The sequence below is a fragment of the Zosterops lateralis genome (genome assembly GCF_965231275.1).
Source record: "Zosterops lateralis genome assembly, chromosome: 4".
NCBI classification, from domain to species: Eukaryota; Metazoa; Chordata; class Aves; order Passeriformes; family Zosteropidae; genus Zosterops; species Zosterops lateralis.
The window spans coordinates 32,533,145-32,605,233 of record NC_139765.1 but is presented as its reverse complement, the minus strand read 5'-3'; the positions used below and the strand labels follow the sequence as shown (position 1 = coordinate 32,605,233).

Genomic DNA, 72,089 nt, shown 5'->3' with positions numbered 1-72,089 from the left:
TGGTGCTGCTGGGCTAATGACTGGACACCTCAGGGATCTTAGAGGTCTTTTTCAAGCTTCACAATTCTGTCATTCTATGTTTGATGTTATAAAAGATGGCTGCATACTCAGAAACAGAAGTTACATATCTTGTTTTAATGTAAGGTAACACTTAAAGAAATACATTTAAATTTGAGTAAGTAGGGAGTTAAGTTATAAGAATTTAAATTAATGTGAAAAGATCGTCCTGGAACACAAATAGGAATTTGAATGGGAGTAAATCACACAAAATCAAAAGAGCATTAGAAAATTCTCAATGCAGCTGGAAAGGCATTGAAGAATGATAGTTCTGACTGCCATAGACATGTTCAAAAAATACAGAATTTTCAAAATACAATTTAAGAATATTTAGCTATGGTTGTTTACAGGATGACCACAATAAGTCTTTCCCCTTCTCACAGTATTTTTCTTGATCACCCCTACCTTGCATACCTTCAATAAATATTTTCATATTTATTAATATTTTTGCTGGCCTAGATCAAATGATCTTTTTATCTCTTGTGCTAAACAAATGCTTTCATGTCCTTTAAACTAGGTTTCTGGGGAAAGCCTGCGACTGCATTTCGGCACATATGTATTTTTACACCAGCACTGAACTACCATCCTTGTCAGGTCTAAACCTCTGCACCAAAGGGCAGCTGCAGTGCTGTGTTCTGAGAACATGACCTCACCCTGTCTCCTCAGTATGCCTCCTCTCTGAAGTGTAAATGCATCCACAGCTCCATCGAGGCGCAGTGAGATTGTGATGAACACAGCTGAGAACAGCCCTGCACAGAACATATCAGGGCAAGGTCAAACCTTTTGCTTTCATTCATGAGGCAGAGACAACTGAAAAGTTTCGACTGATTTTCTGTACAGAAGAAGCCACACCTGGAATCAAATATTAGAATTCTACCTGACAAGGCCTTCAGCCATATTTAAGAATAATTAGTGAATATTGCAATATCTGCAGGATTTCAAGATACTTGCTTGATATGCTGTCTTCTTTAAAGCAGAAAACAGGAGCATTAGAAACATGTACCCAGCTGCAGAAACATTACAAGCTGAGTCTTTTATCCAAGGGATTGTAGTGCCACAGATACTCAACTTAGCCATGTTTAGAGGACTTGCAAACACCACCCACAAGCACTCATAATCATAGAAATGCATGTAAAGAAAATGGAGAAGAGATTGATAATATACAGAAAAGATCCAAATGGATACTGAGAAGGCTTCCAAATGAAAGAAACAAATTTTATAAGAATTGTGGTTTAGGTACATCCTGAGATTAAGATCTCTTGTCTTAAAATGAGGGCCTAGGTAGAAGTACTAAAATACAACACATGAAGAAAAAGTCAAAAGAAATTACTCTGGGATTGTGGCCCAACTTTGAAAATTAAGAGCTTAGTGAGAATACAGAAATGCTAATACTCACCTCTGCTTCTCATTCTATAGAACTACCCATTTCTTATAACCAACCCCATAAAAGAGTCTGGAAATAAGAGGTTCTGAGATATAAGGGGCCTGTTGGTTTTTAAAGTTTCCAGCATAGGCTGTTGAATTCGTGTCAGCATATGAACATGTACACTTGGCTGAAAATTTGTAACATCTCAAAGTATGTTTTCTGAGGATACTTTAGAAATCTGAGAAGTGGCAGAGGAGAGAGTGCAGTGCCCTTCTGCATTATTTACCATTACCTAAAATCTAAACCTGAACTCAATTTGGGCTTAAGAAGTATTTTGAATTGTCCAGCATCCTTAGAAAAGTTGAGAAATACTTTCCTTCATAGCATTCTGAAAAATTCCTGCTTATTCTTTTGCCTTCCCCAGCTTTCTTTTTAAAAACATTTCTAGAATTTGGTTTTGTTCCAAGAAATAGGAATCTGAGTATTGACCAAAAAAAGGCCAGTAATTTATTATGAATCACAGTTATTTTAACTGCCTTTTCCATTTAGTCATTTGGTAATTAATTGTAATTCAATTTATTAATGGAATTGTAAGATAGTATTTCTCAAATAGCTTTTATAATATTTACTGTTCAAAAACTTGGATGTGATTCTGCAGAATCACTCATTTATATCATGAATTATTGTTCCTATTCTGAAATTTGTGTTTTAAATATTTTGAATAGAAAACTGCTTAAGAAAAAACTAGCATAAACAGTTCTATCTAAATCAGTTAAACTTTCAGGCTTAACTAAAATTTATATAACAATATCTATTCAGGAGTGTTAAGGCTTAAATCTATAGGCAAAAGTGGATTTCTTACAGTTTCTTTTGAATACAAGCATATAGTTTTCCAAAAGTAACCAAAATATTACTGAAGGAACTCTGAATTAGGCTTCTTTTAATTATTACTAAAACTAGGGCAAAAAAGACAAAGACAAAAAGGAAAAGTTTTTGGATTTGTATTGTTTCAGTAAGAATTTATAAATTTTAAATTTATAGCAGAATGAGGCTGAAAAAATACTTTTCCCTGGGGGAAAAGGTAGAAACTAGTAATCCTTGCTTTATTGTGTTTTTCTTTCCAAATGTTTATTTTATTTTTTTTTAATGAGCAGCTGAAACAATACAAAAGGTGTTTTGATAAAGTTCTAAATTTTGTTTGCAAAGTTTGGTTAACATTATTTTAGCCATCAGTAGTCATACAAATATCTCTAAGGTAAAAAAAAAAAAAAAAAAAAAAGTTTAGTTATTATATTACTATGGCACCATCTTACTACTGTAGCTAGTAAAAGATGCATGTTCTAGACATCGATGAGAAAGTTTTTTTCTGGAGATGATGGCATGGTTTAACTTCAAGGAAAACTGCTTCAAACACACCTCAACACAGGCAGATCTGAAAATTAAGCATATGCTACAAGATGTCTTCAGCAGGGCCTGATCTTTTTATATGGTGCTTGCTCTGGTCTTCATCTTTTTAATTTCCTCAGAAATACAACATGCCCACAAAAACTATTTTTGTAGAGCACTGATGCATATAATCAACAACTAAAAAGAAAAAGATACTTGCAAATGAAAATGAAAGCAAAATTGTACTCTTCTATATGATTTGCCTTGGGAGATGCTTATAGGATTCTGGAATTCAGACTTCTATCACACTACTTTTTGGCAAGGTTGAGGAACAGCATGAATATTAACAGTATTATTTTCAAGGGTGCTTTTCCACCCCTGTTCCTTTCAGTAATAGATATAGGCTCAGATAAAGACCCTTGTTTATGCCCATATGTGTGTGGACATTATGATACTGGGTTCCACAACATCTAAAACTTTGACAGGCGTGTAAAGGATTGAGATCATAAATATCCAGATCCCGAGATATGCACAGGGAAAACACACTGACATAAGAGGATTGTTGAAGTAAGAACTTGGGGTTTTAAGGTTGTTACTGTGCCAAAAGCATAATACTTTGCAGATGAAAAAGCCCCCAGGCCCTTTTCTGGAGTTTTCCACTCCTAACTACCATGGCTCTGCAAAGTTGGAGTTAGGTGTATATATAGGTAAAAGGAATATGAAAGCCTTGGATAAAACACCTTAGAAAATGCTGCATGATTAAACTATAACAGCTGGTGCCTTCCTCTCATTTTATCTATTACATATTTCCTAGCAATTAGCAATGTTTTAAGGAAAAAAATAAATAACCAAAAAAACACAAAGTACAGCTATTCTGGTATTATATTTTGATGGGAAAATCACACATAAAGCTGATTGGTGTCAATACTCTTAATGTGGATATTCACCATAACTCAGAAACATAATCTGGTAACCTAAATACTGAATTGTCTCTTTTATTTGGTCTAAAATCCATATTTGAAATAATCATATACCTAGCCAGTATACTGCTCTAATGTAGGGTGTACATGAATGAATCACAATCTCATTCTGCGTGCAGTGATCTTCTGAGAAAATTTATAGTAAATGTCAACTGCAATTTCAGGGTGAAATAAGGCTTTGATAGCAAGCAGTATATTCCACTTTATTTGTCTTGAGACATTGATTTTATATCAATCTTTCTGTACATTAATCTTTCTTGTCTACATATTTTTCCAGCACATTGGACATTTTCTTGTCTTCAGTGTAGCAAATAGACACATAGACACCTCTCCCTCCCCCAAAAGATCAGTTTGTTGCTAATTTCTCTTGTTTAAAGGGAAGATATGGATGACAGAGCTGGAACAGAATTGCAACTTCTTCCTCAAAATTCTACAGCAGCCCACTAAAGATTACTGAAGAGACTGTATAAATTAAGCAATATGGACTTCTGGATGGGGGTTCCACTCCTAGACTGAGTATTGTAAATATTTGGAAAGAAACCAAGAAAAATGTTTAGTCTGTGTCTGCTTTGAATGCAAGTTTTAGGCCAACAGGAATGCTTTGAAACAGTTTTTTGGTTGGATCAGATGGAAAAGAGAACACATAATTAGTGGAACAAACATATCATTTATGGAAAAGAGAGAGAACCTCTGAAGAAGCAGCATGTACAAATGAGATATCCAGCAGCAAAAGGGAGCAGGGAGTGATGAAGTTTTGCCAGATATAGTAGCAGGTAAAGTTAATTATTTTTAAATAGTCAGCAAATATATATGCTAAAAAAATAATGATTAATCTACACACCTGAGGTTTTAGTTTAGCAGTCCTCAGTAACATACTTAATCTATGTTAATCTCATTTTCTTAGTCAAATGCCTCAGGCTTTCACTAAATCCAAAATTCCAGTTAGTCTAAAAGACCACGAAGATAGCATCAGGGTGGGAAAAGCTTGGCAGGGATCTCGTTTAGCATGATATGAGCTGCATACATTAATGAGTCAGAGGCAAACTTACCAGCTAGATAAAACATGTAATACTGACAGGTAGACAAATGGAAAATGAGTCGTGGATCTCCTTGTTAGTACATTATCACAAATTACTGATTTAGCTCAGAAAATGGCCAAATCATTTTGCAAATTGGAGGAATACCATTTTTATAGACTAAGAGACGTGTTAGAAAACACCCTCAACTCACACAGCCAATCACAGCCCCCCATTTAAAAGATTTTAATGCAGATATAGGGAATATTGTGATTAACAGAAAGAAAGATAGGAAAACATTCAGAATGGTTGCCTAAAGAAAGGCTGAAGTAAGACAGGGGAGGAAGTAGACTGTGCTCTGTATAGGGGCCACGGTGAAGTAGTATCGGAAAATGAGTGTGACAGAAAAGGAATAGAGGAGCAGTTAATTTTGTAGTACAACCTCAACCTGAGAGTAAAAAGGGTACATAACATACTACTGTAACAAATACATAAAATCTATGTAATAAAAACATATGAAGTAAAAACTTTAGCATAACTATCAATGTATATATATATATGCATAGCAGTAAAACTTCAGTATATAGCTATCATCTTGTTCATATTCCGTCCCTTGAAATTGTTCTACTTGGTTTGGATTAATAGGTTTGGACCAGAAACATCTAATGGAGCAAAACCTGTGAGTGTTATCCTTTCCTCTTTCCTCATTACTCCTCCTGCCTGCACATCTTAGACGATGTGAACCTACATTTTTCATTGCAAAACAGCATCTGTAGGCCACAGAAAAACCTCTTTGTGGATGATGTCAAAGTAGGATTTCTAGTAAAATTCTTCTGGGTAAATTGTCCCATCTATAACCTTCTATCTAAAGTCTATCTAAGGGATCTTACCTGTAACTTTACAGGAATCATCACTTGAGATTCAGCAGAAGCTGTTTGGCAAGTAGAGATAAAGAGGTAAAAGACAGACAGAGTCATCTTTTCTCAGTCTTTGTAACCACCTTGAAAAGATAATTAAGGGTGTTACTGTGCTTATAGTGCTTTTGTAAATGAGATGTGTGAGAGCTGCTGTACTTTTTTTTACTGTTCCTCCTGACTTGGTGAGGAGAAGTGACTTGGTCTAGCATGTAAATATAAGTTACTTTGTTTTGTGAGCTATGCAGAAGGGGAGTTGGGGGATTTATTTGTTTTTAACCAATATAATGGTAGACAAATAGCCATCCTTCAAATTGCAGCTGTTCTGGGTAAGAGGAAGACACTTTAGGTTGAGCATTTACAGCCCTGCTTTTCCATGTAATCTTTTTCTTGCAGGAATAATGACGGGTTTGCTAGGCTCAGTTTTCCTTTGCAATGATGGCTACAGCAAAAGTGCACCGTGACTGTGACCACTGGACTTGTCTGGAAGGCAATCAAGCAGTGACATAGTTGTGGCTGTGTGGGAGAGTTGCCTGGCTGGAGCTGAGCTTTCAGGGAATAAAACTTGGAGACCTGCCAATTAAAGAGCTTTTTCCTCATGCTGACTGCAGATAGCACTGCCAGGGAGAAGCAGGGCTGGACATCTGCCAGAGCAGGGGGGCTAAAGGGTGCTGACTCACAGAGCCTTGTTCTTTAAGCACAGCCCTTGTCCCATCCTGAAAATCCGTCCTTTGGCGGCGACAGAGTCATCACTGCAAGATGCTCAACAGAGCTCCCATTGGGTGACACACACCAGGATTTGCAGGGAGCTGTGGCCAGGAAGAAGCGTTGGAGGACAGTCTGTCAAGTATTTTATCAATCTCAGCTTCAGAAAACAATATTGAAAGAAGAGTCATAATTTTCATCTTTTCCTGCCAGGATTCCCATGTTAGAATATAAGCACACATTTACATGGTATTAACAGGTACATAATATTAACAGAATATCTAGATCATGGCATTCTGTCAGAAACACTGATTCATCTAAACGTGTCAACACACTGAGTAAACTGACTGGCTTGTAGCCTTCATACAGTTGGCCTTTATTTCAAACTCAGATTTCCTCAGGTCCCATTTTATCTGGTACAGGCAGTCTGCTCACCAAAGTTCTGACCCAGTTGCGTGAAACTCTAAAAGCAGCAAATCACTGTTTTCTCTTCTAGCGTAGTGTCTGTTTGAAAATGTGGAATCTTCTGCTCCCAAGGTCATCTATCTCTATTTAAAATTTCATTCTCTCCTTGATAGATAGGAATGGTAAAACTAAGAAGAATTATGAAAGAAATACTTCAGAAAATGTGAGACTGGGGACTCTATAGCAGTTTCAGGAAAGGGTGTGCTTATTCTGGGACTTGGTTGGGTGGAAGAGGTTAGGATGACTTCCTTGAGCAAGGTAGGAGGAGAAACACCTATCTCAGTATTCATCCACATCACCTTCAGAACCACTGCACAGATTAAATTTTTTTAGTTGTTGCTATATGGGGAATAAACTCATTTTCATACCCAGATGACTGAATGTTACTCTCCACAAGATTTCAGATGCTGGTCATTTCCACACCTTTGTGGCCCTAGTTTGCGTCATCTACCTTGACAAGCTATATAGTATTCGATAAAGTTAAGCAATTAATTTTGAAAAACATTTTTCAGATTATGTTTCACTTCATCAACTGCAATATAATAATCCATTATTTTTCTTCTTGTATAAAATGACACAGGAGTCCTCTCTTGCCTAGATAAATGGTTGCATTTGCATAACTGCAGTTTGAAATTGAGGCCTCTTGAGAGTTTTAGAAGAAGAATATGATGCAAAAGTAGATATCATCATATTTTTTAGTATTTTAGATATTAATTTCAGATACATTAATTTCCCATAAATAATTAGTTAACGTCCTCTTTTTTAATATTCCTTATAATTCATCATGCATATAAACCATTCCAGGAAGTTCTATCACATCTTCTAAGCAAAGTTTACTATCTAAAGTGCTTCAATGATCTTCTACATTTTTGTAAATTAAATTCAAAATCGAAATTATTTTTATCACATCCCAGAGTCACAATTAAACTTCTATTAAACTAATTGACTAAGCCTGAAAATCAGGTTTTTAGATAAGTCATCTTTATTTTTACTGAAACTAACGAAAATATTTAAATTTTTTAAAGACTATTATATCATCTTTGTTTTATGAATAATGTACTGATAATGAAAAGCATTCTGTTTGATTACAAAAGAAAATAGATATTAATTATTCTAGAAACATAAAACCTTTCAAAAGTTTTTAAGGATGCTTTCTGGTGGATTTTCTTTTCTAATGCCTGATTCCTTGAGCAATTTTAACTGCAAGTATAGAATGTAACATTTCTCAGAGGAAACCTTAACCTTAACTAGGAAATGATCAGAAGATTGATTTTGAAAACAATCCATTGTATTAATATTACATACACAGATCAATAAAACTTTTGATCAGATTTCTTTTAGCTTTACCCAGGCTGCGTCGGTCATCCAGAAGGCAAAAGGTTCAGCAAGAGAGATAAACTCAGCACATGGACCTTCCACTGTCTTGAACACAGCTTTTTTTCTGAAGTTTTCCACAAACAGTACAATCTATATCTTCTATGCCTATGTGCTACAACTAAACAACATGCAAAGTTCTAGCAAAAAACCATAAACATGCAATGATGTCACTATTATTTTTATGATTTTTTATGTGGCATACTGGCATCAGTTAACATTCTTTGTTACTTTTCATTTCTGAAAGTAGTTTTTGAAACACATGTATTTACACTTATACATTATATTATATTCATGTCTTATGATACGTAAAAAGAAAGGATTCATAGTGAGTTAGAAGGATGGTTATTTAGAAACACCACTGAATCTTTTTTTCCGAGGCCTTGTGATTTTCTTTGCATGACAGTAGAAAATTATTTCAGTCAGCTGAAAGTTTCCATTCTCTTTTCTTCCTTGAAGAAGGAAACCATAGGGGTTTTCAGGGTGCACGTTTAATACTGCACTTATCTTGTGCAGAATATAGGACTCTTAGGTTATCTAGTCACTTCCATTTGCTATATTACAGCATTGTATTTGTCCCTTAGCACAGACATACAAATCCACTGTGGTGTGCAAGGCTTCCTGGATTTGACACTTAGTCTTCTGGGAGAATATCTCAGAAATTTTAATGCCTCACTAAACAAAGCTTTCATGAGCTGGTGCACAAAGGCATTGAGCGGTAGCAGGTCTGTTCTTCCCAGACTAATAAATGGATTTGGATCATTGCTGCTTGTATCTCAGGCACTCCCAGCTCTGAATATGTAGATAAAAAGCTTGCATCCTCTGGGAAATAGCTCTTTGAGTCTGATTTGTATATGGAATTAGTGTGTTAATTGATTAAAGGTTAATCTCCATGAAAACTAAGAGCTAGAGGAACACCAACAGGCAGAAAACACAGAAAAGTCACTTTGAACTGGAAATTTATTCAGCAACACCAAATGGAATTTGCCAGCAGAAGATAGGAGTAACTACCTCTGAAACAGAAGTCAGCTCATGGAGGTTTTCCAGCCTGAAGGAGGGTTGCCAGCAGCACAAGAGGTAGCAGAGATCCTCTGTTTGCCCACGTAATTCTATGTCAATTTCAATTTTTAATTTTTGCAAACACTTCACATAAAATACATATTTTGAAAATTTGCAAAATTTGCTACAGAGGATTGCATAAAATCGGCCTCACAAAAAGTATCTTTTTGTAACCGTTCAGCAAGAAAATACTGTAACATTATTATAAATGTAGTTTTAAGACATGACCAGTTTCCCTCATGCCTCAGCAGAGGAAACTAAGCCATGATCTTAAGCATCTGGCAGGCTCCAGTTGCATGAACAAATCATAAGGGAATGTTGATGTGCTTTACACGTGTGAAGGAAAACTAGATACTTTGAAGGAAATTGAGGTGTAGAAACACTACTTAACATGCCCATGGCAGCTAAATATGACCATTTCACAATGACTGGTATCAAGAAACTTCTGACTGCAACCCTAGTCAATGCTGGAATAAAATCAGACATTGTGGAGAGAGATTTTTCTGTGCCAGTGATTACCTTAGAAAGTGATTTAATTTAAAAAAGAAGGAATTTTTTTTATTATTAAATGAAGAAATAGAAAGTATGAGAAACTTCATACATTAACCAAATCACTGAAGGTTGATTATTATATAATGCTTAGAAATAATATTAACAAGCTAGACTTTCATCTTCCATTACAGTGCACCTTCTTGAAAGACAGAGATGATGAAACTGCAGTATATGTTTTATATCTTAATAAGGAAAAAAAATTACTCATCTCTTGTTTTGCTACAAGATTAAGGCCATGGTTTAATATATCGACTATCTCATACAATACTCTCCTGTGTATCCATTTGCATTCAAATTTGTTAGCATATACAGGTCAAAGAGAATTATGATTCACAACATATTTTATTTTATGTATACATGTACATATATACATGTATAACCTGTTCAAAAATACAGTTGCAACAAAACCATCTGCAAATCTTGTTAGACATTTTTGCAGTATCATTTTAATCAAGCCAGTTCCCAAAGTGCTTATTTACATGCACTTCAAGAAAAGAAAAAATTTCATTTTTCAGGGCATTAAAAAGATGTATCAGGTAGGGTGAAAAGCTGTTTAGATTAGGACAAAACGAAGATGAGTTATGTCAAGAGACAGTGTCTTCTGTGTTTACATTCTTGCCTCACAGTGACTTGGCTGATGAACAAGGGCAGGTCAGTTGCTAAAGGGAGATAGGAAGTGTTCAGTTGTGACATCCACACCTTTCACTGGCTGCAGCCCTCAGAACTGCCTTCACTGAGCCACTTTCAGAGTAACCACTCTGTGCTTTCCTGGGAATGGCCCAGTGAGCAGAACATGGTTGTTCTGAACCTGTGGAAACCACACTGAAGATCTCTCTGGGGAGGAGTACAGGTAGCCACACTTTCACTGGCTCTACAGATTTCATGATAACTAGGGGAGGAGCTCACAGTTCAGGACTGCTCTTTATATGTTGAAATCCTAAAGTGAGAATGTAGTGTTAGGCACAACACATGCCTAGCTGTCCATTTGAGTCTGGCATTCAAACAGGGTTGGGGTATAGACATCACACACAGTAAATCTGTAAGAACAAGATCTGGCAGTGCTCCTTGATGGTACTCTTTTTAGGCCCAGGGCTGACATTGTAACCCTTATGTCTTTAAAGCCAGGACCACAGATTCCCCAAGAAAGAGACTTGAATATAAAAAATAAAACTAAAAACATGAAATGAGAATTCTGGTTAAAATTTCAGCTCCCTGGGAGTTCCCAAATTAGACTACATTAAAGTAAGTATTAGTTCAAATTTTTCTATTTAATTTTCACATTGTGAAATCTTGGGGGTTTTACTGTGTTCTGGAGGGAATTATTGGGCTAAATTTTCACTGGGGAGAGGAATTGCAGACCAAGCCAGACATCCTTCCATAAAGATTAAAAGTAAAGTTTTTGTCCTATAATCAGTGATGCAAGGTTGAAAGACTAGTATGACTTTCAAACAAATGGCAAGTTCCAGGGGTTTCAAAATGTATTTTTAGAAGAAACATATGCTAATCAAGATATGCCCCACATAGTTCAAACAGCATGATTCACAAGGGAACTTCATTAGCCTCAAAGATGAATAGTGTTACAACTCCTGGGAGATCCAATAAAATAGGTGATTTTTCAAGAAAAAAAGAAACCTGGATTCTCCTAGTTAATCCCCATGGGCTCCCAAGAGGATCGGGGTCTTTTTTCTGTTCTTCCATTACTATTTTGCTGTCACACAGAAGGTAGATTGCCATTTCAGAAAAAGGCAGCATTACTTTCCATTCTGCCTGGAATGGACAGACAGATCATTAATGCTGTATAATACCAAGTTGAACCTGTCCTGTCCTCAGCAAAACTGACAGGTGAGCAACTCATCATCCAAAGGCCACTAGACAGGTAGGGTCGTAAAATGCCCCAAAACCATAAATACAGCAGATTTACCAGAATAAAAGTAACCATTAATTTGTAGGTAATTTAGAATATTATGCCTTGATAAAATCATGCCTGCTATCTCTGAACTATGAGAAATAGAGAGAAAAGTGAAAATATATAATAATAAGATTAATTTTGTTCATAATCCATTGTAAAAAGAGCAATCATTGCCAATTTATGTAATGCAACATCTACTGTAATTGTTTTAACACACAATTATGAATGAGATTTTTAAACATTATTTCTTCTTTCTTTTTTTTTTTCTTTCTGTATAAGAAACTATTTTTAGAAAATGAAAATGAAATGGAAAGCAACAACAGGCAGAAAAAGTTCAGCATTGTGCCAGACTTTGTACAGCTTGTGAATTTTTTCTTGAACAGAGAAGCCAAAGGGCAAAACCGCTGCTGACATCTTGCAGGCTTCATTTAAATCCTGAATCAGCCTCTCCTCTGTGACAGGAACAAATTCTCAGACACCAGAACAAATTCACTCCTAGAAAAGTTTCACAGAAGAGCCTCGGGGCTCGTGATATTTCATTCCTGCACCTGAGCTGTGAGTAAGGACACATGGAAGCTATTCAGGAATGACTGGGAGCAGGATGAAGTCACTGTCTCTTTGCTGTCAGGTCTGAAGTCAAACTGACTGAGTGTCCATACATAATCCATTTACCTTCCAGAACTCACTCAGGCCAAGCTGGAGAATATTAATAACTCCTAGCTTTCTCTAGCACTCCCCTGGGCCAAACCAGAGAGGATTTGATCTGAAGGCTCTTGTTGGCATGAGAGGCTGGTGGAGCTGGTCCCTGGCTGCTGGCTGGGCTTTGGGCCAGGATCACCCAGTGAAGGAATGCCATAGCTGAAATCAGTTTGGCTTCTGGCAGCAAGAAATTAGCATCTGTGCGTGGACCATTAGTCTCATTAATCCCATTCTCCTCAGCACTAACTGAAGAATTCCTCTATTCTTAGGCAGTAAGGTAGCTTTTCTGTGTTTCTGTTAGGGAATTAAAAAGCCTTTTCCATCTAAAATAATTAGTAGAACCTACAAAGGATTTTAAGTTTCCACATGGCTGCTTCTTAAAATGTATGTGGACATTTTTCCTTGAAAACAGTTTGCAGCTGGAACCTAAACTGAAACCTTGTTGTTAATGGCAGTCGTTTTTCCTGTGGTTGTTCCCCAGTGCTCTGTGATTTAAATCTTTCCATCTATATCCAGCCTGTATTAAATTTTGAATTTAGAGGTGGACAGCTATGCTACTTCTTTTTTCTGTCTTTGATTTTTTGGTAATCAAAAGTTTGTTTACTAAGTGTAGAAAATTATAAGTTACACTGTCCTTTGCTGTCTACTTGTGAGTTATTTTACAGTGTTACATGTAGCTTTTCCTGCCCTGTGACTCCAAACGACTCCTCCCTAACACACATTTTGACTAGTAGTCAATTTCAACTGGCTTGAGCATGTCTATTTCCTACTGATTTTCATCTTTGACTGTGTTGTCAGCTCCTGAGTACCATTTCACACTAGTGTGGAATTTAGAAGTGCTTCAGTATTAACTATTAAAAATAAATACTGAATATTAGACCTAAAACTATATGGACTTTGCAATTGTAAAATGTACAAATACACTGAGTATTTTCTTCTTTTAGCCTGGTTATTTCACTTGGAGATAATTTTGATACAGCACATTTCAAATAAAATATCTCTTGAAAGAACAGTTAGTAAAAGCGTAGAACTAAGAGAAGACAATTATTGCATTGAAACTTGAAAAAGAACTTTTAAGGACAATTAAACGTATTGGTGAAATTCAACCGTGTTGCAGGATGTTAGAGCTCTATGGTTTGAAGAACCTTACCCAAGAATCAGGCTGTTTAGAAGAGCTAGAATTTGTAATCAGAAAATATCCTAAAATACACATACTTTTTAAAAAACTAAATTAATGAACACAAAAGTATAACTTCTAATCATCCATGCTGTAGGTGTTGAAAAAACATTAAAAAGAGCAGAAACCACTAATTATATTGATTTTCCTTTTGGTAGCATTAAACTTTTTCTCACAGTACTTATTTTCCTTATTACTACTGTGTGACTGAAAATTTGTTTGGAAAATTTTGGATTAAAAGACTGTTGAAAAATTAGCCCATGAGCTGCTGATAACAGCAACTGCTGTTCTGTTTACTTGTGCATTGAAATAAAAGAAGTAGTTTCCTGCTGTAGATTATGTTAAGTCCAACCATTGTTAATCAAAGGAAGCTCCTTTCCCTGCTATCTGGATTGAGATCTGATCGAAATATTCCAGAGAGTTACTAAGGTTGGACAAAGTTTTAATGACAGTCATTTTTTGGCAGATTTCCTCAAGCACTCCTGAAAATATTAATCTTCAAGGAGGAGAGTTTGCAAAGGCTGGAGAGCACAAAGCTCACACAGAGGGCTACAGTTCCCTGGCTGTGTGCAGCTCCCCTGAGCCCATCAGCTTTCAGATCATTTGGGAAAGCCAGAGAACACCAAGGGGGCTGCTTTGTGCCATGGAAAAGGCCACATATAACAACACCTCATCAATAGCAACAATTCATAATGACAGCACAACAATAATGTATTCATATATTAAGAAATGTACATCTATAACATATATTATACTTACCTATATCTCTATATACATTAACATATCTATTATATAATATAGTAATATATATATTTCCACTAACTTTTCTAGAAGACGAAGTATTGAAAGTTTTTCTCCATATTTGTACAGACAATAGGCATCTTGTAATCCAGCACTAGGAAATTTCATGTGCTATTTCTCACTCTTTTATATATGAATGTCACAGGAAGGGCAGAACACTGCCAAAGTGGTCTGAATTTAATCTACTGACTTTCCAGGAATTCTTCAGCTGTAACACAGCTGAAAACACAATTCTAAACCAGGATTTCTTTCTCTTTGTTGTAGTTACTGCAGTCAGAATTTACATTTGTGATAATGATAACTCAAGAAAAATAGAATCACATGAGACTTTTTTATTTAAGTTGAGATTGTATGCTCTAGGATACCACAAAACTCTTACTTTCAAATAGAAGAAGTACTGTATACAAACAGTATAAATATTCATATCAAACTGTAAAGTTAGGATGATTTTTAACATCCTAACTGTTTTAACTTTGGCCTTACTGTGAAATAATGAACTGTAAGGGTGATTTTTAGGTATATATCAATAAAAATAACTGTTTGACTATGAATTCACTTGGCCAATAATTGGAATAGTAATTGAACCACTTAAATGCATATTGCCAATTCCTACTTCATTTTAAATAACTTGCTAAAATTAAAATTAATTTGGAAGTCAAATATCTTGAGATATAGATTTCTTACCACTTCAGCTTTTTCTTCTTTTTGCAGTTTTCTCTTTTCTTTTAATACAGTCACATTCATGACATTTTCATTTAATATATTCCTCTCCCTTTCAGCTGTTTCAACTTCAGACAACAGAGTATAACAGCAGAATATAACACCAAGGACTGGTAATATGCTGTGTTTATTGACATACAATAAAGACATTTGTTGCCAACATTTTTTTCATATCTAACAGAAGACTAAGTAAAGCAACATTCCCATGTCTGGCTTATAGAACATTTAAAAAATTCCAGACTTGTCAGGTAAATGAGCTGAATAAAGGCTGCAATAGAAGTATGGGTGCTCTACAGGTAGAAAGGGTTCAGTCTCTGAGGACAGGATACAAATATAAACCCATCACTTTTTCTCACTGAAGAATTTTAAAGTTTCTTCTTTTTTATTGCCTTGGTTTTCTGCCCATGGTACCTTTTCAACTCATGCAGTGCTTCTAGGTTAGTTATATATTTATTTTTCAGTCTGTATTCTTTTTATTCCTGAGGCATAACCAAGATCAAGCAAGGTCCAGACCCAGACCCAATTTTGTATCCTCCCTATATAGTAAATTTCAATTATATCATTAAAGTGTCTTCTTAATTTAAAAATGTAACGTGAAAAAATATTTTTAAAGCTCAGATAACTAATAGAAACAGTTTGGGGTTTTTTGTTTGTTTGTTTCTTTCTTTCTTTCTTTCCTTGTTTCTTTTTCCTCAATGAAAATTATCTCTAATAAGGAACAAACACATAAAAAATCTGAATGTATTTCAACTTCCCATTGAGAGAAAAAAGCAAAATTATGCAGATGTTTCTGTTTTCACCTGAATGACATTACTTTGATGTTTTCAGCACTCAGCTTTGCAGTGTTATCCTGCTAAAACTGGGAGTTTCCAAAGGACATGCTCTCTCTCGCCCTGTATTTCCTAGCTCTGCTTGTTTGATGAGTCTGCATATATCTTCTTATGTGTAGATGGCTGCAAACTGTTTGGAAATGTAGGATATGTGTCTTAGAAACTTATAGTCCTTGCTTCTTAGACGTACATGTATTGGAACTGGAGGCAGCTGGGTATGCAAGCACCAAGTAGTAAACCTAAACAATATTTCAGGGCCTAACTTCCATGAGTTTAACTCTCTAAATATCTTTCATGATCTAGTTTTTGAAGACTTCAAGTTTGTTTTGTTTCCTCACTTTCTTGAAAATCTCTATTGCTTACTACTGTGAGATCAAGTTTCCTGTCATTCCAAGCAATAAATATTTTTAATTGAGTAACTTACTAGAGGATTTACATTATTTTCTACCTTTCTAAAATTCTAATACTAAATACAGCCTTTGAGTGATCTATATGTGCCATGTTGGGCTTTCTTTTGCTTCTAGGGAAGTGAATTTAAGAACCCTAGTTGGCTTCATTAAACGCTAGAACTCTTCTATAATAACGTGTATGTGCAGCAGGCCAAAAGGAAGGTGCCTCCATAATATCTACCCCACAACATGTATGCTCTGCCAATTATTACTGGCACTGCCATAAGCGTCCTGCAAATTATTGGGACACTACATATGAAATAAATTTCTATATACTTGCCTGCATTTCTGTTACTACATTCTGATATTAATGATGTGTCCTCATTGAGTTATTGTATAATATTGTATAACATAATATGATTAAAGATTTAATTTAAAATTGTCATGAGAATTAATTGATTGTTTTTATCTGTTGCTTGGAAAAACTTTCCTTAAAAGGTGTAAGAAGCATTAATGTTTCCTCCATGTGCTGTTTCCATGATAAATCACTTAACCAGAAGGCAGCATTATCCCTGCAAGACAAAAGTGCAAGGAAGGAAGGCCTCTCTTCCTATTCAGGATAAGATACATGCAGAATCACAGCAATATGAGAAGATCATGATGCCTGGGAAAAAGCTTCAGGGCAAAAAAAAAAAAAAAAAAAAAAAAGGGTAGAGAGAAGAGGGAGGAAAGAAATGAACTGGGATGCCTCTAGGGTTTTGGGTTGGGTTTTTATTTTAACTACTTTGTTTAATTCTACCACAGAGGCAAATGATGACTGAAAACTCTTGCTGAAAATTTACTGCTGTCTAAACACTGTTGGGAACCAGGCTGGAAGTGAACACTTTTGAATCCCATCAGGGCCTTTTTAAAGAAGAAAATAACGTTGTGCAACTTTGGACCAGATACATTATGACCACAAGACTAGGAAAATAATTTGTAGCCTATTACGGAATGAGAGAGCAATTGTTTGTGGGAATATGAAAGTACTGGCAATAAAAAAAAAAAAAAAAAAAAAACCTCAAAACAGAACTGAGAAAACAGTCCTTTAAAAATCAAGAAGGAAATTTACATATGTTTAAAAAAAATGTGCAAATATCAGCAATCAGCTGGTCAGTTGATAAAAGGTAAGTAGTAATCCAATTTGTACCCTGATATGTGAGAAACTGGAATGAGAAAATGAATTAATTTGTCCATTATAATCAGGTCAACATAAGCTGGAAACAATTTCTTTTGGCAGGAATGAATGAACAAATATTTTATTGGAGCTCTGGAGAGGATTGGGTTCTGATTAATGAGAAACTGAGACACTAAACAAGCAGTAAAGGCTTTGGATCTAGTTAAGATTTTAATTATGCAATATGCAATATGAATAAGACTAAACTTTCTAATGCATTTTATAGTGAAAAAGTCACATCATAAACAATCTTCAAGAGCTACCTGGAAGAAGTCAGCAGTGAATAGTAAAGAAAATTACTTACACTTACAAATTATGCTACTTAGAAGAATCACTATGGAATTTAGAATAAAGAATAAAGACAGTTCATTATTTCCAAAGGGTAGCAGAGAAATTGAATTTCCTAGCAGGGAAAAATAATAAGAAGGATTAGATACTACTTACAGTGTTTCCATGCTCACATATATATTTCCTATGATTACCTGGATCATGACATTAACTTTCGTAAATAAAATAATTATATCTGAGTTAATTGTGAAAAATAATTATATCTGAGTTAAATTTGATAGAATCAAAATTAAGATGGTGTATGTTTTATCTTTTTTTTAATTGGAAATTTCCAAAACAGCCTGAGGTGTTGTGGCTCAGGATGATTTTCTACATAATATAGCCAAACTCCACAGATGGCAAAGCTAGAGATCTCATAACTCTAATAAAAAAAGGGAAATTTTGACTGTTATTATACATGGCCTGTGAGTAATTTTGGGAAATATGACATATAAGAGGGGATTGTAGGGTTTTGAGTGATTTATCTTTAAAGGGAAACTACCTCTTCGTAATACATGAGGCACACACAGCTCTTCCTTCATTGTTTTGAACTCTGAAAAAGTCTGGATGTCAAAACTTTGACATGTAGCTAATACCTTTTTTTTTGTTTCCCCAGTCTCATCAGTTATTTTCTTTACATTCGTTTTTTCTCTGTGAGGTCTTGTATCCTGGCCATATTGCCAAAGGCTACTAGACTGTAACATGCCCTGAATAAGAATTTCAAAAGCATTGCACTGCATAGGAGAACATGAAAGAGTCCTTCATGTTCTTTGGAATAATAAACGAAAACAAAGGAAAAGATCATTTTCCTCTCTCCCATGCTACTTTGAACACATGCTCAAAATGCTTACAGATTGAAATACTGCTACCCAAAACAGCCACAACAAAGAGCTGTAAGTGGGACATTCACAGAAATGGTGCAGAAACATCAGTTTATCAATTTTCTCCATTTTCATAAGCTTGGAAGTCCAGCCCTTGTAACCACATTATTCAATGAGATAATTTCAAGGAGAAAGTTTACAGATTTCATTGGATACATTCATACAGTGGAAGTGAAAGTAGTAAATGCAAACAACGTATTCATGTTCATAGTAACTCAAGGCACTTTCTTATTTTTAATTGCTGTCCAATCACAAAAGCACTTCAAGCATGTGCTTACTTCATTACTGTATTAAAGTTTTAAAATTAATGGTCTCATTGGGGTTTTTAACATTGACTTCAAAGGGAACCAGAGTAGGATTTATACTAATTTGGCTAGTGGTGTTTCTTGCTATTGAAAACCTTCTTCCACATTGCATAAAACTTTGCCAGATTTTAACAATTCAGGCTAAAATTCTCTATGCTTCATAGCTGCCTCAGGCTGAATTCTTCTGGAAAAATCAAAACAAAACTATTTAGCCCTTTTCAAGAGTGAGGACTGACTTGGCAAGGAGACTGCTATGCATAAACCAAGGAATGGGAGTGGGACTGGGAATGTCTGGAAGAGAAAAGACTGGCAGTGACCAAAGCATCTTAGACTATGAGGAAAAGCAGAGAGAGAATCAAGAAATGTATGTTCTTAAAAAGAGCAAGCCTGAGGAGCTGGAGATAAAATATTATGGATATGACAATATGAGTAGTTCAAGAAAACATGAGTGGAAAAGATGCAGAACTGGGAAAGAGAGAAGCTGGGACATGAGAATGGACTATAATTCTGGAACAGCCTGTGCTTTCACAGCACCACCTTCTCTGGAGCTTGGAGCAGAACCCTGAGCTCCATAAACTCATTGTTCATTCCTCTTGTAGGCAAATGGCCATAAAAGCCACTAGCAAAATTTCTCATTCTCCTCTATGACTTGCCCATTAAGAGATTTCATTGGCTTTGGTAAGCTTAAAACCTGTTTCTTATTCCATTGGTTTAAATAAGGGATATAAATATTTCAGCTTGAGTGACCCACACATGTATCAATAGGAAACAACACCACAGAACTCAATTCTGACAGTTTCTTAAAAAAATTTTCACTGTCCTCCTCACTTCCTTGATAAAAAGAATATTATTTTGCCTATGAAATATCAGATTTAGTGGCAGATCTTGGAAGCTGTTCACCTTTGACCATGCCATTCCTGCTGCCACCTAAACTTTTTCTGGTGAGGAATTGCCTCACCAGGAATTGTGTGCTAATGAGAGACCAGCAATAAAAGAAAAATATACAAGAGACATTTGTAAACCAAGCAGGAAAAGTACAGAGAACTGAAATTTTAGATAGCAGCCCAGATTATTCTTAGAAGTTCTGACAAGTCTTTGAAGAAAGGTGTGTATTATTTACTTGCTTCCAACTTGCATACCTTCTTCCCAATCTTAGAGGATAAAGGAGGCTGCAGAGAAAAGCAGAATAAAAAAGAGGAACAATAGTAAGGAGCTGAGAGCACAAAACACTATTAAAGATCAAAGAATAGATGTCACTAAGATAATGGAAGGAGAAAATACCTAGGGACCAGCAGGGACTGTGTCATTTACTGAGTGATTGACTGGCAGACAGTCAGGACCTATCTTTAGGGACACAGTGGACAAGCAAGTGTGACTTTTATCATTGCTATTCTTTTCTTACTTCTTTTAAATTGGATTGTAATGTCTAATTCAAAATTAGCTACAGATTTGATTGGGTTGCTTTGATAAGTTTGATTTGGTTAGTTTTTTAGGTTTTTTTGGTTGGTTGTTTGTTTTTTTTTTTTCACTTTGAAAACCTTGGGTTGCTCACAATAAGCAAATTATCTTATCCATTGGCTGAAGGATAAAAAAAATCTGGGGTTCTGACATGATGATGAAATAGATGTTTCAAGGGCAATTAGTGATCTTGCATTCCTTGACTCCTAAACAGACAGACGTTCCATAGGAAGAAGTTTGATATGTCTTTTGTCCTTCTGACAAACCATACCATCCCACATTGTCCCGTGATGAGGATCATGTGTGGCTGCAGTGTTGAAGCTGCATTTTTTCCCTCCTCGTCCAGCTGGACCATTTTTGCTCCTGACAACCTGATGACTGAGACTCAGTAAAATGTAAACTAAATCACTAGAGGTCAGGATTTTGAACTTGTACCTTGTATCATTGAGGGCTGTACATTACTGCTATGAGTCAAGTGCTGACCTTGTGTTTAGTGTGCCATACTAATGGAAATATATGACCTTAAGCTTCTTCTCCTTCAGCTTCCCCTCTTCCTAGAGCAACTTCTAAGAAGAAATTTGTAAGTTTTTGTGAATCTTATGTGTCTTTGATTTAATGGATGCTTCCCACAATGAAAGGAAAGGGAATGAATAAGTTTTTTATTTGCCTGCATAGTGTGCAATGCATAGAGCAGGCGGCTGCACAGGGAAGAGTAGTGAATAATAATTGAAACAGGGGTACAGTATGTGGTAAGAACTTTATTTGCACCGCATAAAGGAAGGTTCTACTGAAAAACAGTATGTTAATGTGATTGGTGCCTGCATGTTATAATGCAAGGAGTTAAAGGAAGTGAATTCATTTTATGAAAGGAAGCTATTCCTGGCATTCTTAATTTTTCAGTAAAATCACATGGTTTGAAGTGCTTTTTTTGAAGTGTATTTTAAAATAAAAATGATGCCTCCATAATCTTCATGCAGATACAACACAAATATGAAAAAAAAAATAGGAAACCATTTAAATCTACCGATGGTAATGACTGAAGAACTATTTTTATTACATAACCTGAAAATTTACAAATCTTCTTTCATATACAGTACCTGCACATTGACAAAGTGAAAAGACAGCCCTGCATTTTTTTCCATGTAAATGTTATATATTATAATTTAACAGGTTTATTGCTAAAAATTGATAAAATAATTTAACTGTTTTTTAAAAAAAGGATATTTTATCTTTAAAATGATGGGTTTCTTTACAAATAACTGTTTTGCGATTTTATACAATCCCAGAAATCTCCAAAAAGCTGCTGTTCTGCTTGCCTTTTACTGTGTTCTCTGGATTAGATAGAAGAAAATCTTCCTGAAAGAAGGCAGAGCCTGGTCCCAGGAATAACTGTTACTGAGGATCTTTTCATACACCTAAATGGGAATGGGTAGAGAAAAATGAACACTCTTCTAGAACTAAGTGTTCCCATTAAAAATCTCAATTCTCCCACTGATTGAATGACTAAGTGATCCTGGGCAACTCCATTTTCTTATTTTGCCGAGCTTTATCTAGGAAATAGTTCTACTAGCAGGTTCCATACAGTGTTGTAAGGTCTCAAAATGAAAACCATTGGAAAAACAATGCTTTCCTAAGAGCTGTCACTAAAGTGGTCAGATGTAATTAAAATGCTGCTCTGAGTTATGAAATTCAGACATTCTCATTATTACCTTTTTTTTTTCCTTATTCATCCTTCTCAATACACACCTACACATGATTTTTCTGTGTCTAAAACCATGATTATGGATCTATCCCACACTCCTGTGGGTCAAATGGTCTCCCCAGTATGTACCTGTAAAAGATCTCAGCCCTCTCAGCAGGCACTTGAACATGGATTTTCTGTTCAGCTAGCATATAAGAAGCGAAGTTTTCAGAACATATCCATAGTCACTGCTTAATAGACCCAAGTCACAGTTACAAGTGTCAATGACTCTGACGTTAGTACCTTTCTTGCTTGCTTTTGATTTGAAAATGTTTCAAGACTGATCCTATGTTGATTAGAAGTGCCATTAGAATCTATTATATTTGGAAGCAATGGTAGATTCTGTGTCGTTTGTTGCCAGAGCAGGAAACTCCTGACCATGCCCCAGATGATGCATCATAAGGCAGGAAATTTAAAGTAAATCCTACATGCTCTTCCCACCTCAATACCCACAGCTCCTTTTCAGTACAGAACCAAACAGAACTACAAATATAGTAGAGACTGTTGCATAACCCCTGTGCTCTTGGCAAAACTTCTACTATTGTGTTTGGAAAATGACAGTGGGTAAACATGGAGATTTTTTGTGCAATAGACTTCGGCATGAGGAAGCAAAAACTGGCTGTAAATCTGAGGGCTATTTTATTCCATGTGTAATCAACACTCCATCTTGCCTGGGGTCCGTGATCAGCCGTGGAGCAAGTACAAGTCTCCACAGATTGGAGAATTGCCAGCTTGAGCTCTGGAAGGAAACCAGACCAGAGTGTGATTCCTGTTCCTGGACATTGGCACTGTTAGCCACATTACACAGTTTTTCACCCTCTTGTGAGAGCCCTTTTCTTCCTTCCTCTCCCACATCTTAGTGCCAGCAACAGAGTATGGAGAGAATTTCAGTACTGGAGCAACTCACTTTACCTCTACTCATTTCTTCTTTGAGGTACAAAATCCATTCTGAAAGAGTCCAAAGGACACCTGCTCTGTTGGATTTCTGGATTGCAATTGACCCAGATTTTGTAATGTAAAAATTTGCACAGTACCTTCTTATTAAAAAAGTTTCATTCTGTAGGTTGAGATCAGTATGTCTAAAGTGAGTAGCAATTGAGGAGATTAGGCAGACTTCAAGAGTGAGTATTTTTCAGTATCTTACCATTTTTTCTTCAAACCGTTGTGCAATGTTGTTTTCTTAGAAATCTGCATTGCCATAACTAGTTTTGAATAGTTATTCCCAGATCAGTTTTCTCTCTAGCACTTTCTTCTTTTGATGTATTTATAAAATACCTTATGCTCCTTAATTTTTTCCCCTGACAGAAATAGTTTGCTACAAATTGCTTCACTGTCAATGTTCCTGCAAAATTTTACACTTCTAAGTCACATGCAAATTTTCTGAGATTTATTAAAAAAACCCCAACAGCCTATGCAAAGAGAAGGAGCTCATTATTAAAAAGAAGAAGAAAAATAAAAGGATGGGGAACTTTCATTTTTAGTAAATGATCCATAGAATATGGCTGCAAATGACACAATTTCATAAATTACTTGCTCTGGACTACTTGCATCCTAAACTGGAAAAGCATTATGCATCCTGCATACTTTCACACAGAATAGCAGAGAAATTGCTTCTTGATGCTTGTAGCATCATATTGTATTTCATCATTACCATATTTGCTGTATCAGTCTTGAAATTGCTTGAAGATTCAACATAATATTTGCTAAAATTTCAGTCCTGCCTACTTGAGAACAAAGTTTACCAATGTTGTGGTTTGAAAGCAAAACAAGTGAGAGGCTCCAAGTCAGAAATACAATTTAATAAGAAGAAAGGTAAAAAGGTAAAAATAAAATAAAATAAATGCAATAACACAAAGGACCACTGACAGAGTCAGAATACAACCTGAGCAGGATAGTGGAAGAAGTCCAGATGAGGTGGTCTTCCTGAAGCAGTGATCCTGTAGAAAGGTCTGGTAGCTCTGGTCCTCTGGGAATCCATTAGGTAAGGGCTGCTTGTACTGTCCCAAATCCCAGATTATATCCAGGTGAGAATGCTTGGCTCCTCCCCCTGGGTGGAGCATCTCACAATGGGATGATGAGTCTGAAGTGGGTCCTTGATGGCCCATTAAACAGAGATAACTCGTGGAGGGAGTTACCTGTGAGTCATGGGCCAGGCGTTAATGGCCCATTAACAGAAGACAGCCCAAAGGCAGGGGGCCTGGGAAGAACACTGCCCCACCTGGTTTAACAGTTCATGAAGATGATGATAGAATAAATACTTGTGTACATCCTACACTACAACCCAGGACAACCAAGTTCTCTGCCAGTTAAATCATGTTCCCCCTCCGACAACCCCTGAGCAAACCTTCCTTTTTTCTCAATGTCTCAATGGCTTTTGCAGGTTTCATGGTACAGTTTCTAATTACATCTAGACTTTGAGAGACGAGCAAAGCAGCAATTGCAGTTCTTCTTTTGGTCTTCTCTTTTCCCAAGAATATTGTTTCTTTTGCCAAGTTAGGTAAGGAAAGGTGTATTTAAATAATGAGAAAAGTCATGCAACTCTGTATGAAATAGCTATTCTGTAAGTAATAAATTGAGCTTAAATTGCAGATGTTCTTCTGCTTTCATATGTAATTTGCTTCTCAGCATGGGTGTGTAAATTCAGAGATCCACAGTTCTGCAGGAAAGCTGGCTGTTTTCAAATAAGTTTATTTAATAAGAGGCCATTTGAAAAATTACCTTCCAGAGCGTGCTATCAAAAAAGCACATTTGCACCAATAATCTAACAATTTTGTTGTATAGTATATTATCAAATTTCCATTACAACTCATGGAGTGCAGCAATTAGAGGATGTCTCACATGGGACAATATGAATTTTATTGGCTGATGCCTTTGCTGAAACTAAAGCAGAAAAATTCACAGGAGCATTCCTAATTATTATCTCACACCTTAAATGAGATCCTTCATCTTATTTTTGTCAATCAGAGTAAACACAATTATACTGAACTTTGTGAGATTGAACTGTCATTGTATTGAGTCCTTCATGCGTTAAAACCAGAACAATCCATGATGAATTGCAGTTCAATGCACCTGAACCTGCTGTCCCAATGAAGTTCTGTAGAGAATTTAAAGATGGATAGGCTCTGATAACATCTTTTTTGAGCTAAAAAAAGTGATACTTTTGTGGAAAAGTTTTTGCTTTCTTTTGCTTAACTCTTTTAACTAAATGCTCTTTTCTTCCAATACAGATATTAGAAGTATCAGTAGAAAAGACAAAGAAAGTGAGATCAGGTATTGATGCTAAATGAATTTCAGTTAAGTAACTGCTGGTGAAAAAATTTTCACAAAATGCTTTGCAAACCATAAGTGAGGAATACCATGTAGGAGGGAATATTTCTGTTAAAATAAATTAAGAGAGATCAATCCTTCTCAATCTTTTCCTTTCACTGGCTAATGTGTATTGTCCACAATCTCATCAAGCATCTTAAAGCATGATTTTGGGGTTGTTAAAATTTCATGCTTTGGTGACTATAGATTATCAAACACTCCAGATTTCTCATCCTATATTACTTTTTAAAGTTTTTTGCCATACCCAGGTATTAGGTCAGATATATTATCTTTTATGTGTTCTGCCACCTTTCTTATCCAGGGGTAAGTTTTCACGTGCTGTTTTCTGAGAAATACCTTAGATCCTTTTCCAGCCATGAACAGTGTGCAATGTAGAGAGAGTTGAAAGGAAGAAGGGTCAGAAAGATGTTCTCCCTACAGTTTTCTGGGGTGGAGTCATCTGAAGGATCCATTGTGTATAAACTTCTGGAAACATTCTGAAAAAGAGGAAAATGTCATTTTCTCTTGCCACACAAGGTTTCTTTTTTTCTGTCCAAGATCAACACAGCAGATCAATAGTTTGTGATATAAAAGGGTATAAAAGAGTATATGTCAATACTGTGACAGTGTGTTCTCATGTTTTTGACATTTGCTCCAAGTACATGTAATGTACTTCTTATTCCATAATCTTACAAACAACTTCTGAGAATTTACCAAGCTATGTAACTGGAAGTGCAAGTCAAATATAATTGCAGCATTTTTGTTTGTGTGCTTCATGACTTAAAGTGAATGTATAAAGGAAAAACTGCAAAATCATCTTTGCAGCTACAGTTTTATAGGAATAATTTAAAGCAACTTGACTGTGATTACATGAAAGAAAGTTTAAATAGGCTGAACCAGGTCAGATTTTAACCCTAATAAAATAAAACCAAGATTTACTTTTAGAATTTTATGTACTGCATTCTCATGCAGCAGAACTGTTCCAAACCTAAACAGAAATAGTGAATGGAGAATTAAAAATTAAAGTTGCGCTAGGTAGAAAATTTACAATTTGTTCTAAAAAGGATGAGGTGTACAGCTAAAAGCTAAAGCAGAAGATAGAATTAAGAGCATTTGGCTTTGGTATTTGCCTTCTCCATCTTTTGCACCGGTTCAGAAAAGAGGCAAAAATTGCTTCCCTTCTTATATTTCATGTGGTAAATTCCCTTTGCATTCATCCATTCTCTCCATCTTCTTTTCATGTTTTAAAGTGTTGCATACAGAATGCTCTCACTCTCTGAGCCCTCTGTAGTATCACATTTTCAGCAAGAGGAAGAAAAAAAGATTTGCTGTGTTCCAGGACTTTGACAGTCTAGTTCTCTAGGACCATTTTTCTTCTCTTCCTCTCTTAAAATGCTCCATAATATGAGACAGAATGGCAAAAACTGGATAGGAGGGAATGCCTAAACACTACTAGCATGATAAATTCATGCCTAGTTCTATTTATTCCCTGGTTTTGACAGAAACTTCACAACTTTGAGTGACTCAGTCATCCTGAACTTTGTTTCTCATACGTAAGAAGACACTATTGCTTTGTCTGCACAGACAGTCATTGCACAGGCAGGTAAATCCCACATGGCTTGACATGAGTGATGCACACTGCGGAGGTGTAGGCAATAATTCTTTCAACTGCCAGAAGAGAAAGTAGTAGAGAACTCCCAGTTTGCTTTTTTCTGTTTATGAAATTTTCACTTAGGCCCTGTCTACAAACAAGTCTGGGGACATAATAGTTCCAAACAGACAGAAATGTCCTATGTTCTTGGAAACATAGAAACATGGAAACATGGAAACATTGGTGCTTTACTATAGGGAAAACATTTTAGACTGGCGTTGGAGTTCTCTTCTTTCCCTTCATCATTTTCCTTACAAGGGTTTTTTTTGAGCAGCTGTAAATTTTAAGGACAGATTTTAAGACATAAGGATCATCTGGTTTGATCTTTGCCTAACACAGGCCATAAAATTTCACCAATAATTCCTGTAGTGGAACATATCATCTTCCCTTAAATTGTAAGTGAATACTGTCAAGCCTAATAATTTGTGGTTTACTAGAGCATAAAAACATCCTGTCTCAATTTAAGGAATCTTGGAGAAGATGAATTTCCTTCTTCCTTGGCAATGGACTATTACTGTCACTGCAAACCAGTTGTTTCTAATTACTGTTTCGAACCAAAACCAAATACAGGGCTGCCATATGATACTGGTGAGTATGGCCTGAGAGTTTGTCTCACACCCACAAGAAGGAGCAAAATATTCTGCTTTCTATCTCAGCATATGTCCTTTGTCTGCTGGCCTTTTATAACTATGTTTTAAGGGTTTTATGCTATGATTGGCTCCAGTTCAACCCTTACTTTACTCTTATCCTGTTTAATGCTAAACCACACTCAAATTCATTCCTTTCTCAGGCTTCAAAAAAGTGGTCCCAGATCACAGGAAAAGAGAGGGCAGGAATTATCTGATATGTCATGGGATATAACAGACAGTAGACTGTGTGAGGATGGTGCCTTTTACTCATTGAAGATTATGTGTTAGGAGAAAAACTATGGTAGCACAAGGCAGCTATCTGCCTTGTGAGCCAAGCATCTGCCAAACAAACTTACTGACTTCTGCATAAATCACACTGGGACTTCAACTGCCAGGCACAACCGGTCATTTCTGAGCCTGCCTGACTGAATCAGACACAGGGCATCACAGAGCAGTGCTCTCTCAACACGGTGGATTTCAGAAATATTAGTGCTGTAACAGGGGAACTTCAAACTGAAAAAGATACATCCAAATGCAACAGTCATAACAAGTCCATTCCCAATGTATTTCCATAGTCTTTTGACTCTTAAAAAAGAAAGGAACAAATCCCCTAACCTCTCCCACAATGAAATCCTACAGATAGGGTTTCTTCTCTTTATGAGCTGGCGATTTTCCATTTTCATTATTAATCTATCTGTAATTGGCAAAATCATATATTTGCCTTAGAAACAGAAGTTTTAAAGTATTGCCACGAAGTCTATCTCAATAGTGTAGTAGCTGCATTAACAAACCAAGGTGTCTAAATCTGTGTGTACTGATGAGGGTCAAAATGCTATTTTGGGGGAGTCAAAGTCTAAACAGAAGCAAAAACAAATGTTAATCAACAAAGTACAAATTTAAACAAACGGTAAGATTATTACTTAGCAACATAAATATTAGTTAATATATAGTATATAAACCCTATATTATGTTTTAAAAAAGAAAAATGGAAGCAAGGTAACTAATGCTATAAAATTACCGTAAATTAACAGAGAATCACAACTAACTGTTGTGCTTTTATGCAGAAATATCAGGATATTAATCTCTTAGAAAACAGATGAAAATATTCTTTCCTTCTTTTAGTCCACCGACTTTGCTTATTGCACAAATGTGAACTACTGTATCACTCTTTCAATATATGAAGGAGTGCAACATTCACTGAGGAATTTACAGCAATGAAACAGTTACAAGAGCACAGGACTTGGCCTTTCTCTAAATGCCTGTGCTACATAGCTCAAATATTGACTTAACTACAAACACCCTCAGTCTGTAATTTTAGATATCAAGACCAAATATATGAAATATGTCTTGGAAAAGAACACTGAAAGCAGCAATAGTACATAAGTGACTATTCTGTACAGAAAGGAATAATAATATTATTTTTAAAGAACACTTGAGCTAAAATTCATTTATATAATTTTGCTTTTTCAAAAAAAGAGAAATGAAAAACAACTCAAGGTCTGCTTGTTAATGCTAAGTCCTTCCCAAAGAAAGGGGAATCAATTTTTTTGCATAGTAAAATAATCATCCAGATGGCAAAAACAACCCACCCTGAAAACAGTAAATGTTAAGATGAAGGCTATGTTTCTTAAGGTCATCATCAGTAGCAGTTTCATAACAACTCTTACAAGCTCTTAGCTGTAAGGATACCAAAACAGTTTAGTGAACTTTAGCCAAACTGCATTGCTAATCCATTATTATAGAAATGTGTGACTGCAATACAGTCCTGGATTTATGATTGACCTGACCCTGTTTGACATGAAAATACCAGAAAAGAAATAGCAGTTCACTTTCTTTTTTTCATAGAACTCCTCTGCTTTCAGAATTCATTATTATATAAATATAGATAATGTTGGAAATATTTTAATGAAGACATTCTATGTTATATAAAATCATCCTCTGATTTACATTATTTATTTCTTACATAAAGAAGAGGAAAGTTTAGGGCAATTTACTACATACAAGCTATTAAAAGGCTAATCAGCTTGGTGAACTGAGATTTAAGTAGCAACCTCCTTCTCCAAGGTAGTATGTACAGCTATTTTGTGGCCATTTGAGCAAAATAAAACATGAAGCTATTTAATCTACAGTTTATAGCAAATGCATGAACTCAGAAACAAGAACTTGAAATATAGCTGTATTGAAGCAAAATAAGAATGGACATAACATAAAAGAACACGATATTTGATGTTGGAAGACATTATTAATAAAATCTGATTTGACCACTGAATAACTCAAAAAATTCCAGACATGAACATGACAAAACGTTGTGTGGAGCTGAAAATACAGAAGATAGGCAATTATTTAAGGTAATTTATAAAGAAAAGGCAAATCAGAATGGGGAAAATGGGAAAATAAGGCTTACATTCATGCAATAATTGCCAATTTGCAAAGAATTAAAATTACCATGTGTATTTTTTTGTCACTGCAGTGTAATACAAAAGGAGTCCACATTACTTCTAGGTCATGAATGACAAAAGCTCTCTAAATCAGAAGGTCCCTCTCTGTGCCTAGCAAAACTTATGAATATAGATAGAAAGGTCTTAACAACTACTTCCTCATAGTAAAAAACTTCCTAAATAACTCTCTCCCCCTATAATCTGTAACAGAGTTGCTGGCAGGTATTATTGCTAGGAATGCACTGGTAAAGGTCTCAGTTACTTTAGAATCTCATATACTCTAATTTTTTTGCATTGTGCAACAGTTTCACATTGTGGAACGATCACAGCAAGTGAACATCACAAGTTTTCAAATATTTTAAAATTCCAACCAAGCTAGTAGAGCAAAACATGCATAGAGTCACTGCACAGGGAAAATCTCCAAAGATTACATTTTCCCACACTTATGTGGATTCAACTGACAAGAACAGCAAATTCAAAATTCTTGCTGTAAATATTTTTGAAAATTTAGTGGGCATATGCTTTCTTAACAAATAATTGATGCAAATCCCCTTAAATTCTAGATGAAACATAGAAAACTGACTACAATACTAGTCAGATTTTTTAACCTGAAAAATATGTGTATCAAAAAATATAAGCATATAATTCAAACCTCAAAAACGCAGTACATTACCCAGACATAAGTAGGTAGAAATTCTTGTGAAGATTTCTTGAACTATACCTGGAACTAAACATTGCAGAACTCCCATTCAAATTAGAGACTAAATTCCAGTTGTACTTGATCTGCCAGCAATGCACGGCAACTACAAATCTAATTTCAGAAAATCAGTCTGTAATCATCTGTCTGAAATGCTATATTTGATGTAAGGCATATTAACTATATATTAGAATCTGTAAAGCATTAGGAAGAAAATGTTTGTACTTTAAATACTGACAGTCCTCTCTTTGGAAGAGAATAATTTCAGTCAGGGACAGTTTTGTATGAGATTTTGACATATAATTCTGCGTTGCATATTAAATTAAAAAAATAGCAAACAACAAGAGCAAACTTCAGAATGAGACTATTACATTTTACAAAACACTATATCACAAAGGCAGTACAATATTAACTCCCCTTTTACCCATTTCAAATATTTTCAGAAAAAATTAATGGGTTTAATATATGGAAAAATCATTCTATTATAGACATTGAAAATTTAATAATATTTGTTTGGAACTGTGTTTATGTTGTCAGATAGAGCCCTGAGAAAGATAGCAAGTAACAATTTCTTTTTGGAAGTTATAAAAGGCAAAATAGCCTAGATGTCTTTTAAATGACATAGTAAAATGCCCAGAAGGATAAACACCACAGCTCTAGGAAAAGAAAAATACTCTTTCTGTAATTATTTTGAGCATGTCACTGTTGAAAAAATACAGTCATTTATGTTCAAGGTAATTAAACTGGTGAAACTGGTGAAAGAGATGGTCTAAGGTAAGTTTAGAGAAAAAGTCCTTTGGATTAGAGACTTCTGTTCCAAAATGCATGTTTCACTTGCTCTGTAAATGAAAATGTCTATCATTACCAAAGATCTTTTATTACAAAATCAGAGTTTCATGGGACAAAAATTGATATTAATATTTTTTTTGTTTGTTTGTTTTTATTTTTAGCAGAACAGTCATAAGAATGCTAGAAATTTAACAAGGAAGGCTCAGATAAGTGAAAAGAAAATCTACGCCACACTCTGTTGTGTTGATCTTGTCTGGACACTAGCTGTCCAAAGTTGCTCTATCCCTCCTCTCCTCAGCTGAGCTGGGGAGAAAGGCTCTTGGGCTGGGAGAAGGACAAGAAGAGCTTTCCATTGTGGACAGAACAGACTCAATTCATGGAAATTAATTTATTTAATTAAGTAAGATATTAATATATTTATCAAACACTAGTAGGGTAATGAGAACTAAAACCTAAACTTCAAAACAACTTACTCCCACTCTCCCTTCTTCCCAGGCCCAACAACACCCCTGATTTGGCTCCGCCTCCTGTCCTAGCAGTGCAAGCGGTCAGGGAATGGGAGTTGCAGGCAGTTTATCGTACATTTCTGCTTCTCCTTCCTTCTCTCATTCTTGCCCTGCTTCAGGACGGGGTCTTTCCCATGGGAGACTCCTCCACAAACCTCTCCAGTTTGGTCGCAATCTTCCATAGGTTGTGGTTATTCAGAAGCAGCCTGCAGCAGCATGGGTCCCCCACAGGGTCCCAAATTCTACCAGCAGTTTCCTCCCTCTGCAGGATCAGATGCCTGATCCAGATATCCCAAGGAGACACTGCCTCTGGATGCATCCACTTACTCTCTAGGGGGGTCCTCCACAGGCTGTAGGGAAGTATCTGCTCCACCACAGACTGTCCCACAGGCTTCAGGGGAATCTGTGCTCAAGCACCTGGAGCACCTCCTCCCCCTCTTTCTTCCCCGACCTTGGCATCTGCAGGGCTGTTTCTCTCATATATTCTCATTCCTCTCTCCAGCCACTGTTCCCTAGCAGGTTTTCCTCCCTTCTTAAATGTTATCCCAGAGGCCTTGGCCAGCCAAGGACTTGTAGCATTCTTGAAAATAGCTGGAATAGGCTTTGTTGAACATGGGGGAAGCTTCTCGCAGCTTGTCATGGAAGCCACCCATTTAGTCCCACCATTGACAAAGTTTTGCCATGCAAACTTAATGCAACCACACAAAATCATTCAAATTACTATTTGCTTAACACTAGATATAGCAGTACTTTGCTGGATTAGGTGCACGGATCTGAATCTTTCTCCAAAGTAAAGACTAGGCAATCAGAAATAGAAATTATGTGACTTTGAAATACTGATTTGGTAAATTATATTCTTTTACATTCTTACACAACTGGAAATATGTAGAAAATAATGATTCTGAGTGTGTAGAGGAATGTAAATCCTATCTTAGCAGTCTAAAGTGCAAACTGAAGCTCTAAATTTGAATTTCAATCTGTCAGTATCTTACAATTGAATCCATGTTAGTAATACATATGTATGTATGTATGTATGTATGTATGTATGTAACACAAATCAGCCAGTAGAACAACTGCTGAACGCACAATCTGAAGACAAATATGTAGTCTATAAGTTTGAAGTGATAAAAGTTCTTAGAGAGTGCTCACTTCTGCAGGGAAAGAAAGACAGTAATTTTCTAAATATATGGTAATTTTTATTAATATAAATGGATAGTAAATACTGCAAATTTCTATATGATCAAATGATAATCATGCTTTATATTTGAAATAGTTATCAAGGAACTGAAGCAGGTAATTAAATCTTTCTCATCTTCTTTCATCAAAATGTAAAAGTACATAAAGTCAGTCAGAAACATGAATTTGGGGTATAAATTGTTCCCTGGAAATTGCTGAAATTATATTGTTTATATTATATTTATATTATATTTATATATATTTATATTATATTGTTTATATATGTGAGACTATTCTATAAATACATGTGAGACTATTCATGTATGTAGAATCCAGAGAACTGTTTATTAGGCAATTCCATTCATTTCAGCAATGTTAGCCCAGATGACAGTCATTGAAGGTCTCTGCCTAGGTCTATATGAAGGACTAGTCTATCCCACCCCAAACCATAATAGAGGCTGTCTGGCACCTTTCACCACAATATTCCTCTAATGCTGAAGAAAAGCAGGAACACTGTGACCAGGGCAGACAAACAGTAGCACAGCAGTGTGTGTGTAAGGACATTTCTTTGAAGGAAGAACATTCCACTGGCTGTGTGGAGAGACTTGAAGTCCACATAACCCAGCAAATGGGCACCCTTCTGTCAGCATCTGCACAGGCCAAGGGCACTACCTGACCCTTAGGCTGTGCTCTGGCTCAAAGGGCTGCACCATCTACCTGCTGGTGGCCAATACCTGCCCTCAGATGGAGCTGCTGAAAGGAGAGGCTGCATTGCACATCTCAGGCTTTAAGAAGTAGCTTGACCCTTCTGCTGGGTTGGGAACTGGCAGCAGTCCTGCCTGCAAAAGCTGTGCCTAGGTTCACCAATGATACAGCATGGAGCTCTCTGAGTAGGATTCTCTAATCAAGAAGGATTAGAGAATTCTGGGAGTGGTGGTAAGGGACTCTATAGTACAGGCACTTTTCTCATCAGTCCTTCCAGCCAGAGGGCAAGGGTTTGAAAGGGATGGTCAAATGTGGTGAACCAACAATGCTCGAGGAACAGCACCATAGCCAGGGCTCAGCTACTTACACCATGGGACCAACTTCAAGAAAATTGGTATGCTGAGGGCTGATGGGGAAAATTTGTCAGAAAAGTGTAAGATCACCTCTGGTTATAGGCTTATCAAGCTGGTGAAGAGGGCTTTAATCTAAAGTTGCTGAGGGAGAAGAACCTCAGCCCACCCCACTCTTACCAGTTTGATACCAGTGCTAGCAAGAGATGCTCAGAAAGCCTTTAAAGGGATCACAGGTCAGGCAGGAGAGGAGCACAAAGGAATTCCTGTCTCTTCAGTCAGAAAACAGTCAGAAAACATCTAGAGCTCAACTTAAATGCCTGTATGCAAGTGCATGTAGCGTGGGAAATAAGAGGAGCTGGAGATGTGTGCTATGACCTTATTGGCATCACAAAGACACGGTGGGATAGCCCTTACGGCTGGACCATTGGAATGGAATGATACAGGCTCTTTAGGAAGGACTGGCAGGGGAGACAAGGAGGGGATGCTGTGCTCTACGTCAGTGACCAGCTCTGACTGCCTGGGGACAGATGAGAAGCTGACCAAGAGACATTAAGCGCTGTGGTGCAATGCACATGCTGGACGGAAGGATTGACAATCCAGAGAGGCCTTGACAGTCTGGAGAGCTGGGCCCATGTGAACCTCATCAAGTAGAACAAGGCCAAGTGTGCAAGGTCTTGCATCCAAGCCAGGTCAATCTCAAGCACAAATACAGGCTGGGGAGAGAATAGATCAAGACTAGCCCTGGAAAGAAGGACTTGGTGGTAGAGGGAGGGGATTCTTCTCTTCTGCTCTTGTGAGACCCTACTTGGTATGTTGCATCCAGCTCTGGGCTGAAGACAGGCTAAGAGTTGGGGTTGTTCGTCCTGGGGACAAGAAGGCTCTGGGGAGCCCCTATAGCACCTTCCAGTACCTAGTGGGAGCCTGCAGAAGACTGCAGAGGGACTTTTTAAAAGGGTAAGTAACAGGATAAGGAGATATGGATTCAAATTGTAAGAAGGTAGGTTTCCATTAGATATTAGGAAGAAAATCTTTACTGTGATAGTGTTGAGACCCCGGAATAGGTTGCCCAGAGAAGCTGTGTATACCCCATCCCTGGAAATGTTCAAGGCCGAGCTGGAGGCAACCTTTGTGCTACCCAGTGTAATGAAAGGCATCCTTACTCATGGCAGGGAGTTGAAGAAGATGATCCTGAAGGTCCCTTCCAACCCAAATAATTTTATGATTTTATGAAATAGTTGCCCTTCAGATGTTTTTTTTTTTTCCATTTTACTTTCAAATTTCACATTTCCACTCCCTGGGTAGAATTTGTCTCTCCTCTCATGCAGGACTTATTTGATCTTAGCAGTAAGTGTCCCATAGTCCATGTAAAATATTATTAAAAAAACCAAATTTGAAGATGGGTATGTCAACTAGCTTAATGGAATAACAGGAAATGATCCAAAGATTTTTATTGTGTATTTTAAATTATGGGAATTTTGAACTAAAATAAAATATAGATAGCTGTGACAAAGGAGGAAGTAAGGAGTATAAAGGTTCATAAAGAATACTTTTAACACCCTAAAACCAGGTCAAATAAATATACGGAAAGTTTAGAGGCAGATAAACAGCAGAGTGCACACAGTCTTTAATCATCTTGTACATTCTAAATTCTGAAAGGAAAAAAAAATTGAGATACCAAAGTACAAACGTTAAATAAATGCTTCAAAACATTGAATTTTTAATATTGTTTTATTTTTTTAAGAAATACTCTCTCTCAAACTATTTTTCCTATTTTCTTCTTAAAACACAGTAATGCTCTTAAGACCTACAAGTCGCAGGGGAGGTACAATCAACCACCAAGTATGGATAAAGATCAGTTGAGAGAACCCGCACAAGTTCCTATGAGCAAAATAAATCTGGTACAGTATGAGTGGAAATTAATTCTTCTCCCCCCCACGGGTCTTGTACTAGCCTGGACAGCTGTGTATATTGCTCTGTTTCAATTCTCTATCCTCTAAGTATTTATATATAAAAAAAAATTACTCAATAGAAATTGTAGCTATTGGTAACTAAACTCATAAGAACTCAAAGAATACATTAGTCTACTCTCAGCATTCAGAGCTCTGGGCTTAAGTACTTGTCAGAGTGATACCACAGAGGTCAAAAGATGCAGAGTTGCGTTAATAAATTATTACAAAGATAATATATTTCATACATGTGTTTCCATCAGGAGCTCATGAGTCTAAATATTACACATTATTACTGAAGCATTCAAATAACATCATATGAAAAAATACAACACAAAATATATTAAGGCAACTAGCACATTTGCTGAAACAGAAACTATTTATAATATCTAGGATTAGGGAAAAAATCCACAACAAATAAACCACGAAAAATTTCTTTTTAGAAAAGTTTTTTTTTGTTGTTGTTTTGTTTTGGTTTTTTTTCTACATTAAATGTGTGCTCATCAGCAGTCTTAGCACTTTGGCCATTTTAGAAAATACATGGATGACAGACACTTAGGAGAAGAAAAATGTAGGAAAAGAAAGTAGTATATCTGAAAGAATTTTACATTTACACCTTCCAAGTACTGTCCATTTATTTACTTTGTAGGCTGCCAATTCCAGGATTGCTTTGAATTTTGCAGAACTGAACTCTATGCAGAATTATCGTAATTATTTCTCCATTCAATTCTTTTAACTAAAAGTATTAAACAGATTGATCTGCAAAATATGAACATGGCAACCCAGAAATTATGCATGTGCTCTCTATTAGAACAGTCTCTAGTACAGAGTTAGAAATCTTGTTTGGTAACTGAGACAAATCAATTTTACAGCTTTGTTTTGGACTTACAGTAATATGTTGGAGAAGGGTTTGAGATAAACTACTACATCCTAAATAAAAAAAATATTGACTTAACACATAGTTGTAAAATTCTCATGTTTTGCATTCCTTCCTTTTTTTTTTTAAATTTTATTTTAACTGGAGCCTAATATTTTATTAACTATATAAAGTGGATCAGTTTTATCTGTGTCCCAAAGTCCTCAATGAGGAAGTAGGATTTACAGTTTCCTGCTCCAAAACAGTAAGAGATGGGATTTGAAAATCTACTTGCTATATGAAAATAGCTGCTAGCTGGCTATTGGGAAACAGTGTCTAGCCAGAGACTAAAATGTCTGGTTCCTACCTGTTGCTTCTGTTATGATTTTTTTGGTAGTCACGATTTAAAGAGTCTTAAAACACTGAATCCAAGCGGTGAGATAGGCAGGAGAAAGTCTTGCTAAAAATGTCCCCGGGGTTAGGTGTGAGCCTGGGATTTGAGCGTCTCAAACAAGCAGGACGTAAGCAGTTCTGACATGCCTGCTGGCAGGAACTCTGTGGACTTACACATCACTGGGGCAACTACAGGGTAACAGCAGATAAGTAGGGGGTTTAGGGATCTTAAAAGCAGATAAAAGCTGCTGAGAGAGAATCAAAATTAAAAACCCATGTGTGGAAGGTAATTTTTAAAATGGGACTTAGGAGTTTTTAAAAATATCATCCTGATATTATATAGAAACTAAATTAAAAATACAGCATAATTGCAAATATATTTCCTCTGTTCTACATTATCATAAAACTATTTTTAACAGATTAAATGCTCAATTATATAATTTTTTACAGCAGCTTCATAGCGAGGAAACTCCGTCTGCATAAAGCTAATGTAACAGAGCTGAAAATCAAGCTCTTGGTCTTGCTTTCTCTAGTCTCTACTTCATGTTCCTAAAAAGTTAGGGAGATGCGGGAGTGGACCCAAAGACCAAAGGATATGAAATCTCTAAATTTTTGGTCCAAGCCAGTCAGAATACTCCCATTTCACTGAATATCAACATTACAACATCTAAACAGTGTGTTGTCAAACAGTGTGTTTGACGTAGCAAAACCAACAACTTTGCACCTATTACCAGTTAACCCATTCTAGCACATAGCATTCTAACACAAATATACTATTAAGGACATAAATAGACACTCTTTACTTTGCTAAAGCAGTGCCACAGCTTTAATATCTTGAAGAGCTTAACTTTCAAGACAACAGATTTACTAATCCTTATAAATATCCTCCAAAATATTTTTTTTAAAAATATGTAACTGTTTTCAACTATGTTGACAACAGTACCATGTCCCCTGTAGTTATTTCAGAGTCCTGACTGTGTGTAGAGCTGATTCCAGTGTCAGAGTCTGTATCGTTTATGTCCAGATTAGTCACTCTATGAACAAAGTCAGGAACAGCAATGCTGTTACTGGAGATGCCACTGCCCTTGGATGGCTCCTCATTTGATTGAAGCCTAGTTTCAATGTTGTCTTTAACATGTAGCAAATTAAATTCTTCTGTAAGAAGTTCATATTCTTTTTCCTTCTTTTGAAGCAGTGAGTCCCTGTATGTAAGTTCTTTCTGGATGCAGCTCAGGTATGAGTTGATTCTCAGACCATCTTTCATACTTTTTTCCAGCTCGTATTTTACACTTTCCAAATCTGAGGTTTCCAGTTCAGCATTACCTGCTCCTTCTGTGGAAGGAGATGTGAGAATATCCTCTCCATTTTTTCCCATGCATATACCATGTACTTCTCTTTCAATTTCAGCACACAGGTTCTCTATCAATTGTTTGTGATGTTTCAGTCTCTCTTCAACCTGTACAATTCCCTCACTTTTGCTCAAATAGTCATGCATATCTTTTTGATCATCTGGCCTAGTCCCTTGCTGCTCAGACTCACTTTTATTGATCATTAAATAGGAGTCCTGCACATAATTTTCTCCATCATTCGCCACACGATCTAGATGGAACTTTGCTTCACATTTTTCAATTTCCATATCTAGTTCCTTCATTCTAAGGACTTGCTGATGAATGGTATGATCTTGAGAAATGATCAGATGAATCAATGTCTCCATATTATCTCTCTCTTGCTGAACACTGTCCTGCTTAAGCTTGGCCAGTTTCCGGAAAGTCTTCCTCACAATTTTCTTTTGCTTGTCTATTGGCAGCATCTTCATGTAGTTTGCTGGACTGAGGTCCCACTGCTTTTCTACATTTTGTACTACCTTGGCTTCAGCTGTCTTCCACAATGGAAATGAGAGGAAAGCATCTGACTTTACCAATACAAAATGCAAATTAGCCTGCTCTTCCCCCCAGGCCTTCCAAAGTCTCAGAATCTTTGTCAAGGGAGGCAGTACTCGCTCCGAGCCTCTCCATTTTTCCAGAATACAGTAATCACTAGGTTTTCCGAAAAGGACCTTTTTCTCTCCAAATGTTGTCTGATGCTCCTCAAGCAGGGCTTGAATCACTTCTGAGCAAGTTGTGCGCTTCGTCAGGCCACATACAATCTTCTCCTCCTGGCAAACCCAAACCACAATCTCTCTTTCATTTGAAGCCATGTCCTTGCTGGGAGATCTGGAAAACAAGAAGAGACCAGGTATAAATTACATATCAGTGTAAGAGACAGTATGAATAATTACTATAATTCTGATGTGACTAACACATTGAAAAACTCCTGTATTGTTGTACAAGACAATATACTTGCTTAAACTGCATGAAGAAATGTCTTAGGATTTAGTAACAGCTTTAATTGACTAGATATTTAATATTATTATTACTAGTCCAGCTGTATGAGAATCTCATACAAAATGTCTTTTATCAAATATTGGTTTTGTATACATAGTAAGAGTGTATTAACAATCAGTGATAAGTTTGGCTATCTGCGTTATACTTTCAGACTGTCCTAGGACAGCATAGCTTTTGGATCTTCATATTTGTTCTCATTACAAAGACTGCATGGACACTTCTAAGCTCTTAGGAATTGCTTCTGAAGGGAAGAATGCACTGAACATAGATGGACTGAGGAAAGATGACTGAACGCCACCAATGAATCCAACAACAGTATAAATCTATAGCTCTTCTGCCACACCTGCACCCACACAAGCATAAAAACAATTGTTTTCTCTTTTTTTTTTTTTCCACTAATATATGTCAAGAAATTTGTTGCTCTTCCTGAAGTACCAAACAGCCTGAATTCCAGTGAGTTGTCAGAGAATACCAGCTGCAAGAGAATACATACATGGGTCTACACTTTATTTTGTTATTTGAAATAATACAGAAATGCAAGAAAAGGAAAAAAAAAGTTATTCTATTTAGTTGTTTATTTACTTATTTGTTATGAATTACAATGAATGCACTATTAACCTGGTACCTCCTTATACACTGAGATATCTAACTCCAGGTGTCTGACATCCCATTATGGCTCCTGTAGCTCTGGTACAATCACTAGTGCCTAGACAGCAATTCAGTTGGCCAAAGGCAGAAGTTCACTTTACAGCTAATTCTTCAGTTTGCCCCCATCTGGTCCTGGACTGCTCTGGGCCTATGTTGGCAAAGTTGCCTGGATATTCCTGTCCTCAAGACTCCACTTGAATAGTTTTCTTCTTGCCCAGACCTGATGATTTGACCTCTTGCATAAAATGATAAAACAATAAATTCCCTGAAGAAAAATGTCTTTGGATTTTCTGGTATCTCTTGCAGTTAATTCGAATGAATGAGATTTAACCTAGTATGACAGAGAAAGCTTAAAAAGGAAAATAGTATTCAGACCATATTCGAAGAGTAAAATACAGCATTTGCTTCTATCTAGGACTACTTATTCAGAGTAGTTTTTTAGTTTTCTGAGTTACAGTAAGCATGGAGTTTTATTTGGCTTAATTATGGTTACACCCTATGATTAGTAAAGCAATCCAGCTTGTTCTTTTTTCTTAATTATTACACAACATGACAGACACTGCAATCCAATAAATTGAACTATGATTGACTCAGCTCTAGGTGCCACACTGACCAGGAGGCAAAAATCCTTAAAAGAAAGGAAACTGCAAATGAATACTAATAAAACTGACAAGTGTAAGTTTATTAGTATTATTGCAGAGGAGAGCTCTGCCCAACTACATTGCTTCAGGTCTTGGAACATTCTCTGTAAAATGTGTGTTTTGGTTGATGACTCTGAGTAATAGCATCATTTTCCCTCTCCAATAGCTCCCCCTCACAGACCAGCATTTTACAGTAATTATTTTTTGAAACTGGTGCTCCAAAAGCTAATAATGTTTTCATAGGCTACTTCTTAAAATAAAAAAGCACATTTCACAGACACAGAAAATGGCAAAGTGCCACAAAGAAAGAGTAATATTCAAGTTTAAGGGGGGGAGGGAGGAATGGAAGATGATATTAGATTAAATGGCATTACTGTGAAGTATATCACAGGCTAAAAAGTCAGTATCTGAGATTTACAATAGGCAGGATGCTATATTTTTTTTTCAGTCGACAGATTGGCAGTTAAGTGAAATTCAGGTAAATAACCATTTGCAACGTAAGTTAGCTGTGTCTAAAATAACACAGTAATTGCTTTACACTACAGACATGCAAAGAAAAGAAAGCAACAAATAATTTATTATGCATAAAATTATGCAAAATGAATCATAAAAAATATATTGTCTCAAACTATGTTAACTACTGATACCTAAATAATTGATTTACAAATATATTATCAGTCAGTGAATTTAAATTTATAAAAGTACTGGGGGGAAAAAAAGGCATAAAAATACCAGAAATATTTTTGGGGACTCTGAGGCAGTAAATTCAGGCTATATCTTTCCTGATTTCTTTTGCAATCAAGAAATACATTTCAGAAAATGAATGTCATCTCTTCTAGCATTCTTTTGAGTGTCTTATGCAATTTGTTCAAAACTCTCTTTTTTTTTCTTGCTTATGTTTGATTGGCATATTTTCTCCTAGTCAATATATCAGTATGTAACTGATTATGTGGATTGAGCAGAAGCCTGCTGTCACTTCTCCTCCTGCCTCTTTTAAAGTTTTCTTATGAAGCCAGTTTCTCTCTGTGCTATTAGCAAATCTTCAGATTTGAACTGCAGACCCCTAGACATCCCATCATTATTGTACTGATAAATACTTTTACTATGCTTTCTTATACAGAATTCCCACAGAGTTCAGCAGGAGTTGAGCAAACTTCTGATGAAAACATTCTCCATATTGTAAAACAATCTCTGCAGGATCCCTGAAAATGATATGGATGTAAAAATAGCATCTTTAAATTACTGTTTTCAACCCTTTTCTAGTTGTTTATCACCACCTGTAACATTTTCAGTTATGATGCACCTGTCTGCCCAGACTTTGCATTCAGCTATTTTGGGGAAGGATAGTTCTTTACTTTGCCTATGGTATATAACTATTAGTAGCACAAATGGATAATATATGCACATGCAGGCACACAAAGAAATCAAGTAGCTAATACATGAAAATAAGTACTTACAAATATATATGTATATACCTTACATCTTTTAATTACATTGTCATATTTTACAGAAGAGAGAAGAAATTAAAAGAATTTCTGAACATCTCTGTAATTCTTGGATTGAACATGGCAAAGTATAAATTCTTTCCTTAATTTTTCTATGTGTTTGCCCCAACATATATTATCTTAATTTTCATTCAGTCACTTCACTCAATTTTTAGTCTTTACTTCTAACCAAAAAGAATTAGCCAGACATTTATAATTTTACATTGCCATGGAATTCTAATATATTCTAAAATATCAAAAATGGTTCTTTATTATCTTCCACTAAAAATGGTAAACTGGAACCTTACTATGGACCTGTTAAGTAAAATTAATTGTATAATTATTTTTTCATAGTTAATTCAGGTAGTTCCAAACAAAAATAAACATGATTGTGTGAGTCACAGAATAACAGTTACTAAAAACTGGCTTTCAAGATGCAAGAAGATGCCAGTACTAGGTAATATGTCTTGTTAAACTGTGCATTCTTCATAAAAAGTGAAGAGCCTATACTGCATTTATGAAGTGGAATTCATCTGAAAGTTACAATTTCAGTATAAATTCACCATCAAAATTCCTCTTCATCAAGAGAAGAGAGAAGACCTGTAAGAAGAATCCCGACTGCCTACCACATCTTTGATTATTGGTATAATCACCAGAGGAAGCTATTTCTCCCTTTTATTAACTACAAGAGACCTATGTGGCCACCTTCAATTAAATAGCTCACTTTCAGGTAGTTAAAATCAGGTTAGATTAATCCAAACAAATTCATTCAGGTGAGATTAATCCAGATTCTAGATACCCCTCCATACATATCATCTTAGAGAAATGTCACAAGAATAGTTACAGCAGCAGTTGATTTCGTACAGACAACTAAATGTGGGACCTACACATCTAAACTTCACAACTTAGTTTAGTTTCAACCTTGACTGTTCAATTTAGCCAGTAATTTATAAGGAAATCCATTAATTCATTTTAATACTAAGAAAGAGGTCTTGAAGATGTTTTGTTCATTGGCAGGTTTCGGGGTGTTTTTTTTTTTTTTTTTTTTTTTTGTTTTTTTTTTTTTTTTTTTTTTTTTTCTGAGATGCAATACTAAAAGTCATAATTATCAGGAGTGAATCTGTTTTTAAACAGTCATTTTAACAGAGAGGCAACCTTCTCATATTCACAGGTTCCCTGAATTTTGCGTCCTGCAGTTTTGTAAAGGGCACTAAAGAACTAGCATTTTTAATAACCTAGCAGTTAATAGCAGTGTAACAGCCAAAGTGTTTTTCCAGTTTAAATGTTTGAGTCCTCTAAAGACCACAATAAAAATTTCTTCAAAACTAGCTAGGCAACTTACATGTTTTCAAAAATACAGTGCTGCAATAAACAGCCTTTGAAGCTTTCTGTTCTGGCTTGAATTCTGTTTCTTTGAATTGATCACTGAATGTTCTACTTATACATCTTAAGTTTATAAAGTCTTGATGATAACAATAACATGCAAGTCTATTTTTTATTTTTTTTTAAGAAAGACACTAATTACTTAGGAACAGATGGGAATTTAAACTTAAAAATGGTCAAAAGTATGTTTCCAATCTTTTTGTTTGCTTGATTTGATTGCTATTTTTATGCCTTCTGCTCCTGGTTTCTCTTCAAGATGACCTAAAACCCCATCCCAATCATGCTCAAGACCTCACACAGTCTTAATTACATCAGCACAAACTGATTGTTGTGTGTCAGGTATATAATTTGCTAATTTATTCTTCAGGCCTAGGGGAAGGTAATACATTCCAGCAACATATAGACAAAACAAAAACATTTACTTATGTCACATGAAGTCAAAAAATGAGATAGCTTAAATGCTGGAAGCACCACTTTTGATATTCACTGACTTTAAGGTATGTCTGGCCCAAAATTATACATATCAAACATAATTCTTTGCCTTCCTAAAATAATCTCCCTAAATATGTAGTATATCAGTTTTACAACCACTTATTCCAATCAAATAAAAGGATTCTTCTACTTTTTATAATTTCACCTTCATGTGTACAAGATGCCTCTTTTTCTTGACTACTTTCTGCAAACATTCTATTGGGACTAGATCACTTTGATATCACATTGTTAGCAACTTAATGCAGTGTTTCTGAAATATAATGGACACTAAAAGAGTATTTTGCCTTTGTTGAGAAAGAAAGCATAGATAAAAACCTTGTCTCCCTTACAATAAATTCTTTCTAGACTACCCCTCCAAAAAAAAATTTTACTCCTTTTTCAATATTACCATATTCCTTGACATACCCTCTGCAAAGATAAATCAAACTGATTAACTGAAAAATACTTAGGAAAGGTATTATTAACCTGAGATTATGCTTATGACCAAAAATTTTACTAGTTGCCTCTTCCCAGTCATTGAAATAATTTATATGAAATAAATGTCAGTTGGTTAAAATAGAGCGCACATCAAGCAATACACTAACCTTTTTCTTGAAAATGCACAGAATAATGAATAATTTATAAATTTACCATCAAAGACCTCATGCTAGAAAGCCATTTGTGTAAAATATCTTAGTCATCTCTTTACCAATTTTTTGGAAAATCATGTTTTATTCTATGACAGCCTAAGCCCTCTCAATAGCACATACAGTCTAATCTGCAACAAATGAGATCATAGTCGTGTTTTATAATTGACAGACTGCTGCGGTGGGATCCTCAGCTGACCAGAGTATGTAGGTATTCTGCTGCCCTGACCTCTCCAAAGTGAGATCAAAATGATTCCAAACTTCCAAGCAAACCCCTACATTATGTCAAGATACCAACCAGAACATTTCACTTTTTTCAATGGAGAAGACAGAAAGGCTCTGAGACAATCTTGCTGGTGCCTACTGCATCCTTGCAGTGAAGTCCTTGCCAAGAGATTCAGGGTCTGCCAGGGTCTAGGTGCTTTCCTAGAGTCCATTAAGAAACACAACACCTTCAGGGAGACTGAGGCAGGGCTCCTGCCGCTGTGTTGCTCAGCAGTCCCTACATCCTTCCATAAGCTGTACACTCCCTTTTCCTCAGCAAGAGGTTCTGTGCCACATCTCCCACCTGCCACACTGCACAGCAGGGAACAACCTCCCAGCCAGCCCTGCTCACTGGCTGAGCCACTTGCTCTCCTTTGGAAATGTTGTGACACATGGCACATATCATCCTGGGAAAACAAGAGACACTAAACATTTAAGAATTTAGGGTTTTCAAGAGGCTGGTCTTAGAGCATGCTGCTGGGGCACATAAATATGCCTGTGGGAAAGTAATTATTTGTGCTGTGGTCTTCTCTTTTTCCAACACTCACAGATGCTTCTTCCATGTGCAAGGGCCCAGAGAGCACTTGGCTTGTTTTCATGCAATTTCTAAAAACCTTTTTATCTCAGTGCCAAGATTATTTAATCTGTTATCTCTTAGAACTGAGCTATAACTATCATTAAAGATAAGACTGACTATTGATCAAAAATGTGATGGTTTTTAATTATATTTACTTGCTGGAAATAATATGAAGCCAGTATTACAGGGATACCTATTTGACACAAATGGCCTACATTTGTAGCACATGCTACATGTAATTTGAGAGCTTCTGATACCAGTGACTCTTACATGTCAGGGTATATATCAGCGACAGATCACAGAATATCTCAAATTGAAAGGAACTCATAGGGATCATCGACTCCAACACCCTGCTCCTCACAGAGCTACCTATTACAAAGAGCATCATCCAGAAGCTCCTTGAGCTTTGACAGGCTTGGTGCCATCACCAACTCCTTGGAGAGACTGTTCTCATACTCAACCCCACCCTCAGTGAAGGTCCAATGATTCATGGAAATGGTGTGGGAATACTGTTTCTACCAGACCTCTAACCTAATATGAAGTCAATAACTAAATATGAAGTTCAAGCATAGGAAATACATACATCATCATATACCATTTAGACAACTCTGCTTTTATTGTTTTTAATGTGTTCTTGCTTTTATTGTATTTATTGATTTATTGTTCGTTTTTCAAAATCTCACCATGTTACCATATTATGTATATATACATATATATATATGTATATATAACACAATAGATTACCATTATGAAAGAAAAGGTCAAAATATCTGTTCACTTTTTGTCATTTTTATCTGTGAAATTTGCAAAAAGGTAAAGGTATTGGGGCCATGTGTTGCAGCTCTTGTGTGGAAGAAACTAAATTTGATCCAAAGAGTTTTGAAAGTGAGTTTAAACATTAAAGGTGGAGAGAATACACAGTCCATATGAAAGCTAGGGACAGAAGCATTTCAACCTTTCAGGAATAAATTGAAAGTCCATATTAAGTTTATTCACACTATCCACATTTAAACCACCTTCGCTCTTAAATTTCTGTCCCCTTCTATAAAGTTATTCAAAAAAGCAATAAAGGCCAAATCTTAAACTTGGTATGGCTCCTGCCTAAGTACATTACACGCTTCTGAGTTTCCTAAGGGCAGCAATGAGGAAGTAGCTACTCTCTCACTACCCAATGAAGCTGGAATTACTCCAAAGCCTCAGGGATTCAAGTGAGTCTACTAACTAACTGCATTCCCATTGCCCTTCAGAAGTCCCTAAAAACAATATTTATGGAGGCACAGTTAATATCTATGTCATGTAGGACACAGAAATTCCATACATGACATGTCAGAAATTTGGTTCTGCTTCCCTTTTGCATCCTACAAGTCAAGGATAAGGTCACCTGAAAGGGTAATGGCAAGGCAGAACTAGTACTTTAACTGTGAGAATAAAGCTCTTGATACAGATAATCAGGGTACTCCCAATACTACAGGAAGACTTGGAAAGAACACCACAGAACTTCTGAAAACAAAATAATTATTATTTATAGAGAGAAATAAATTTCTCTCTACCATCTGTTTCTGTATCCATTTCATCTTGCTCTACAATAAAACTTCCTCCTTTACAGAAATGTTCATAGGCATTCACTAAAATTAAAAAAAAATTAGGCATCTTATGAGCCATGTGATATTTTTCAAATGTACACATATACACAGTAATTTGGATGCTCTAATTGAAATATTACAGATATTTGAAAAAAGAAAACAGTTTAAAGTCTATTTTTATAACTAGCTAGTTACAACACTTTTTTTCCTGGTATAAATTTAATGTTAATTTTTCTTGTTTTTTTAAAGGCATAAATTTTTAATTCAATGAGATACCCATACTGTCAGGAAGGCTCTATTTTAATTAGCAACAGCTGTTGCAAATTAATGTCCTATATGAATTAAAATTTATGCACTTAAAACTATAAGTAGGTCCTTCATCTCTTCTGCAGAGAAATGCCGTCACCTTAGCTACTGTACAAAATAGTATATATTATAATTCAACAATGATCTGCGGTTGAAATTTCTGTTCACCTAAACACTTTAATCTATGTTGGTGCTCTATGACAAATTTCAGTGGAATAACTTTGAATTGCAATAGGATAGTATTATTTTTTTATGGAATAAAAACATGAAAGGCATGACAGAAAATATTTTTAAAGAAAATAAAATAATTCTGATAATTATTTAACTGCAAATAACTCATTTATAGCAGATGTTGGTTACTTGAAATGTCAGACTTTGGTAAAAATCCCATGGGAAATCATGTGCTTCATTCTAATAACTGTACTGCTTGTCAACAGGTGTCTGAACAGGAACCTTTTGTTAAGAAAAAAAAAAAAAAAAAAAAGGGAAAAAAGCCCTGACAGTGCTTAAAACAGATAAAAAAGAAATTAAAGCAGCCAACAAGAAGGACCAACAAGGGCTGACAGTAATTTTATCATCTGTTAAGTGGACAGATAGCAGAGCTAGTACTACATAGAAAATAAGCCAAGAAATTGCACTAACTCAGGATATTGCACTAACAGAAAGACATAAATAAAAGATACTGTAAGAGGAATTATACACCTCGTTCACTAGATAAGAGTGATAGTTATGATGGATTAACCTGAACACTCCCCTGCTGCTCTATTTAATAATGACAGGACTCTGTGTCTTTGCTACAACGGCCAGTATTATTTTGTAAAACCTCATCTACAAGGGCCGAGTGCAGATGTTCAGCAAAGCTGACCAAAAATTTACTAGGTCCTCCCCTACACTTATCAGCTCTGCCTGATATCATGTTTACACTTCCAATCACTTAACCTACAGGCAAGTGCAAAGGCTACAGTGGAGACTGCATTTGCCCCTGCCCTTTCCTCCTGTCCTACCTCTGAAATTTTCCTCTGCCCCTAAGGGTACACATTCTCTATAAATTACATCTGCTTTAAATCTGCCTTCCTGTCAGACTAATCATCATTTCTCCATTGTGTAGTCAAAGTCATAAGGTTGGTAAGTGGATATTAGTCAAAAAAATGTTTGGAATTCCAGCAAGCGTGGCGTGTACACAAAATGTCATGACAGGTAACACGTTTATCATACCAGGCCTGTATTTGCAGTAGCCTGAGAGAGGGGAGGTGAGGGTTTGAGAAAAGAAGAGAACTAGCTGTCCACCAAAATATTTTCCAAGATGACTAAGACTAACATCAACAATTTACTATACTGGGAAAACATGCTTTGATGTGTATATTGCAACTGCTACTGAGGAAGCAGCTGTTGTACAGAAATGGAAGATCCAGGAAAAACTCCAGAGCCAAAACAAACACTGACATGTTCAGTGATAGCGATTCTTTAGATCATGACGGGGGGGATGGGAAGATGGGCATTTTCAAATTCCTCAGTGTTAATAAGCAACATGAGAAGTTTAGAAATATCAATACAGTAAATGTTACATCTTTGTCTTGAGCAGTGGGTAGTTCCCACTAGTGAATAATTGAAAATGCCACTGGTACTTTTCATCTACCATGAGAATTTTGCTATATTGCAAAAATACAATTCTTTAAATTGCTCATGTGTCTAATTTAAGTGTCTATGCATACTTAAGCACTGGTTACACTCTGCAAGCTTTATGGACCTCCTATTCATAATGTACAGAATGTGTTTAAAACTCCATCACTTTCAGTAGTATAGAGGAAGCAGAATAATTTATAGTTCATTTGGAACACAGGCTCCTAAACGATGGAGTTGCTGTTACAGTTAATAGAAATTTGTGTTATCTAACTTCTCCCATTAGAATTTTTATAACTGCCTTTTAGAAGCACCCTGGTTGTTTATGAGCATTTGAGATCAAAGAAGTGAGGGGAATTCCAAGCATTGAGAGTATGAAGGGGTTTTTTGTTTGGTATGATTTTGTTTTGTTTTGTTTTTTCCCCTTTTTTTGTGGTTCCATGAAATTCAGTTCAGCTTTTGTTGAAAGGTAAAAGTGTACTGTTTCCCTCCCTTGCCTTTGCTGACATTTTGCCCAGTGAAGAAACAAACAGAAAGTATTCTGAGGTTGCATCCGAGCTGCCAAGACATGAACAAAGCACACTGTATGTAGACAGATGATAATAGGGCAAGTTAAATAGTGGAATGAGATGCAGACAAGGAAATAATAAGACTTCATGCTACTTTTCCAATACTCCCTGATCTGAAGGAGGCTGGGATGGTTACCTTCTTACAAACCCTTATATGTTTTGCACCTCTTCTCTGCTCCTGGTGACGCCTTGTGAGACAGGTGCTCTTCTCATTCATAATTAATGGAATGTCTGGATGGACTTGGTTCCTTTTTGCCAATCCTAGGGTTAAACTCAGGCTCAAGAAACAAAATAAGAAAACTCATTTGGGTTCTATGGTGTCAGGCAACAATAGCAACAATGTAAAGGAAACAACAGAGGATGGCCAGGAGCCTGGAAAGGGGGCATAGGACTGCTCTTTGTGCAACATCAAGCCTTTAGAGCTGTTCAAAAACTTCACCAATCATTAACCATTCCTAACTCCTTAAAATCTAATGGTTTGTCAACACAGCTTTTTTGTATATCATAAAATCCAGTTTGAGTCTCTCTACAGTTTGCTAGGAATGAGAAAGGCAGGAAGGGCTTTAATATTTTCCTATATGTATTGCAATAAATTTTAGAGTGGACCACCCCACTCTGAAACAATATTGTATGATCTTTCCTATTTCATTTGCTTTCATTAAATAATTTTGAAAAATATCACCTCAAAGGATATTCTTTCAAGACTTAATTTACAATCAATTATTTCTTTTCTTTGTTTTTTTTCCTCTTAAATTTCTCCCTCAAAGTTTCTGAAAGACAATTCAGTGACAAATGTGTTCCATTACTTACAGTATTTGGAGCACTGAAAGGAAAAAGGATAATGAAGTGGACTCTTGTATAAATGTTCACTCTAAAGAGCTAAATTGAGTACTAGATACATAATTATTCTAACAAGAAGAGTGGACATAATTTTTTAAAAAAGAAACCTGAAGCATTTTTACTGTCCATTGTCAGACTGAGAGATTAGTGCAGCTTATGCTTTCAAGTAATTTTCTAAAATTGCCTATCAATGAATGCTTCAATATGTAGTTAGTCAGCCACAGGCTGATAGGGTCTCTGAAATATAACCACATCTGCTCTGAAAAAGCTACTGAACAAATGAAATGTTAACCTCACCAACTGTGCTCTTCCCAAGCAATGGATATGCTTAAAGAGGGCATAGGAGATTGCAAAACTAGCTCTAGCCAGCTGAGCAATACAGATAGGAAAGGGAAAAATGGATGAATTGCTGTCTGGAAGCAAGTTTAAAGCTGCATCATAAAGATTACCAAGAGTAATGAGAAATTTATGAGATTAATGCAAAGAAGAAAGGCATAGACAAGAGACAGATACAGAGAATGGTGACCAGTAGCCTCCCTCTCCAAAACTTTTAGCTGGAAGAAGATAGAGGATGCTGACTGCAGAGGAAAGACATTCCATGTGATTCAGATAAAGTCATGTGAATCCTAAAATATTTGAACAATTATGATTAAAGCCCAGAACATGTTCTATGACAGACTTATGTCTGTCATAGGGTTCAGGTAACGTGCTTCCAGCTGGGTCCATATGAAGAGGCTTATAACCATGTCACTTGTACATTAAAACTCTCACACTGGAGATGAGCTTCTTCTCTGATCTCCAATGAGACATGATGAATTAAGCCATAAAGATACAAGCCTTGTTAAACCATCTAAGATAGCTAACCAAATGTGATTAAACAGTTTAGGAAGAAACCTCAAAAATTTAACGCAGCTTAAAAGGTGGTAACTCCTGACAAAAGAATTGTGATAAACAGGGAGAGCAGGTAGAGGCCAAAAAATCTGCAGTGGGCACAGCTGAAGCCAAGCATGGTTATGTGACTGTGACCCAACACCAAGGCAGGCCCGAGAAATAATGGTGCTAGTTTGGTGAGACGCATCTGTGGCAGGATAGTGATTATGCCAAGCAGCCTGTGACACCAGAAAGACATTTCAAACTACTTGTTGTCATTAGTTCACAGAAAGTCAGACTGAGTCAACATTCAAATTAATCCTATGTTTCTTTATTTCACATATCCAAATGTCTTTGCAGGTGGGGATCCTTTCAACATATGAGCAATTCAGATGGCTTCATAGCTCAGGGAGGATAAAAAGGGCATTTAACAAGGTACTTCATAAGATGAGTGGTTACCACAGTGACAGCTGGGTGAAGGCAAGCTTCCCTCTGCCATGTGAACAGCTCTGTCATGTTGGGAGAAATACACATATTTAGCTTTCTTCTGTGACATGTGCACATTCTGTTTGTCATTTCTGACAGGCTGGTGTGTACTCAGGTTTGTAATATGTAGATGCTTAAATATGCAATCTACAGAAGTGGCTATTTCTGCATGTACTGTTTATATTTACAATGATTTGGGGGTTGTAATATATTTTATTGTACGTATGTGACAATATATCTTATGAGCTATACATATGTATCCTGTGATCACATCCAACACAAGCTGACATAAATGCATTTTTATACTGAATATATGCCTACCAGGCACAAATGCTTTAGCACAAAGAAATATGTTTAAATGCAGCCAAGTACTGAAAGATTTCAGACATTGTTGTTCAAGATTTCCATGCTACTTAGTTCAACAAAAATTAATTTGATTCAATTTATCCACAGAAAAATTCATTCTCTGCTACACTGGTCACTTGCCTCACTTAGATGCATATAAGAGACAGTACTCAGTTTTGTCAGAGACACAGAAGGTACTGAGGCATTGTAGACACTGAATGCTATAACTTTCAAGTATCTTCCTTGCTGCTGAAATTCATAATGCTCACTTGGATATCTCAACTTCCACAGAAAGTACTACAAAAAAGTTCAACTCCTAAGGGGTTTGCTGACACCAGCAAGTTCAGCAGGAACTGACCTAAAGCAGTCAGAAACATGAACATTGCATTAAAAAAAAAATAAAAAAAATTAATTAGAATAGCAGCCCAAAACCTGATTCCCTTCTCTCACTTAAGCTTTCAACACTAATCCTTGTCCTTGTCTGCCTTATTGTAACTTAAACCACCACTAAATGAAGCAGCTTTAACATGAAATACTGAGAGAATTTCAGTTTAGAATAACTTCCCAAGACTTCCCTGAAAAATGCATAATGAAGGAAGCACAAATTGCATGGTGTTCAGGGCCAGTGTAAGACATGATAGGAGTGCAGGCAGCTGGGGAGTGCTACCAGTCAGAATTTAAACAATTGAAGTTCTTAAAGTTGTCTTAGGTGACTAGAATTACATTTAGGCACCTTCATAAAACTAGCCCTTATTACTCACGTTTGTTCAATATGTGTGCATTTTTTATTTGTATCTTTTCTCCTAGGTATGGTACAACCCTTTTAGAGGGCACTTCAAAATTTAAGCTTTTGAGTTATGTCCTTTACTATCAGATATTCAGTTGCTTTTCAGGCTGACATTACTAAATTTATCTCCACACACTCTTGCAGGGGAAAGAACACATTTTTACAAATCAAAGCTATCCAGTCATTTAAATTCCCACTCTGTCTAACTGAATTGATATCCATAGGCATGTGCAAAGTAAGACATCCATAAACTTCCTTTGCTCAGCCCTTATGTAAAAGAGCTTACAGGACACTGAATTAGCAAATGAGGAACACACTCTGAATAACCAGTTCTGTAAACTGTGGTTTATGTGTCTTGCTCAAAACTAGGTAGGAATTTTGTGGCAGGGTCAGGGAAGACATCCATGCTATTAGGATGGTTCTCCCTTAATCATACATTATCTACCTGTAATTCACCTCTCCGTTCATGTTTCCCTTTTCGGTTTCTAAAATGAATGGTGCAAAAGGTGGTTAATAACCTGCTCTACAAATCTGAGCATGCTCCATGAGAAGTGATTGGGTGGAGCTCATATCATCTACCTTAAGCTATTTTAAAATGTAGATGTGCAGTCAAAGATAATTTTCTGACCTTCCTCTGTAATCAGTGGCATAAAATAGGCACCTCCAAAAGGGTGACTAATCCCATACTGACAGCCTGTCTAAGACTGAATGAATTGCCCTCCAGAAGTGTTTAGATGTATCCATTAACTACAAAGAGTACCTAGATGAATAGATAACTACATTTTCTGTGGCTCAAGTAGAGTAAGATGGAGCTTGACATTTGTGTTTTACTGTGTACTTGAATCTCAGGAGCAATATGAGTGTCAGCAAAGTACTGCGACCATCCACAACTGCAGTTCCAAAAATAACTTAGATCTTTGTCTGACACCTGTGGGGACTTCCACAGGTAAACAAGCATTTTAAGTTCTCCACCTAATTCTTAAAGTGCCAGGAGTCTGGGAAAGTGCAGTAAAGTCAATACCAATCCTAAATTGTTGTTAGAAAACTGAATTTGTGCAGGGCTTTTCAGTAAAGCAGCATATTTGAACAACAAAGTGGCCCTGAGAGATAGAGGCAATAATCAAGTTAAAAAAGTATACCCAGTGCCTTAGCAATCAGTCCAGAGGAAGTCTGTCAACAGCTAACATTCAAATGAAACAACAGTTCTGAACATCACCTTACCAACCAAAACACCAGCAGTTGAACATGATCAACACAAGATCCCACGTTTATAAATATCACTAAACCATTCTTTGATCAGTGAGCAAAATCTGATAGCTTCCTATGGGAAATGAGGTATACTTTAGGTCATCAAAACAGTGTCCCAACTGCTGCTCTGAAAAATGTATCTTAAAAGTGCTTTCACAGTGGAAAACATCCTCTGTAGAAATAATTCCTTTGAATTGAAGGAGGTTGGGGAAAGCAAAGCAAGATGTCTACATGGATGATGGAATCTATTAACACAAAGCAAATTGCATGTTCAAGACCCAAGGGCAGACTCTCTCAAAAATTAGTAGTCTTCATTCAACTGCATTATTCCAGTGAGGTCATACACCCTTACAAGCTAAAGTAAGGTAAACATATTTACACCTGACCAAAACAAAGCCTAATAGATTACTAAATTTTCATGAACCTGATTTTGTCCTTGAACATGAGAATATTATGCTTTTGAGTATTTTCTTCAAACTTCAATATTTTTGTGTTATTAAAAGAAGGAAAATATAAAATCTTCTGCTTTTCAATAGAGATAGCTATATTTACCATTATGATGGGAAATTCGTAACTCAGAACTCTTTACATCAATGAAAGAGAGCAAACAGGGATGAAAATAAAGATAGTAACTTAATCAGACTCATGATTTAGACATTCGATATAAAAAAATTTATAAATTATATTCACAGTAAACACCATCTCTATAAACATGTTTTTCTCCTATGATTATTCTGCAACTTACTAATTAATGTGGAAAACAATCATAAAAAAACCAACCACAACTCAGAGGTTAACATCACCTCCAAGATGACAACATAGCCTGGCTTTTTCTAATGCTGATGCTCAAAAATGCGTGTCTAGGAACCATCTAAACTACAATTTAAAGGTCTCAGACCAACAGAGGCAAAAATGTTCTCAGGCAGACAGGAGTGAGAATGAAAAAAGAAAGTTGGTTAAAGAGAAACACATCTTTAAATAAATGGTATAAATAAAGTGTGTGAGAGGTGTGCTAAACTCACACTAGAATTTTTTCTTTCAATTTTGGTGCCTTTTGCTCATTTCCACATGGCAGCAGGACTTACGTTTCACAGCATTAAAAATACAATTATGTGACAACTTTATTATCATTACCATCAAGAACTTTATTTTCTGGTTTTTTAGTTTCTACAGGTAATTTTCTTTTGTTCACTTCACAAAACCACCTCAAAATACATTAAGATGCTCATGACATATTTTTATCTATTTCTCTTTCTGGGACTTTAAAACACGCCTTACAAGACATTTTTAACATGATGGAAAATCTCAGACCATTGAAAAATTCCTCAGAAATATCACATAAAATCAAATCTAAACAATCCACAGTGCAATCTCACTTTCCTGCATGGCATCTAGGTTTAGTGGACTGTATAAGGACCAGAAAAAAAGAACTCACAGATTTAATACATACCTCTCCCACTAACTGGCTTTCACACTTTGCATTTCTACACATTTTACACTGTCTAGTCATGTCCTTATTTTCCTGAGGCATGTAAATATTAACACCCAAATTACTGTTAAGGAAAACTAAGTAAGCTTATCAGTTGTGTGAGGTCACAGACAAATCAGTATCCCTATCACTATTGCAACATCTCTGCACCCAAAGTGTATTTTTGACTAGGTCAAACCAGGAAAAGGCAATGTGGTTAATCCTGGAGCCTAATAGAGTCAAGTTCCAGAAACGTGTTCAAAAAAGTAGTCTTTTGAACTAGGCTTCCTGAACCTCTCTTATCTATTTTGTCCTGTGTGATACCTGAGGAATTGCTAGCACCAAAACACTCTGCAGAGGAAGACAGAAAGTCATCATCTCTAGAGCATCACAACATGGAAGAGAAACAATAGAAGTGCCAATAATGGCCCAGTTACGTGTGCACACCACTGGGTACCAGCATGTCCAACATTCAGTTCTAGGCTTCACTTAATGCCTGGTCTTAACATTTTTACATTGCATCATCCTTTCTGTCACTATTAATAAGGATTTACCAACATACTAAATATAGAAGCTGGATGAACTAATTAAGGCTTATACAGCATATGAGATGTTAATGTTTTCAAATAATAGTGTTGCAGACCAGAGTTTTAAATTGTTATTATTAATAGTATAAAATAAACAAAAAAACTTTTTTCTGAGCATAGGTAAATGAGGAGGTACTACTCTGTGATTATCACTGACTTTTATTAAAGTTAATAGAATTTCAAAAAATGCCCAATTCTGAAAACTTACTTCTGTCTACTGAATTAATTGCATATTTAGCAATGTGTCTTTCTTCATACACAATACTTGCTTTTCAACAGTAAAATTGGACCATTGGCCAGCAAGATTTTTCCTCTTTTTAATCTTCTGCTAAAAAATGGGAGTTCTGTCTGAAATATATCTCTCAGCCTGACTCTACACTATACTAGTGTTGCAGATTAACTTCAATTTAACCCAAGTCATGCTCTCAGATGGTGTAGTACTACACTTCTATTACTCATTTTATTTACTCCTTCAGGATGAAACTGCTGCCTGCCCTCCTGGAATAGTAGATAATTAACTCTTTAGAAATAAGGTTAGTGTTTTGCTAGACGAAAAGTTCTTCCTGAAAGTGAAGTGAACAAATATGTACAAAGATTATTAGAAAATGTATGCAACCATTTTGGCCCTTGAGATAAAGCTTTCAAGGCAGACCAGAAAATAACTTATAATGTATGACGTCTGTCTCCAAAAGGAACAACTTTGATAGTTCACTAATACATCTCACACTCAGGGGAAAAAAAAAAAAAAAAAAAAAAAAAAAAGTTAAAAGAATGCCTTCTACCATTACTAAACAAGCACCATCTTTTCAATCTAAAAATTTAACACAGCACCACCGATTCTAAAACTTTTATCTACCCCCTCCAACATACATACCAAATACCTCGTAGTCTTGTATCAAAAAACACCTTTATAGCTTCATATAGACTTTTATCCGGGTGTGCTCATCCAAGAGAAGTATTAGACATCTCACATGATCCCATGAGACTTACAGTGTGGGCCATACACAGTTCATTCAGACAAGCAGCTGATCTCCAAGAGCTTTACCAGTCCAAAACTCAAGGCTGAGCATTTTCAGTTTTACTTCATCAAGGTTTAAAATGTACAGCGATGTACTCAACCGTAGGTAGAGCAGAAGAGATGTTCAGAGCAATACACAAATCACTGGGCTAACTAGATGCAATGAGAAACTACTGGAGGGAGGGAGAAAGGGAGGGATCATGGAAATGCTAGGTCAGTATCAGATAGATGAAGCCTCTAATCTATTTCCCTACCCTGCACTGTAATATATAAACTGAGAGAATAATTGAATGTGTCTCTCACTGGGGAGGGGCCTCTGCTGTCAGAACAGGAAGAACTCCCTCTTATATCCGTAACATTGAATGGAGATACACTGTCTTTCTTTCTGCCTCTGAACCAGAGATGAGCTGATTAACCCAAGGTAGAATTAAAGAGTAGGCAAAGTAAGTTTTTCCCTCCTACAGAGAAACACTAACTCCTGTGGCAGTGAGTAAAAGTGGAAAACAGTGGAAAATAGTAAACAGCAAAAGACAGAAAAAAATACAGGCAGGAAAAGCAAAACCAGTAAACACCTTTAAATATTGACAGATTTGTAACACAATTGTTTAATCATGAAACACTACTCTGGGTTCAGAACTGTTGCATGCCAACAGAGCATACAAACTTTCGTAGTAAACACATGACCAGTATGAAGTACACCAGCAAAATGTATTTCTCAAGGTGTTGAGCATAATAGAACAGCCCTACAGCATCAAGATGGATTATCTGTACCCTCTCTCTTTCAGTATCCCCGCTACAACATGAATGAAACAGGAGAGATTCAACAATTCTGTCTAAGGCTTATGTGCAAAACACAAGGAAGTGGTCTCAAGGAAAGAAATAGCAACAAGGCCAGTTTTCTCACTATGACATAGATCCAGATATCCTTGAAGTACTTAAATAAACCTAAACACCCCATCTGAAAGTAATCAAATGTAGCATCCAAGAGCAGAGAAGTCTTAATCCTACCAAAAATCAGTGCTGCATAAATTCCTGTTCTGCTTAGCAACCAGGAAATCAAATACAATGTGAAACCCTGGTACTTAAACACTGCAAGTCTATATGTTCTGTATTTCTCATATTTGGATAGGAAGCTGTTTTATCTCTGTGCAGATCAATGTGTAAGATCAATTTGAGACCTTATGAGCAAATAACTCAGTGCCTTTTCTTTTCCTCCACCTTCAGCTAAGTATTTCCTGCCCTCACTACACTTCCGAAATGTGATGTGAGCTGAGCATTCCTCTCACTCTCAAAGTAAGTCTCTCTAAGAGATTTGCATTAAAAAAAAAAAATCCCCTTGAGTTTATTCATGTTGCAGAGCCTTAGTTCTTCAGGAAACTTTCATTTTTCCTTTGTTGCCTCAGAGGGTACAACCTGTCCCTGCTGTGCACTTTGGGTTTGTAAGTGGGTGGGGTGTCTGGAGGTATTGTTCTCCTGGGGACATAGTGGCAAGCACACACACATTCTGGGGACTGTGATTACTTCTGGTTGTCACAGAAGGACAAACATAGTGTAAAAACTACTTTTAGCTCTTGCAAAAGACATCAGAATATCACTAGTCTTTCTTGCTAAGAAACATACGTTGGAGTCACAATAGTAGACGCCACTCCCCTGAAATCAAACCAGGCCCTAAGTGATCTATTGGTGCATGGGCCTTGTGCTGTCACTGTATGAGGGACATGTCAGCAGCCTAAGAGAGTAATACTGACTGAAGATCTTCCAAATACTGACAGTAGTTCAGCACAGGTTTTGTCTTCTTGAGGTTTAATCTCAGTTTCTCTCTCTAAAGCCACGTGGCATAATGGACAACATCCCTGGCCCCTTGCTCAGACACAGACTCAGTTAGAGTAAACTCTTTGTTTAAACTCTGAGGTCTTAGGGGCAGAGACTGACAATTTACAATCTGGATGTAAAAAGCCTACTATTAAACAGGGCCCTGATCTGGAACCTCTGGGCAATGCTGCAAGACAAGAACTAATTACAGTGGTGTCATCTTGTTATCTGAGCAAATGACTGTAACGCCTTCATTTTCCTTCTGGCTCTTCTTCCACCTACCCTTGTTGCCTCAACTTAGCTTTATGTCCTCATATAAACATAGATTTTATTCCTCATTTGCTTATCTAAAAACTTTCAGGAGTTATATTTGCATGTAGAAAATGGTCATTAAGAACTCCCAGAGAAAAAGGGAAAAAACTGAGTTTCCCAGAAGTGCGAATGAGCACTAAGCCTGTTTTAAAAAGCAGCAGCAGGTTAAAGATATACATTTGTGTATGACCCTTTTTGGTCCCTCTTTACAGGTCCTTCTTTACAGGCTCACACAAAGTAGTGAGCCACAAGTTCTGACTCTCCACTACCAGCCTAAGCACAGTAAGGATTTTAAGCTCCCTTCTCAAGATTTCAAATGAGCTCACCAAGATAGAATTAAAATGAGAAATAATTATTACGTAGCTCTTCAATCATACTGCAAAACCATTTTACTAACTGCGTAAGGAAAGTTTAATTCTCAAACTTCAGTATCAAAGCTAACATTAAATATGCAGAAATTTAAATATCTGAATAGATAAAAACACATCATAAGAAGTATATAGTTTGCTTTGTTCTTGAACCCCTACCCCTACATTTCTGTGGTCACACAGCCCCTTGTTATTGCCACAAAGCCTCTCAGCCATTAGAGGCATTAATTTATTTTTAGGGATGTGAGGATAAAATGAATAGAAAGTCCTAGATGTTCACAGTAATGGTTCCTTTGGTATTTTAATTTTTATTGCCTATTTAAAGCTTTGGATTATGACTTTCTTTTCCTGAGGAATAAAATGTCACATCAGGAAACACAGTGAGATTGATGCAATTAGTGTGAAGATATTGTAAATACCCAAAAGAGAAACAGTTTCACCGCTGAACACAGTGGAACTGTGCTTTGTGATTTAATCCTTATTCAGGTAAATGATAGCAGGAACAAAACTTCTACTTAAAGAGTAATAAATTTCCAGCTCTACGTGAAATCAATTTCATAGAAAAGTTCATATCCACCTTTCTAAATCTTCTAAACAAAAAATGGCCACATGAGAATTGTATCAAAGTTTTACTGTTTTCAGACACGTTAGCAAAATACACTGTTTAATCGGTAAACTAAAATATTAATAATTCTAAAATAGTGTCCGATTTTTAAACATTGACTGTTACAATCTTGCGAACTTATATTCCATATAATATGCTAACTTAATATTTTTACACAATCCCAACAAATACAAGCTCGCCCCAAATAATTTTCAGTATATCAAATGTGAAAACCAAAAGCTAAACACGGAAAAGAAATGGGAAATTTTTACAAGACTATTTAGACTTCAATTCTATCCCCCATAGAAAAGATCATCCTTTGCATTCTTTTAAAAACAAATTAAATTTCAGTGAAGAGCACTAGGCGAAATAGGGATGAGATTATAAGCGATTTTAGTTTCTCACTGAGGCAAAATTTCAGTGACCTGTTTCTGTTCAGCTTTAGTTAGATGGGCTCAGCCGCTGTACATTCCGTAGGGTCCAAGCAAATTTACTCTTAAAAACCTGGTACCACCCTAGCACCCAACACGATTACATAACCCTCTTTCTCCTTCTGTAGCCCGTGTGTGGGGCGTGTGGGAGCATGTACAGCGTAAGGGGCAAAGTCCCTGCAAAGAAACTTCGCAGCAGCAGAACTCAGGACCACAGCAATCCCTCTGAACAACTTTCTAAGCAAAAAAAAAAAAAAAAAAAAAAAAAAAAAAAAAAAAAAAAATTTACACTACAAGGCCATTCCGGAGTAAAGGGTAAAAAACCCCACACGTATTCCCCCACCTCCGCCTCCCCACGCCGGGAGCTCGATGCTCCTACCTCCCGGGCTGAAGCCGGCGGACAGATACGGGACGGGTCAGCTCCGAAGGGCTGCAGGCAGCCGGTCAGCCTCCCCGAGCAGCGGGGCTGGGGCCCGGCCGTGCCCCGAGAAGCCCGGGGAGCTGTGTCCCGGGCCGGGGGAAGAGCTCGGTTCCCCGGGCCGCCGGCGGGACGGGACCGCCGGGGCTGCGGCCGGTTCTGCCCTTCCCAGCGCGGGCACTGCCCGCCTCTGGCCGGGGGAGCTCCCCGGTCCGGAAGAGCTGCCTCCCGCTCACGGAAAATACTGCCCAGCAGCCCAAAGAGCCAGAGCGAAGAGGGGCACGGCAGGGCCGGGGGCAGGGGGCGAGGGTAAAGCCCTTTCCCCGGGCAGAGCCCGGCCCGCTCCCGCTGCAGGTGAGCCCCGAGCGGAGCTGCCGGAACGCGCGGTCCGCACGGCACATCCTGCCCCCAACCCAACAAAAAGTATAAAAAGTAATTCATCCCATAGCGCCCTACCTTTTCCTCCACATACCCACGCACTTTACCTGTTTTTATGCCGGGTTTTTAATAAATTCCTTCCAAAAGGAGCCATGATCCCAGCGGCATAACATCAGCGATCCCCAAACAATTCGAGGGTGTTCCCTTCTCCCCTATTTTTTTGCCTGAGCGCCTTCCAGCTTGTTAATAGTCACCGAGCGTAGCGATGAGCTGGAAGTTGTGCAATTTACTGCTAACTTTGAACTCCAGCTTGTTGCTGCTGCTGCACCTTTGGAGTCCTGCCCAGCTGCGAACTTGAAGGAGGTGTTTAGAGCAGGAAAAAGAAAGGGGAGGGGGAGAATACGCACTTGCTCCTGTGATGTGAAGTTATGCACAGAACTTGCTAAACTTTCAGACTCGTTACCCTCAGGGCAGCAGGCAGCAAATGGGAGCGAGGGGGTTTTGCTCCCGTGTGGAGCTCTGTGAAGGCACACACACACACACACACACACACACACACACACACACACACACACACACACAAAACCACCGAAAACTTTCCCCGGGAGGCTCCAGCCACTTCAGGTCAAGTCGCTCAGTTTAAACGCACGCGTTAATGAAGGGCAAGCTACAGTTGCCACACCAGTTCTCCATGCATAATAACCTGTCTTTTCAGTACCTCAGTACTTCTTTACAAGGTGTTGAAGGAGTAAGGGGAAGATGAAGGGAAAAAGACGGCTGTGGCCCCTCTGTTCTCCCTGGGCTTTTAAGCAAACGAGCTATTTGCATGGAAGCCTTTACAGACTAAATGCATCTTCGAAAATGTGGCCTAGCAGAGAACAAGTGAGGCAGCAACACGAAAAACTGGATTCGTACTAAGCTGTTCCACGACCTTTTTTGTTATTATTTTAAACTGGCTTTGCCAGAAGGGAAGTGAACACACACCATGGTTCCTGTTCACTGCAACCCTTTGGGAATGAGAGATTTGGAGTACAGCTTCAGAAGGAAAAAAACCCTTTTTTTCTCCCCTCCTCCAGTTTGGAACAGAGCAAGGGAAAGAGGATCCATTGTGGCCAAAAGGCTGGTGCCAGCCCGCGGGAGAAGGGCTCGGGGCGGGTGAGAAGTCCTGTGCACAGCCCTAGCACACCACAGCCCTCTCCTTTCTGCACTAATTTACAGGTACATATTAGATGTAAGTAATTCCTTTTTTTTTTTTTTTTTTTTTTTTTTTTTTTTTTTTTTTTTCCTCACAGGGCAGATTCTTTATGTGGCTGCCCAAAGGTAGAGCACAATAGGGAATTGTTTTATCAGCCAGGGGCAATGATTAAATAGGAGCCTACCAGAGTAAGAGCTTATCTGAAAAAAAGTCTTTTTCTAAATTTCCCCTTTCCTCCCTTGTTCAAGAATTCAATTTTCCCAAAGAAAACAAAGCAAAGGCCCGTTTCATGGTTTACCTATTACTGGCAGCTCTAGGAATACCCCACATATTTTCAGTTCAGTCCCACGCCTCTGAATTCTCTGAACTGTAACTACAAAGAGAGGGACCGGAGCCTCTTAAAAGCCTTGTTTGTGTATTCATTCAAATAACACAAAAAATAGGGGACTTGAAATGAAATAACTTTCAGATTTCTTATCCTTCTACCAGGGTAGGTTTGAAATAGTCTGATTTAAGTATTATGAACATAAGTGCACATTAAGTCCATAGAATTCTTTCTTTTTGCTTTAATCAGGTTGTATTTGGCACAAAGAGGGGATTTTCTTGCACCTAAAGGAGTGGGAAATTTTTTCAGTCCCTAAGAGACATTCAAGGCATATTTGGCATAAAAATCAAATCAATGTAAAACTTCCTAGAGAATAATTAATATTCAAATAACTATTTATATTGGGAAGATAAAACGAAATACCTTTATCTACAAAATAATATTCACTTTTAATTATGAAAATAAATGGGAACTCAGAGAAAGATATTTGTAGCTGTTTTTATTACTTCTGAATAGTCATCTCACGATTTTAATTTATTCAAAAACTAAAATACCATGTAAATTGTTCCTCTTCCTCTAGCAAATGCAAAATAAATTTCAACCAAATATATGCAATGTGGGTCCCTCTACACAAGTAAATCAAAATGTTTGTTACATTCATGTAGCTATGCAAATAGTTTTAGAAAAGACTCCAGCATAATAAGCAGACATATTCCCCACAACTGAGGGAAAAGAGAAGCCTTTCAGACTATGCACTTTCACAATTAGGCTAGCCAAAACCAGGAAAAAGGTACGTGAGTATATGATAAAAGTCTTACAGAGTAATAGAGGAGAGAATCTGAAGAATGAGGAACATCCCTGTTTCCTAAAAACAAGAGCAAAGGATGTTTAGTATACCATAAAGGAATGACAACATGCAGTTTCTTTCAATATTCAATTAATCTGTAGAACCCAAGAAAAGTAACATAGGGGAAAAAAGGACCTACTTAGTTTATAGAAAAACATACAAAGCTACATAAAAATGCATGAATCTTGTTCTTATTAAAAGAAGGGACTTGAATTTCCATTCCCCAGCAGATAAGATGATTTCTGGATAGTGGAGAACTAGTAGCAAAACTTTGCAGAGAGACAGGTTAATTTTGTAGGCAATGTTGACACAACAGTTCAATTAGCTTGTCCTTAAACTTCCAAAGTGCCTCAAATTATCTGTATCTGTATGTACACGTCCTTAGTTTTCTTTAAACTGAAGCTCTGATCTTCCAGGAATATTGTACTAACATTCCAGACCAGGGCCCTGGCACTTCCCAGCATGCCAAATTGACATAAAAAACCAACAAACACTCGAGATTTGAGTATGATCACCTTCTAATTATACTTTCTGCATGTAAAAATCTAAAAAGTGACTAGCTGGTAACATCACATTTTTCACCCACAAGCTCACCAAATCATTCTCCATCACAGTATCTTCCCTCTAGGAGAAGTAATGAATGAATTGCAGGCAGTCTGTTTTGCAGGACTCATTTTTTGAAAACAAAACAAAACAAAACATGTATAGCTCTTGAGATCTTCAGAAAGACATGTCAACAATTCATTCTTGTATTTAAAGGAGAAGGAATGGGAATTATAAGCACTAGATTGTTACCTGCCATCTTCCAAAGCAGGTCACTCTGGGTGTTTTGTTCTTCTCTGCAAAAATAGAAAGCAGAAATGCTTTAAATGCCACATTTAATTCAGATTTAGAACCCAGCTTTAACCATATCAGTCTACGGGTATCATTTCAAATTAACTTCTTAAATGCAACAAGGAATGAGTGTTCTAGTGCTCCTTCTTGCCCTTTCTCACCTCTCTTATCCACCACTTAGCTCCAGTGCTTATCTTAAACAGTCTCCAGGATCTCATCTGATCTTCTTGTAAGCTGGTGTAATCTATGCAAATTTGAACCCAGCAAAAAAGTTTGTTTATTCTAATTTGGCTGATTGCTGAGATGAGCTGACTTACCTTGAGATCAGAAAAGTTCAGGCAGTGTGATTTCCAGAGTTGATGCAAGGAAGGAATACTAAGAGAAAAAAGAGAGGAAACAAAGGGGAACTTGGAAATAAGGGGAGGGAGCAAGACCTCCTTTGGCTGAGTGGCAGGGTAGCTTGGCAGCTTAACCTATTCTAAAAGTGGGTTTACAAGAAAGGACTTCATCTCATCTAATGTCTTTAAAAGTGGGGAAGTCTTACTAGTTTCTCCAACCACAGACTCCTGACCCATTCCTTGTGCCAAATCTGGTTTTCAACAGGCTTTGTGCTCACGCCATTCAACTTCTTAAATGGATGGAAAACGGACTTGACACAGGAAAGTGAATAAACAACTTTTTGTGGGCTAGGTAGTTAAATTGGCTTATTGAGATATCAGACAATTGGCAGGCCTGGTATGTGAGGAGAGAAACAGGATGATGAGGCCAAGAATGTGGGAAGAGAGATGTGGGAGGAAGATGTCTTGTCTGAGCAGCCCCGAGCAGCTGGATTGGCTCAGCCACATTGTGTAACTTCATTCTGGCTGGAGCAGTGAGCAGTGGAGACAGCCAAAGGTGCCTTAGGAACAGGACAAATGCCCATTCCTTGCTCTGTGCAGAGGCTGATTCTGGTACCTTGGCTTCCTCATTTTAAACCTCATAAATAAAGTGCCTGCTTGAGTCAGCCAAATATATGAATGAAAGACACTAGACCAGCTGGCCCATCAGTGTAAGAGGGAAAGGTCAATATTGGGATTATAACTCACTGAAAGTCAGAAAATTTGTAGATCAGTATTCAGAGAGATTGAGGATTTGTCCTGCTCAATTTATTTGAGAAGATTTGCATAAGGAACTCAAGGGGACTAGAGACTGATAATAAAATGGCAGGCGAGGGTCATGTTGATGAGCAATATACTCAGAAGGAAATCTAAACAAACCTTTAAATTAACTGTCACACCTTGGAAATGTAATTTATTTGGAACACTTCATGAAAAGCCTTAGGTTAATGTTCTATACTGTTAAAAGCAAAACTAAACCAAAACAAACAAAAGGAGAGAGTTAACAATTAATGAGAAAGGAATGCAGAATGAATTGGAAAATTACGCCACTGTAAACTTTCACTCTGAGTCTACATTTTCAATAACACAGGTAGCACATCTGAGGGAAGACACAGAGTACATGGCAGCAAGAGTCTTTTAACATACAGAATAGTTCCATATGTGAGGAGAAACTTGAGTAGTGAAATAAGACTCTTGGCTCTGAAGAAAGGTGAATATCTGATTAATTTGAAAGATCTCTGTGATAATCTGCATCATGCAGAAAATAAACATGAAACAATTATTTCTCACAGTGTAAATATAAGGGCCTGCTGAAAGAAACAATCATAAAGCAAAGTTAAAATAAATACACATAAAAAAGATTGTGCTTGTAAGTAAATTACTTTTACTTAAAGATAGAAGTGCTATCTGACTGCAAATAATGATAGAACTGCCATCTGACTGCAAATTTTGGGAAGGAAAAAGGGACATTAGGCAAAACTATAGATCTTATGACCAAGTCAGAAAAATCACTGGATTCTGTGTCTTTATCTCCTCAATGCAGCTGTATCTCAAACTTCATTTTCCTTTTTCCTTTTCCTCCCTTCCTTTCCCTACAGCTCACTAGCTACTGGCATAGCCTAAAGTACAGTAAACCTCACAGGTTTCTTTTGACTTGCACTTTGGGTCCACATGAAGCATCACCTTGGCTGCTGTGCCCCCTTGTAGAGGACTACCATGTGAGGGTTTTCCTGTGCTTTAATACAACAATTAACAAAACAATCAGCTTGATCCCCTGTAAGCAGGTTTTTATTCAGTGTTGCTGATACAGAACTATTCTTTTGTATTCTACAAGGCCCAAGTACTCCTAAGCATAGGCAAGGAGAATAACCCCAGATATGGAGTCGAGTTCTTTGTCTGCACAAACACAGTTGGCCCATTCTTCATCCAGCCCCAAATCTCTTTCTCTCCTTGTTGTCATTAGGTGCTGGGATAATGTCCTGTGACTGGATTTATCATTTTTCCGTTTCCAAAACTCTCCTCCTTTATGTATTCCTACTCTTTCTGTAACAGTGTAAATTTTTGTTAGTCAGGTGCTTGGAGAGTCTACAATAAAAGGCGGAAGGAAATTGAGCAGAACATCCTTCGGTCTGTAGTAGGGTTTGTTAAATATAATGGTCCAAAGAAGCTTTTAGCTCTCAAAACCTTTGAATCACTGATTATCTGATGCTTGGAGTAAGAAACCCTACCTGATACTTGCCTTGCTTTTGCACTCTTCTCTAAACATGTATTAGTGCCCACCGATCAGAGGTAGGACAGTATTTGAGATGATCTCCTAGAGCAGTTTTTCTGTTAATGATTGGATGTAATGTGAAAATTAACACTCCTTTTGTCCTTTCTCCAGCTCTCCAGCAGATCCTTTTTCCTGACTGTAAACTTGATAAAAATGTGTTAAGAGACATCAACTAAATTCTCCATTTATCTTGGAAACAACAGTCAGAGTTAAATTATTTGCCTTATAGCTTTTTTTTTTTTTTTTAATCCTCCTGTGAATATTATACTATTACTTGTCATAATAGTTTTTGCAGCATGTTGCAATAGCATTTTGTGGCTATATTCTTTGGTGTTAAGTGCCTAACTTGTGGCATCTAAGTCAAAGAGATCAGTTTAGATGAACTGCTGTGTCCCAAGCTGCCATACCTGGGTCAGCAATGCTTGGTGTAGAGGATTTATCACCAAACCTAAAACTGATCTGAGTTCACTTCCAGCAGCCCTAGCTCAAACTGCATCCATTGATAAAGGCACATTGAAAACATACTGGGTACATCAAAGAAACTTTTTTTGACTGGAAGGTTTAAGAAGTTGAAGAGACACAAAGAAAATATTTTTCCTTTTTTTCAAAATTGTGACAAAAATACTTTGTGACAAATATAATATAGGGTTCTGAATATCTTTAATAAGGCTTATCCTATATAAAAAATATTTTTCTTTCACCAGACATATGCTAAATTTGCATAATGTGCTATAACCTCCTGAAAAAAGCCACTTATGCTGCCTACATCCAATGATAAGCAGTGTGAGTTCTTGCAGCACTAAAGGAAATATGATCACTGGATTTGTAGATAAGCCAGCTTTAAGAAGGACTAGGACCCCCTATCCACCAGACAGCCCCTCCAAGATAAGGAGCCATCATGCCCTCTGTGTATAGAATCTATTTCTCTTCTTGAAAGATATATTTTTAAATTGCTTCTTATCATTGTCACTGGAATTAAAGATAAACTGTTGACACACTCATGGTCAGATATGATTCCTCAATTACACACATATAACAAAGGCAATTTTTTTCTTGTGGTTGTGCAGAAGCTTTAATCAATGGAGCTGGATCCATTGATTCATTGTTTAACTTTGGGCCATTATTTAACCTTTCATAAGAGGACCTCATTTTTAGGTAATTTAAGTAGATTTTGCAGTATTTAGTGGAGAGACCTTCTCAATTGAAAATGGTTTTCAGAAAGAAACAAGCCTCTGAGTGTGCTCATCTGTTAAATGAGAACCTCTTTTAGAGACAAACATCTGAAACAAATGTCCCCTGGAGGTGTACACTATTCCAGTCATTAGAGAGGGAGTACTCATGTTCTCATTTAATGCCAGTCCCTGGGATCCTGTCAGTACCTGCACCCATTAAGCCTATCACTTTGCAACTTTACACCAAAATCCTTGATATTGTTTTCCTGTGTAAGCTTCCAGCATGCCTGTTCTCGTCTTCCTGCACAGCGAGACAGAGATCCCCACATGTCGTCTCTCCAATGGGCCAGACACAGATTAAAACACAAGCCCTCTTCCTTTGCTAGATTTCAGCCATGCATGGAAAATACTCAAACCCTACTTAAATGGTAGAATAAATCCATCCCTCCAGCCCATTTTCCAGAACAGAAACAAATTTTTGTACTCTACTCATCTTTTCTCATCTAGGAAAGCATGGAAACATCACTGAAAATTCCACAGTGGCAAAATGCTGCTGTTTCCTAATCTCATACTGGCACTATAACAGTTCATTAATTACTTTTAGAAGTGATAAGGGCATCATGAAGAATAAAGAATCTTCTAATACACAACATATGATAAGTTCTAGGCTGAAGCAGGTTCTAAATTTATCTCTCACTCAATTTCTAATAATAATATCCTAAAACCAGCAGAGTAGGAATCTGCATATGATATAATACCTGAAGACAATTAAATTCACATTTCTGTGTGCTTTAGTTGAAGCTTTTTCATTGAAACCAGTGGGAGTTTCGCCTGATAAAGGTCTTCTTGCACAAATGAACAACTGTGAATTGCTAATTTGTTAGGAACAATTGATATCTGGGGCAGTGAATAACAAGTGGTTTCTCTCCCTTAGAGTAAATAAAAGAAAAACCAACCGAAATTTCTTGAGACAGTTCATTAATTCCTATCCAAAAGAATTTCTTACTTTTTTTTTCTAACTGGAAAGCAGATTTATTGCACAGAATATTCAGAATAAACCTGGTGTTGACTTCAGAATGAAGCAATTAAAATAAAAACAAATTCAGACACAGAAATGAAAAAACAAACAAACAAACAAAAACCCAAATGAGCAAACAAAACCCAACATATTGAAATTACTCTATATAAATTTTTCTACCATATCTTTCAAATACAATGTCTATTTCAAGTACAATGATACAATCAAAACTATAAAAGTCCTTCAGAAATATGCTCTTTCACAGATTTAACATTAGTTCCAGTAAGGTCTCTAATAAAAGTTTTAGATGGATTTCAGATGCCTGAGTGTTTCTGACATAGATGGCACAGATGGCATTTCAGACTAACTATCATCAGAAATATTTTCAAAGGGCAGAAAACCACAACGGCTGCATGTTTGCATCTGATAGACCAACACAAAGCAGCAGAACTAGAAGTTTACACAGCAGAGGTACTTATGCCAAGACATATGTCTTCTCCTAAAGATATTCTCATGTATTGAACTAGGGTATAATGCCTCACAGTGAACAATATTTGGCTCCTTTTACACGATTGCCCCTGTGAAACTTTTTTGTGCCTCTTGCTCAAGTACATATTTTTTCACAGCCAAGTTTTTAATTATTACTTCAGCAAGATTATCCCCTGAGGCCCAGGCATCTAAACTCTAGAGAATAAAAGAAATGTACTCCACTGGTTTCTTCTGTGTTCTGCTAGCTGATGATATCCTAATTCCTGAAGCAGTATAAAGGAAACAGAATTATTTAGTAAAAGGTATGAAGACTTTTAACTTAGTATTGACTCTGTCCAAAAACACAAAGTTGTTTAGATAATTAACTCCCACTGTTTTTAATATGTATGAATACTTTTACTATTTAAGCCTAGCTTCCCTGTGCTAAAAGATGTAGCATTAGATGGAAGCCCAGGGAGTCCCTGACTGTGGCTGTGGCTTACTGTGCAGGCTTGTGTGATGCCTTCAAGGCCTTCCTCCAGAAAGACCTAGTTGGTTGGGAGCATAAACCTGTGACCAGGACTGCTATAAAGTCAGCTATATAATCACAAAGAGTATGAACTGGTAAGAAACTGCTGTTATTGAATTTTATATGCAACAGGACATATTTTGCATTGCAAATATGGATGATAGCTAGCTGAATGGGCAATGGAATGGCTGCTATGCATGGCAGAGAAATGTACTATTCTCTTCTTTGCCTCAATTACTGTTAGAAACACACCAGTCTCACCTTAGTACCAGGGCTGTAAGCTGAATTGTGATGATGCTGGTGTCTGCACACTATAAGAATTTCAAAATGTAACTGTCCTATGGCATGAAAAGATAGTGAGCAGGATCACCCAGCACAAGCTATCTGATGAAATCAACATTGTATCAAAACTAGATGTTATAAACCAATGTGTAAATAATAGCCAACTCCTATCCTCTAGGTGTGCTGGTGTTGGCTGGGATGCGGTTAATTTTCTTCACAGAAAGAAGAATTTTCTTCACAGGTGGATATGGGGTTGTATTTTGGATTTGTGTTGAACACAGCGTTGATAATATAGATAGACATGTTGTTACTGCTAAGCAGGGCTTACATAGAACAAAGGCCTTTCTGCTTTCTGTTCTGCCATGCTGGTGAGTAACTTGGGGGTGCATGGGAGAAGACACAGCCAGGACAGGTAACCCCAATTAACCAATGGGATATTCCAGACCATA

General features: G+C 36.8%; 1 protein-coding gene across 2 annotated transcripts; it reads right to left on the bottom strand.

Moving 5' to 3' along the window:
- Positions 1-36,286: 36,286 nt before the first annotated feature.
- Positions 36,287-62,761, bottom strand: RASSF9 (Ras association domain family member 9). Of its 2 annotated transcripts, none has more exons than XM_083859510.1 (2): positions 62,429-62,761; positions 36,287-39,985 (listed from the first exon to the last, which is right to left on the bottom strand). In XM_083859510.1, exons 1-2 carry the CDS (start codon positions 62,473-62,475, stop codon positions 38,698-38,700), a joined length of 1,335 nt encoding a protein of 444 aa, XP_083715636.1. In that variant the 5' UTR covers positions 62,476-62,761; the 3' UTR covers positions 36,287-38,697. The 2 variants fall into 2 exon arrangements, with proteins under 2 accessions (XP_083715636.1, XP_083715637.1); XM_083859511.1 differs by lacking the exon at positions 62,429-62,761 and adding an exon at positions 61,905-62,019.
- Positions 62,762-72,089: the final 9,328 nt, after the last annotated feature.

What these genes read in the sequence shown, in the direction of transcription:
- RASSF9 (XM_083859510.1), bottom strand. Translation starts at nt 62,475, where the DNA reads ATGGCTCCTTTTGGAAGGAATTTATTAAAAACCCGGCATAAAAACAG. An exon ending in AAAACCCGGCATAAAAACAG is followed by an intron (nt 39,986 to 62,428) that starts GTAAAGTGCGTG and finishes CTTGTTTTCCAG; the next exon opens with ATCTCCCAGCAAGGACATGG.